We start from the raw sequence: 72,089 nt of genomic DNA on the forward strand, positions 1-72,089 counted from the left end.
CTAGTGTAAATAAATTAGAATTGCATGAAATAGATGAAGAAAAACAAGAAACATATATTTTGCACCTGGACAATATCCTACCTAGAGGGCTTGTTCCATTAGAATATTTATTTGATTTCAATGATGTAGCTAAGAAGCCCAAAATTGAACCCACTAGAGCTGGTGTTGAGGAACATAATATTGGGACTGAACTTCAACCTAAAATGATGAAACTGTCCAAATCCTTTCCCCCGACTGAAAAGTTGAAGTACATTAAATTGTTCAAAGAATTCATCGATGTTTTCACCTGGAGTTATGAGGGCCTAAAATCCTATGACACCAGTATCATACAACACAAAATTCCCTTGAAAGAATATCATAAACCATTTAAACAAAAATTAAGGAGGATTATTCCAATGTTTATGCCTCTAGCTGGAAAAGAGGTAAAAAGAATGTATCATGCAAAAATCATAGTACCTTTGAGATATTCCAAATGGGTGTCCAATTTGGTTCCCACTTAGAAAAAGACTGGTGAAATCATGCTCTACATTGATTTTGAGGAATTTAAATAAAGCCTCTCTAAAAGACAATTACCCTCTGCCCAAGATGGACCAAATCCTACAAAAGGTGGTTGGATCCAACAGGATTTCCTTGTTGGACGTCTTTTTGGGTTATAACCAAGTCTTAGTACACCCAAATGCTCAAGAGAAAACAACGTTTACTACACCTTGGGGCATTTTCATGTATGTGAAAATGCCTTTTGGTCTAATGAATGCTGGAGAAACTTTTCAAAGAGCCATGGATTTTACTTTTGCTGATGAAATCATTCATTTCATAGTTATATATCTGGATGGTATCACAGTTTTTTCAAAAACAAATGAGGAACACTTAAATCACTTGAGAAGAGTTTTTGAAAAGTGTCAGAAATTTGGCATTTCTCTCAACCCAAAAAAACATTATTCAGTTTCCAAGAAGGAAAATTGTTGGGACACATAATTTCGAAAGAAGGAATCAAGATAGATCCTAGTAGAATCGAAGCTATACTCAAAATTAATCCCCCTAGGAATATAAAGGAAGTTCAATATTTTATTAGACAGATAAATTTTCTAAGGAGATTCATTATGAATTTAGTTGAGATTTTAAAGAACATAACCAATATGCTAAAGAAATATATTGAGGTGAAATGGAACATAGAAGCTAGACAATCATTTAACAGTGTAAAGTCGGCTTTAACTCAGGCACCTTTGTTAATTAGTCCAGATTTTGCTAAATATTTCCTAATTTTTTCATTTGCTTTAGAGCACACCATTGTTGCATTCCTCCTACAAAAGAACAATGAGGCCACGAATAACCTATTGCTTTCTTCAACAAATCTTTAAGAGATGCAGCATTGAAATATGACATTATGGAAAAGTAAGATTTTGCCTCGCAAAGGCCATAAAATATTTTAGAGTGTATATTCTTCATTCACACATCATTTCTTTTGTTCCAAGTGTAGTAGCTAAAGATATACTGACTGAGAATGATCCAGATGGGAAAAGGGGTAAGTGGATTGTTGTTATATTAGAATATGATATTGAAATTCAACCCACTAAACTCATTAAAGGTCAAGGGTTAGAAAAATTAATGGAAGAATCTAACTTACATGCTTTAAATATAATTTTTCTAGCAATATTTAATGAACTAGATGAGTTGGCGACTCCACAGGTAGCAAAAGCTTTTGCTACCTCTCCCTGGTATGCAGACATTATTTATGTTCTTCATAATTTACAAGCTCCTCCTGGTTTAACTAAAACAAAGACTAGAATTATCAAACTTAAAGATGTTAAGTTTTGTATTTTGAATTACTGGAAAGATGTTGGTGGTGTTTCAATAAACTATTTGTTGAAAAATGAAGCAGATAAAGTCATGCAAGAGTTCCATGAAGGAAACTGTGGTGGACACCTATATTGGAAGACTACTGCAAATAAGATTTTGAGGGAAGGTTTTTACTGGCCCACCTTATTCTCTGATATCCAAAAGAAAGTTACTTCATGACACAAATGCCAAATATTTGAAGGTATAAAGAAAATTTTTCCTTTACCCTTAAGACCTATATCTATTGAAACTCTTTTCCAAAAATGGGGCCTTCACTTTGTAGGAGAAATCCACCCTGCCTCATTTTCCAACACAAGTGAATTCTGACAACCACTGCTTACTTTACAAAATTGATCCAAGGTCTTTTTCTTATAGATGTATTAAAGAATTACATGCATAAATTGTAGCTTAACATAGAAATTTAATGTGCACATGAGAGAAGAGGAGAAACACATAAAGCATGAAAGAAGACAACAATACTTGATAATGGAGTTCTTCTGACTTGGACTACGTCTCCGGGCTCTACTCGATCAATGGAAAGGCCTTCAATCATTAAGTGGCATGAGAAAGAAGAGTACAAGAATTAGTTACAAAAAAGGAGTTTTATACCTCCATACTGAAAAATGGCCGAAAAATGCAAAACTCTGATGGAGAAACGAACAACACCATTGCGTTCGTGGCATCGAGAAATTCTGAAACCATAGAAAATTTGTCAAAATCTGACAAAGTGAAAATCTAGCCCTTTTCTAAAAATCTGCCTCGAACTACGTGTGCTCCCTCCTCTGCCTAGGCGCACTAATGAACTGCGTTTTTAAATAAAAATTTGGATGGAGTTTATAAGAATCTTGTTGGTGGAGTTAGTTTGAGATTAGTTTGTTACGGAGGAGGTCGGGTAGTCAAACCCCGCCTCTTCCTTTCTTTACATACCAAATCTTTTATTTTTAAAATGGATCAGGTTGGGCCCGCCTTGGGTGACTTGCCCACTCCACTTACCGCCGGGGGTCTTCATTAATAGATGGTGGGTGGGAGGTTGGGTCCGCGCCCCAAGGTTTAGCCCACCTTTCCCGCTTGTGGTTCATTTGAAATGGGGTTGGGTTCGTGCCCCAAGGGCCAGCCCACCCAAACTCTGCGCTCCGTTACAACAGCCCGTGGGATGGGGGAGGGGCTAGAGGTCGTGGCCCACCCCTCCAAAAAATTATTGCGCTGACCATGTTTGGGGTGGCAGGGTTGGTGGCCCGCCACCCTTTTTTAATATTTTTTTATTAAATAAAACAACCTGGTTATTTTTGAAAATTGGGATTTTGATCGAAGGAGTCATTTTAACCAGGCGAAAATTTCGCCCCGAATTTGGTTGAAGTTGGCCGAATTTCGTCCATTGGAAAAGTTCAAATTGTGTCTTTGTTAATCCTGCCCAGTCAGCAAAAAGTCAACCCAACTTTGACTACCTCTATCTTCCTCATCTCGACTCAAATTGGAGTATCGTTCATACCGTTGGAATCAGGGCGATGAGCACTTTGATCTGATGTCAAGTTAATTGTCTTTCTGCCACTTTGAATTTTGAGACTTTTCCATGCCACTGGTGTCTGGAGATCCACCTGGATCAATCCCCCCCATTGAGGAGCTTTTGGACCGCCAAAAGCTTTATCAGTCAATTGGAAAGTGAGGGAATTGTTTCCTCACTCTTTCTTTTTCCAGCCATCTTACCTTGCTAGGGTGCATCCCCTTGAAACCAACTCGAAGGTATTCCACATCTCCTTGTCGTGAAGTCCTGGCCTTTTGTCAAGGATGATATCTTCAGGTAACTCATCGATGTACTCTGGGGCAAAATCATCAACTATATGAACTGTGCCCACCTCTTCGGTGTCCATTATCAATGGTGGTTCATACAGCTTTAAGTTTTCCACATTCACTACGGTGTACATTTGCATATATATCGGAAAATCGAGATAGAAGGCATTGTTTCCAATCTTCTCCAAGATGGTGAATGGACCATACTGGATTGGTCGCAAATTCTTCCCTTCTTCCTTCATCCTTTCCTTGCTGATATGGAACCACACTTTGTCGCCCACTTGAAATTGATGGTCGACTCGGTGTTTGTCATGTTGAGCCTTGTACCGGGCTTGACTTTTCTCCAACTGCTCCTGTATTGCTTGGTGAATCAACTGGATCCACTGAATGAACTATTGTGCTTTGTCCCTGTCATCATGTCCACTGGAGTCATCTTCCCTTCCAAAGACCATATCAAAAGGATCTTTTGGTAGGTAGCCAAAACATGTCTCAAATGGTGAATGATGCATAGATGAGTGCACTGCTCGATTGTAGGAATGCTACACATATGGAAGATGCTCATCCCACAACTTTGGATATTTCCCATAATAGCCTCGCAACAAGTGTACCACGGTGCAGTTGATAGCCTCTGTCTGTCCGTCAGTCTGTGGATAAAATGCCATGCTTATTTTCAACTTGGTGTCCATCATCTTCCACAAGCTGGTCCAAAACTCTCCGAGAAAGCAAGAGTCCCGATTTGACACAATCAATGTGGGCAACCCAAAATGGACCCAAACATGCTAACAGAAAAGATAAGCAGTTTGCTCTGCAGTGATCTGCTTTTTACAAGGCATTAAAATACACATCTTACTAAAATGGTCAACGCCGACATACAAATAGTCGTGACTTTTTCTAGACAAAGACAAACCTCCTACAAAATCCATCAACACACTTTCCCATGGACGAATCAGAATAGGGAGTGGTGTGTAGAGCTCGAGTTTTCTATTAGAGGGCTTTGAAACAGAACACATCACACATCCCTTTACATAGCGAGTCACAATGTTCCTCATATGAGGCCAAAAACAAAATCTTTGTACATGAAACAAAGTTTTCTCAAGACCAAAATGACCAGACACAAGGGAGGTGTGGGCCTCCCAGATTACATGTACCCTTTCTCTTGTGGGTATGCATAATTTGACAAGGTGATACAACAGTTTCCCCTGCAAGTGATAGTTGTCCACCTGTGAACCATGGGTTAGTTTTGCATAAATCTCCTTAAAGTCGTCATCATTAGCATATTGTTCAGTATAACTTTCAAAATATAATGAAGCATTATGCAAAATAATAGAAGCAGAAATAGGAGGGAGAGATAGAATATCGACCACTTTGTTTCTAGTGCCCTTCTTATACTTTGTTACCAGATGAAACTGTTGAAGAAAACCCATCCACCTGAAATGACGAGATTGCTACAACTTGGTTTGTGACTGAAGATACTACAAGGGCTGATGATCTGTATGGATGACGGTCTTCTTTCCGATCAGGTAGTGTTTCCACTTTTTCACACTCTGGACCAAGGCATATAACTTTTTTTCATAAGTGGGATAGTTTATCATAGCCCAAGAGAAATTCTCTGAATGGTAACATATCAACTTCTTTTGCTGCATCAGTACATCTCCCATGGCATATCCGTTGGCGTCTGTCTCAATCTCGAATGGCTGTTGGAGATCTGGTAAGGCCAAGACCGATTTGGTGTTGATATTTTCTTTCAATGTTTCGCAGGACTTTTTCTTCTTTCCTCCCCATTGAAAGACTTACTTTACACTTGTTAATGTGTATAAAGGTGCTGCAATAATAGAGAAATTGGCAATAAATCTCCTCCAATACTGTACTGCACCCAAAAAGTTGTGAACCTTGGTTACACTAATAGGCTTAGGCCAATTTACAATTGCTTCAACTTTAGAAGGATCAATTTTTAACTGACCATGACCAACAATATGACCTAGGTAAACCAAAGAGGTTTTCCCAAACTCACAATTTGACAATTTTACATAGAGTTTTTCTTTTTTCAATACATCAAGCACTTTCTTCACATGGCATACATGTTTATTCCAACTTTTACTAAAGATAAGAATATCATCTAGATATACAAGAACAAATTCATCAATGAAAGGCCTAAAGAGATCATTCATGACCCTCATGAAAGTGGCTGGAGCGTTGCAAAGTCCGAATGGCATCACCATCCATTCAAACAACCCCTGTTTGGTCTTGAAGACGGTTTTCCACACATCCTGCTCTACAATTCGGACCTGGTGATAACCACTACGCAAATCCAATTTGGTGAAATAGATAGCATTCTTTAACTAATCTAATAAGTCATCAATGCGGGGAAGAGGGTAATGATTTTTCACTGTGATTTTGTTTAGTGCTCAATAATCCACGCACATCCTCCATGTTCCATATTTCTTTGGCACTAAGACAATCAGTGAGCCGCATGGAGAAGTACTTGGTCTGATGACCCCTTGGTTCAATAGTTCTTGCACCTGCTTTTTGATATCCTCCATTTCAATGGTCAACATCCTGTACATGCCAATATTTGGTAAAGGAGCGTCATGTTGCAAATGGATCTCATGTTGGATTTCCCTCTTCGGAGGTAATCCCCTTGGTTCCTGAAACATCTCATCATAGTTAGAAATTAATTCACATAATTCCTTTTTATGCACATGATCACAACCCTGGAAAGCATCGGATAATTCTGCATCTTTTCCCCTTACAACCATAAGCATGCAACCCTTACTGGAATTCACCAACCTCTTCATTTGTCCTGCACTTACAAGGTTGGCATTGATTTTAGTTTGATGAGCCCTTACAATATATTCTACCCCATCTTTTGTGATTTGGTATTTATTTTCATGAGGAAAGAAGATTACCTTTCTAGCATATAGATATGGACTCCCTAACATGATGCCACATATATCCAATGGTATCACATCAAGTTTTACCTCATCCACTAACTTAGAAGCGATCACAAATTTAACCTTGCACTGCTTAGTTACATTCAGTTTTTCTTTATCATGTATCCATCCAAGTGGGTAAGGTTTTGGATGTGGTTTGGTTTCCAAGCCTAGCTTCTTTACCAAGGACTCTGAAATTAAGTTTTCTTGGGATCCGAAATCAAATAGAGTTTCCACTTTTGTATGATTTATGATAACTCTAATATGAAAAAGTTCACTTTTCTTTCGTTCATTAGGAAGAGACTCATCTACCAAACTAGTGCCTTCATGTCATTCAGAATTAACACGAGGTGTAAGAGTACCTTTTTTTCCTGCTATTGTGATTAATGCTTCATCTCCAAAATCAGATCCAAGGTCTTGCTGCACAGTTGCCACTGTCTTCTGCTTACCTTTTCCTCCATCCTTCTTTGGTCTCTTTTTCAGGTACAGTTTCCAACAATGATTGTTGTCATGACCTTCCTTTTTGCAGTGAATGCAATAAGGTCTTTCTCCTTCATCTTTCTTGGTTGATGTCGTCCTCTTCTCCTTTCCTTTTCCTTTCACTTTGGGTTTTCCATTTGGAGGTTTGAAAGGTGGTTTCTTGAAATGATCATCTCTTTCATTTTTTCCCCTATTCTCAAGATGGATGGCCTTTACATTGGCTAAGTCAATAGCAGTTGGTTCAAACAACAATAATTAATGTCTAAGGTAACTATGTAATGATCCAATATACTTAGTTACTACTTTAGGTGAGTCAAGTGCAATGCCCAAATTAAGTGCTTGTTTTCTAAATTCCTCTGTAAAGCTTTCAACATCCTGACCTCTGCCTTGCCTTAAGTATTACTATCCATTAAGGCTTTTTGCTTATAACCCAAGGGATAAAATTGTTCCTTTAATGCAGAAATGAAACTAGGCCATGAGGAAAGAAGATTACCCACACTCTTACTTCTTCGCAATTTGCTCTCCCACTAGACGAGAGCGGTGCTACTCAGATAAAGAGAGGCCAGCTGAATCTTTGCCTCATCCTCTTCAATTTGTTGAATCCTGCAGTAGATTTCAATCTGCCTAATCCAATTAATAAGCTTTTCTGCATTACTTTCACCATTGAACATGGTAAGATCAAATTTGACATCTAATTTAGAGAAAGGTTTCTTAGATGCATCCCTTGAATTTCTATGATGATGGTGATGAGAGGAAGAAGAACTTTCACTCGTGGAAGGAGAAGGAGGGGGTTCTTCTTCACCATTTCCATGCACTGAACCTTGTTCTTCTGCCTTTTTCCCTTCTGCTTTCTCTAGTCTTGAAAGCAACTGGCCGACATTTTCTGCCATTGCATAGAAGGTTTTGCGGAAATTGAGCTCCTCTTCATAATGAGCATCTTCATCTGCCATGTTTCTTCTTCGATGTGCACGCCCTGCTTCGGGATCGAAATACTTTAGCTTCCCTTCGCCTCTTCGGAGCCTATTTCTTATTAGCATACAAACATGAAATTCACATCTAAAAAGACCTGCTCTGATACCACTTGATCCAAGATCTTTTGCTCATAGATGTATTAAAGAATTACATGCATAAATTGTAGCTTAACATAGAAATTTAATGTGCACATGAGAGAAGAGGAGAAACACATAAAGCATGAAAGAATACAACAAGACTTGATAATGGAGTTCGTCTGACTTGGACTACGTCTCCGGTCCCTGCTCGATCAATGGGGAGGCCTTCATTAATTAAGTGGCATGAGAAAGAAGAGTACAAGCATCAGTTACAAAAAAGGAGTTTTATACCTCCATACTGAAAAATGGCTGAAAAATGCAGAACTTTGATGGAGAAACAGACAGTGCCATTGTGTTCGTGGCGTCGAGAATGCTGAAACCATATAAAATTTGTCAAAATCTGACAAAGTGAAAATTTGGCCCTCCTGCAAAAATATGTCTCGAACTACGTGTGCTCCCTCCTCTGCTTGGGTGCATTGATGAACTGCGTTTTTAAATAAAAAATTGGACGGAGTTTACAAGAATCCCATTGGTGGAGTTGGTTTGAGATCAGTTTGTTACGGAGGAGGTCGAGCGGTCAAACCCCGCCTCCTCCTTTTTTTACATACCAAATCTTTTTATTTTTAAAACGGATCGGGCTGGGCCCGCCTTGGGCGACCTGCCCACTCCACTTACCACTGGGGGTCTTCATTAATAGATGGTGGGTGGGAGGTTGGGTCTGCACCCCAAGGGCCGACCCACCTTTCCCGCTTGTGGTTCGTTTGAAACGGGGTTGGGTTCGTACCCCAAGGGTCGGCCCACCCAAACTCTGCGCTCTGTTACAACAGTCCGTGGGATGGGGGAGGGGCCAGGGATCATGGCCACCCCTCCAAAAATTTATTGTGGTGACGATGTTTGGGGTGGTGGGGTTGGTGGCCCGCCACCCTTTTTTTAATTTTTTTCTATTAAATAAAACAACCTGGTTATTTTTTAAAAATCGGATTTTGACCGAAGGAGTCATTTTAACCAGGCAACAATTTCACCCGGAATCTGGCCAGAGTTGGTCAGATTCTGTCTGCCAGAAAAGTTCAAATTGTGTCTTTGTTAATCCTGCCCAATCAGCAAAAATTCAACCCAACTTTGACTGCCTCTATCTTCCTCATCCGGACTCGAATTGGAATTTCGTTCACACTGTTGGAATTAGGGCGACGAGCACTTCGATCTAATTTCAAGTTAATCATCTTTCCGCCACTTTGAATTTTGAGCCTTTTCCATGCCACTAGTGTCTGGAGATCCACCTGGATCGAAAATGGATAGAAGTCGTCCCTACCAGACAAGCTTTTGATGCAGTCATCATAAAATTCCCGGAGAACAATATCCTTGCTAGATTTGGTTTCCCTAGGAAAATTATTACTGACAATGCTGTAGCTTTTAGGTAAAAAAAGATGGTAGATTTTTGCAACAAATATCATATAACATTAGAACATTCTACAGCCTATTACCCTCAGGGAAATGGACTAGCATAATATTCCAATAAAAGCTTAGTTAACATTATTAAAAATTTGTTGTAGGACAACAAAAAAACATGGAACGACAAGTTGGTTAATGCATTATGGTTAGACATGCTTACTACCAAAAAGGAAATTGCCATGTCTCCATATAAGCTAGTTTATGGGATAGATGTTGTTTTTCCAACTTCATTGGGAATCCCTGTTTTAAATATGATGCAAGAATTGGAGGTCGAACCAAAAGATTTGCAAAGGAGAATAAACCAGACAATCCTTTTGTAGCAGACAAGAGAAGCAGTTCATAACAGAACTTAGTTGATCCAAGATAGAATCAAGAAAACATTTGTCTGAAGGACAAAAGATGATGACTTTTAGATCGACCATCATGTTCTGAAATGGGATTCCAAAAGGTAAGAAAAAATAAAGCATGGTAAGTTTGACAACTTGTGGATGGGACCTTACATTATTGATTCTTACCGAGGTAGCAGTGCCTTTTTTCTAAAGAACACAGATAGAACAGAAATACCTGGAGGACCTATCAATGGAAGGATGCTCAAGCATTATGTTTTTTAGGAATAAAAAAGTGTTTTCATCACAACCATTGTAGATACCATTTACTTTTGTATTGTCATGAGTGGGTAGCTTATGCCTGAAAGTTGAATCCTGTGGAGAAGGCCCTAAGCTTTGAGGCATTTTGCCACCATAACTATAGAAAACATAAAAAATCAGATGCATCCAATACCGAAGATAAGGATTCAAGGCTACTAGTCTACGGAGTTCTTGACACTTCACCAGGAAGTGTCATCCCCAGTTGGAGCCACTGTTAGCATCTTATAATTTATAGGATCAATTGATCATTGAATAATTTCTTTCAGTATTTTGGATTGTAAATAATATAGCTTTCTGCAAATGATTTCCAAAAAAGATAGAAAAACTAAAAAAATAAATGAAAAGAGGGTATAAATACAAAAATATAATAAAAGGGAAAAAGAGAAGAAATGATAAATTAACCCCACAAAAAATGAATAAATATGAAAGTGATGCTAGACCAAGTGCCACTACTAGCCTTCTATCTTTGTAAAGAATAAATTCATGAAATTGTGTGCAACTTGTTTAAAATGCCACAATCCCTTTCTACTTGAAACATACAATTTAATCATGTTCAAGTTGATTTAAATTTATGTTAATTAGGTGAGAGTGAATAACTTAGCCAAACAATTTAATCTTGGCTAAGATCAGATAGGTAGAAAAGGTGAATAAAGTTAATCCAACTGTATAATCTGGATTGATGTAGTTGAGTAGATTAGTTTAGTGTTTGAAATAAATATTTTTAAATCTCTTTAGAATGAAAAATTTGACAGGGTTTGCACGTTTAAATGCACCCTCATTTACTTTAGAATAGTATTAGGATATGAAAATAAAGTTTTTTGATGTAATAAGTCTGAGGTGGTTCGTTATCTAAAGTTTGGACCTTGGGTTATAATTCATATGCCGGAAACATATTGTGGGACTAGCCCGTGTTAAACCCCACCTTTTCCATGACCTCGCGATCACCCATTGCATTGATCTGATGACCCATGATAGATTTCGGACCCCCCCCAAAGTGATAACATTTAATGGCAGGGGGGGTCCAAAAAGTGATTTACCGCCCCTTACGTGTCAGCGTCATGGGATTTCGGACCCCCCCTCCTCCATTTACCGAATACCGCCTACCCCCCCGAAAGCGTATTGCCATCCCACCTTAATCCACCTTCCCGCCATGTGTCGCCTCCATGTCCCATTGTAGCTCCCATTCCCGTCACACCACCTATCCCTACTCCCGTCACTCCCGCCAATGGTACTGCACCAGTCACCCACCAATCCTTGACTTCCACATCTGCGACTGTTGCACCCACCATAAATTTTATTTCCGTTCGCCTGATCCAATTACAGGAATTAATGCCAAATCAAGACTGTTAAGCCAATGGTTAAGCTCGATCCGTGCATTATAAAAATTTAATTTTCCTCTGCATCACTTCATGAACATCGTTCTTACCTCTGTTGCGCCATTATCTCTCAACAACATTTCCATTGCCCGTAATCAATAAATCTACAGAGGTCTGCCACTAAATTCCCCTCAATCATTGAAACTTACTACCCATACCTCCTATTACATTCTTCCACTCTCCATTTTACAACTACCATGGCACCTAAAGTTGCCCCTGTAGTCAATCCTATGCTCACTCCCCCTATCGACTTAGACCATATTCCACTTGCAGACAAAGATGACAAGATTTATGAAATAGTGTGAATTCGACCTCTTCGAATTACGTTGTTGGTTTCGTGATAATTTCCTTGATCAATCCAATGAGATACACCTCTGGCAATCCATACTTCCTTTGTTTTTTGTCCCCCAATCTTATCATTTTCCGGAATTCTTTCTAAGATGCCAAGCCTCTTACCTTCCAAGCAAGAGGGAAATTATTTCCCCAAATGGTGAAATTCTCTTCACCATCATATCTAACAGCATAAACCAAATGCTGCAAGTTCCCCACTGTGAGTCCCTCTCCCTTTTCTCCCTTGAAGCTCTCATAGAAATTTACCAGAAATTTACCTTCCCTCAGAGAGCTACCATTTTTGAAATTTTCTGCCTTAAAGACTCTCAAGTCCCTAAGAAAAACCTACCATATCCCTCTTCTATGTTCCCTCAAAGGACAAGACAGATTATCTCTGTCTTGTCATCCATTCTTGGTTACTATTCAGATGAATGGGTAGATGAGCCTATTCTAGGATTTCTATCCACCCTTTCTTCAAAAGAAGGACCATCAGTCACCTTTGACTATGGTCACTTCTTAGCAAATGTAATTCATGAACAATTCCTTTAGTTTTTAACTAAAGGAATGTTTAGATATTCTTCAATTCTCATGTATATGTTTATGTTCTTTCAAATAGATAAGTTTCCATTCGCAATGCAGAAGCTTGATCAACAAGGAGAGCCACAATCAGTTGTCTTCTCGACTTCCTTAATTAGAAGTCAAACACAGGAATTTAGCTTCTCAGAGTTCATAGACGAGTTTGTGTATCCAAAAACTTGTTTGCTGAGTGGCCAATAGGTTCCATGGATTAGTGAAGACATTCAGAAGGTTTTACATCTCAGTGAATAGGTCAAAACAGGGGACTGGTACCTTTACTAGTCATTCACAGAAATAAGAGTGTATGGTTTAGAGTTGCCACCATACAAACTGCCTAAGTATTTTCCAATGAGAATATTTGCCTTGGAATACATCAGGAAAATAATTCATTCTGATAACATCCATTTTGTGGCAGCTAAGAAGAAATCTCAGTTCCAGATCAAAATGCAGATAGGACACTTAATCTTCAACAGTAAAGCCGCAGGAGAGGAAGCATACCTCCTACTGAAACAAATGAACTTCCCTCTCAGTTTCACTTGGTCTTATGAACCCTTTGGGTAATTTCCAAGTTAAGAGTGGAACAAAAGGCCACACCCTATGTGCATACTCAGAGGCTAGAAATAGAGAAATATATGAACCAGCACACTTGGGTAGAAAATACATTGTATGAGGCTAAGGAGCAGGTAATTTCCAGGATAGCTTCAAAGACTCCCATACATAGAGAAAAGACAGATAAGAGACGAAAAGAAGATGATTCTCCATCGGTCACAAAAGTCTTAGCTAAAGAGTTCAAAATATATACTAAGAAGATTAAAACAGGCTCTAAAATAGACTTCCCATTACTCGAGGACACACAAGGCAATATTATGTTCTCCGGTTTAAATACTTTTAAGTTGGATAGTCCCCATTATCCTCCACTACTAAAGAGATTCCAACCACTATACCTCAAACACTAGAATCATCCACAGAGCAGAGGCAGTTGAATATTTTTCAGAGATATAAGGAGATTAAGCAGAGGAATGAAGCCATTCATGACAACATATCTGCACAATTCAGGAAGCAATCTTCCTCCATCCGGCATAGGCTCATCTCAGCATATGATACAGAGAAGGGAAGGATGCATATGGAATTCTTGCAGGCCCAAGTCCCTCAACCAAAGTCAACAAAAAATTTCAAACAAACCACTTTTGAATTTGAGGCAAAGGATATCCATCCTTCAGACCAAATAGATATGCACAGGTAGGCAGGAGAGATGATATATTCTACTTTTACACAGACTAATATTACTGCCTCTAAAGTACAACTTACTCTAAATAATGTGTAGTCTCAGATCAAATTGGAGAAAGTGTCCTCACTTGCCAAAGATACTAGAATCATATACTTGAAGGAAATGGTGATCAAAGCAGGGTTTGATCCAGACAATTCGAGATCCATGGAGGAGATAATCAAAAAGAAAAACGCTGACATTGTAGCCTTAAAGAAACAATTGAAGCTGCCAATGACAGAAGACCCCCAAGCCAAGGAAATTGGAGAGACAGAGCTACAAAAGGAAGAGATGTTGAAGCTTCTAGTGGAACAAGGTGCATAGATAAAAGAAATGGAAACAAAATTGGACAAGTTAATAAAGGAAAAGGAACAGAGTTAGCAACTTGGATTTGTTCCTCTTGATGTAGTTCCCATTGCATCTCTACTAAAAATAGGTGTCCCTACGACAACCAAGACAACGGGAACATCATATTCTATTGTGCTTCCCACATCAATTGTTGATGGCTCAGTTAAGTTAGATTAATCAATGGAAAACATGTCTTAATACAGGAAGAAGAGCTAAAGAAGTTGAAGCTATAGGTAAATATTTTACAGGCGCAAAGTACAAGGTTTGAAAATGTATACATGATAGAAACATAGAAGTCCTAGACATTGTCCCAAAGATTGCAGAAAATGGAAAAAGACTGTACCATGGGCAATACATTGGCACGTGTAAAGGAAAATATCTGGAAAAGGATCAATGAAGACATGGAGGAAATTTGGCCTTCAATCCAAATCATTTTTGAGAAACAGAAGTTGATTGAACGGTCAAATGAATCCATCGAGCAGGTCAAAAAGAAACTGGGAGATAAACCAAATGAAACCACTGAGCTTATCAAATTTCTAAACTCTAAGAACAGTCAGGAATTGGAAGAGTTGGAAATTGAAGACGGGACTGAAACAATTTTGGAAGTCTAAAAGTCTTGACTAAAGGAAATATTATGAGACAACTTTAAGAGAAGGGACGAATTATGAACACATGTATAAAAAAGTTCTTTGCCAAACTAGAACCTCTCTACAAGAAAGGACTTCCAAACTTGTTAGTGATTAACGACAAGCTCAACACGTGGTCAGATTACAATGAGTAGATTATGACCAAGGCAAGAGATAGTTCAAAGGTTACAACCGGAAGACTCAATATGACAGGAAAATATTTTCTGGAAGCATTGTCATACGATCACGACATTCAGTATGCAATTCCAAATATATTCATCACCCAGCCGACATTTTCCAAATATACTAAAGTCAACGAAGTGTAGAGGAAGTTGATGAAGATGAATATCCCGAGTGAACAACGCTGGGATAAACTTTGTGAGTTACTGGAGTAAAAGGTAGTTTTGGGGACACAGCTCAACGTTATAGCACATGCAAAGTATGAGCGCCAGACACCCAGCTATTCCACCATTTCAGTGCCACCACTTCAGACAGTTTGAATTTCCTTGATATCATTGTAATAAGTTAGCTTGATTCAGTTTTATTATTTTGTAGATACATCCTAGTCATTCTGACATGATATTTTTGTAAATTAATTATAAATACTTCATCTTTAGAAGTATCAAGGGTTGGTTTTTGTATGAAGAACACTATTGTATATTTTTATGAAGCATCAACAGATTACCAGTAATACAGAAGCTCTTTCATAGGATTCTTGTGTCAAGTTGTTGGTGAAGTGCATCTATCTGTCTCATGTGTTTACATTTCTCTGTTTATAGCACATATTTGTTTCCAAATCTAAATTATTCAATAGATAAATAAAGGGAATAATTTGTTTAAATCTACACTCTGCACTGGGATACGAATAATTTCTATGTTTTCTTCTGATATTTAAATATAGAATTCAGGTAACAATGCTCTATATTTTAAAGTGAACCTTAATCTGTTCTTCTTCTCCACTTCACATACTTTAAACAATCCATTCAATTTGGCTACCTTTCCCTGTGAGATCTATCTGTAGACACTGAATTCGATCTGTACTTTATGTAACAGACTCCATAGCCCAATGGTAATCTAGTTATCAACCAACCATTCAAATATAAATCAAACTCCAAAATTCATAACTAGCCTAATATTCAATCAAGCAAAGTTAAATCTTACAGAGAGATCCTTCTCTGAAGCTGGTAGGGCTAGATCCCAGATTCCAAAGTTGGTTTGTGGTTACCTTGGTGATTTTCTTCTGCAACCTCAGAAAATTACTGAGTGCTAATAGATTTAATGTTGAAAAGAGTCATTTTGTCTCAGGGGCTGGTCACCTGGATGGGTTCAGTGGCTCCTTGGGGTTCTATTGCATGTGTAGAAGGTCAGGTTGTCTGGGTTCCATTAGTTCCACTTCCTTAACTGCTACATAGGGAGTTGAATCATATCATAGTAACTCTTCATCACATGTTTACCCTGGTTGTCTAGTTATTTGGGTAGATGTGGGAGGAGGGCGTTACACTCTTGGTCCTCTTCCAAAAGCTTAACCATCTCCTCCTTCTCTTTTGTAGACGAAGTGGTAGATGTAGACTCAAGGAAACCATTTCTGTGATTTAACATATAAGAAATGTTCTTCATCCGACAAAGGGTACAATCACCAACCATTCCATAACCACAAACTTGTTGAGTCCTAGGGGAAGCTTTAGTAGCTGAAAATTCCCCAGTTTTCTCTTCAATGACATTCTACAACATCAAACATAACTTCTTATTTTCATCCTCTTATGCTTCAAGAAATCTCCTCAATTCCATATTCTCCACTTTGAGAGAAGAATTCATTTCTTCTAATAATAAAAGTATTGCATGCTGCAAAATTTCACCCATGTTTGAAGTCTAGCCAGAACCTCCTCTAATACCACATGATCTGAAAATGAAACTTTGATCATCCTCTGACACTTTGCAAGTCTGATAAAATTGGCACTTTAAATGAAAAATTAGTTTGCAACTTCTTCAAGGATGAGTGGTTAAGTTTTCAAATGAACTTAAAAGTGATCAAATTCATATGAAAATCAATATGACAAAAATGCAGAGAAGAAACAAGCAAGTGATAATGGGGTTCACCCTTCCTAGGCTACGTCTCCGGGCCCTGCTTCGATGTTCGGACGATTTATTGATCTTAGTAGAAAAAGAATACAATGCACATATTTGACTCTAGAGTGGCGCTATTTATCCTTAAAATAAATGTTCTTCTACAAAGAACTCTCACTCAAAAAAATGACTCCCTATAGCAAGTCATGATGATGTCAAAGAAAATGACTCTCTCTCAATATGTCCTTATACTCAAGCTAAGATCAAATAACATAAAAATAAAACTACTTCACAATGAAGCGTTGAAAAGATCATTTCCCATTAGCATACCGAGAAAAGGCTGAAAATAATTTCTCTACTTAAGTAACAGTTGTTGTATATGAGTTCAAAAAGTTGGAAAACCCTTGTCTAGGCTCTCTCCATGCTCAACAAAGTCTCTATATGGACTCAAAAAAATCTTTGTTTGCATCACTAAAGGACTTGGCTCTGCAAAAAGTCCAACATGCAATACTCAAATCATAAAATTGATACTGCCATTAGTTTCAGAACACCCAAAAACCCCTATCTAGGCTCTCCTAAGCTCAAAAAGACTGAAAATACACCAAGTTATTCCGCATAGAAGTTTTCTCTGTTAATTGTCCTACAAAATGGAAAAACTAGCAATTTGGGCAATGAATTCGTCCCTTTGATAGACTGCCGAGTGACAATTTCACCTTGGACCTAGGGAATTCTTGTTGTAAATGGTGCAAATTGTTGCCTCTTTAAAATGTGCCATAAGGCCTTAGTGTTGAATTTTTAGCCCCATTCACAGGCACGTGGGCTAACCTCCTGCCCTCATCAGCTTAGCCCCCTCTCTGCTCCGTCGTGGTCTTGTGGTTATCAATATGGCCAGGGTCCGGGCTAACCACTCGCACCTATCGGCTTAGATCTTGCTTCGGAGGTTGTGGTCATGTGGTTAACGATGGGACAGGGGATGGGGCCTAGTCCCCACCCTCTCCACCAATAACACTTCCATTGTCCACCACACAATCATGTGGTGTGTCATGAGCCTCGGGGGTCGGGATAACTACCCGCCCCCATAGCTCTTACACTATGGTTACGTTGGTCTCCAAATGACCTAGGGAAAGGGCCATGTGGCCCACCCCGCTTTGCCAACATGCCAACAACATGTCCATAAATCAAATCAATGCCAATGTTATAACAAACACCAAAGTCGTGGCATGTTGGTAAGTTTGTTGGTTAGTTAATGAAAGGTCATGGGTTTGATCCTGGTGGTGGTTGGTTGGCCCGTTCAAACCAATTTTGGATGAAAATTAAGGCCCACGTGGTGCCTCATTATTGGTCCACTGCAAAACCCTTTAGCCAATAAAAATGTGACACCTCAACCAGTATGGTACTACCACGTGGCTTCACAGGATTGGCCCATACTTCCCATTGTGCTTGCCCAGTCAGCTACTGATGTCAGCGTATGACCTGCCCAGTGAGCAACCCATTCAACCCTGCAAGTTGAATTTTTAGTTGTTGGGCAAAAACTTCAGAACATCATAACTTCCTCATATGGCGCTAGATTGAGGTGATTCAAGCAACGTTGAAATCAGGAAGACAAACACTATGATTTGGTGTTGTTTTTGGGAGATATTGAGAAATTTCATTTGTAAGCTTGTTTTTTTTTTATCTTCGGATCGATGTTGAAGGGAAGTTATCTATTTTTGGATGCTGGTTATGGGAGTGAGGTGTAGAGGGGGTGAGGAAGTTGTGTGTGCACAAGTAATTTTCCTGTGCATGCATGCTCGAGTCTCACAATTTGAGGTCTTATGTTGCAATGGAGATGGGAGCCTAGTTTTGACAACTAAGTTTTGGGTTCGAGTGAGGGTAGTCTAGGACTTGGGAGTCAACAACTTTTTTTGTGGTCCAGTGCCCGCTGTCCCTCATCTTCTCTTTCAAACCTTTCTTCCTACTCTAGAAAGGTATCAAGGCGTGTCTATGTTTTTTTGGGTAGTGTTTATTTCTAGATTGTTGGTTCATTTTATGGGTGGTGCTCAACATCATTTCTTTGCCTCCTGCTGCTAGGTTTTAATGGTAGTGTAGTGTAGATTCCCTACGACCCGAAATTGGTGTGGTGGCATTAGTGGTGCAGGTTCTCTACAATGGTGGGAAGTAGCCAGGTGTGGGTGGAGTGGGAGAGTTGTGTACTTAACCAATTGTGCCTTGGACATAGAGTGTGGGGAGGTAACCTTAGCTTGGAAGGCGAGGTTGGCCAACCCCCTATGCATTGGTTTGAGGGAGAAGTGGGGTCGAGGGTGGAGAAGGGTGGTGGAGCTAGTTTGGTCTTGAAGTAATGCCGTGCAAAGGCAGAGGGGAAGGGCCCAATGTGGAGCCAACCACTGTTGGAAACTCGAAGACTAGGTAGTGAGAAGCGAAGAACACAACAAGGAGAGTGGCATGATGGAGGAGGAGATCGCCCAAGAGCGAGCCCAATCACTGGGAAGAGTCGATCAGCGCCAACGCTATAGTCCATTGTCGAACAATTGCATGGAATCCAAGCCAACTTTGACATCCTTCGGGAGAAAAGATACGAAGACAAGAACGAGGTAATTGCTTACATAAAAAAATTGTAGTTTTCTGAAGGGGAAATCTTAGATCATCTAGCTTTTGTTTGTTGTAGCCAACACAGGTTCGATGAACACTTGGATGAAATAGAAGTGAGGATAACTCACATTGATTTCCATGTCCATGAGGGGCACAGTCCGCTGGTGGCCCGTGGAAAATACACAAATGAAAAACCCTCCATTGTAATTTGATGATTGTTGGCAAACTTTTTGTTCTGGACATTTTTTGGGCATTAGTGCTTCTTAGTCTTTTGGTTTTTTGTAAAAATTGTCTTTTTGTTTTTAAGTACTACACAACTCTCTCGGCCAAAAAGATTGGTCAGAGTGAGGCCAGAGAGCTAAGAAATCCTTGATCAAATGTAATCCATTTTTGGGAAATTAATATAAAAATTTCACTGCCAAAAAAAAATCTTGACCTTGATTTGTATATGCTACTATGAATATTCTAGAATATTTTGTGTAAATTAAATTTGAACCATCCATCTAATAATTATTGATAATTAAATTAAAATTTTAGAAGTCATATTCTAAAATAAACATGCATATCCCCTATCCACATTATTCTTTATAATATATTATTATTTAAAAATAATATAATGTAAAATTTTCAAATTCAATGATATTAAAAATGAGAAAGTAATAACAAAATAAATTACTTTATATGTGTTTGATAATGGAATTTACATCACCACTGCTACTATAACCCCTAGGTGAATTTGACCTCACCCAACAAGCCCCTAGGTGAATTTGACCTCACCCAACAAGAGTTCCGGGGTAAACAATTGAATATTTGTAATGGCATTTACTTGACATCTTCACATGCTTGGTAAGTAAACTATAACCCATAGGTGAATTTGGCCTCACCCAACAAGAGTTCCCGGGGTAAACAATTGAATATTTGTAATGGCATTTTTCACATGCTTAGTAAGTAAACTCTTGAAAAAAAACTCACAAATTTAATATGTTAATATAAAATTTAAATATTTAATTCATAAAAAATTGAAATTAATGATATACTTGTGTAAGTAACAAGACACTTTTAGTAACCACTATCTTATCTTTTGGATTTGAAACTGTGATCTCTTAAAAAAAAACATATACTTTTAATCATCATTCCCAAAAAATCATGAATATAATAATGAAGTAAAATTGTAAATTTAAGAAATTAATTTGGTCTTGATGATGAATTTCATTAATAGCTTTGAAATGTTCATGAGTCATTACTTTGTGATTTGTCGGTAAACTTCTATAAAAATTATTATGAATCACAAAAGTCTTAAATCAAATAAAAAATTAAATTGAAATTAAAATTTTTTAAAAATAAAATTAATGAAATTTAAAATTTGAAATTAAAAATTTTTAAAAATAAAATCTAAGAATTTTAATTTTTATATATGTAAAATATAATATAAATAATTTAGCGTATAATAAAAGTCACTCGAAAAATTTCAATTCAGAAATAATAAAATTACAATTTTATATAAATAATTTATAAATTTGAATAAGAAAAAGATTAATTAATAATAAACCAATAATCAAATGTTGAAAGCAAAACTTCCACGTCGCAATTTTATTATTAACGACTTCTTGTCAATGGCCCCCTCCTCCTCCCGTCTTGCACGCCATGACTCAACCCAACGACTACTTATTAACGACTTCTTGTCAATGGCCTCCTCCTCCTCCCGTCTTGCACGCCATGACTCAACTAATTAATAATTAAATGTCTGAAAGCAAAATTTCTGAGATGCTTCCGTTCCGTGTTCACCACGCCCAAAGTTTCATAATGACACCACCACCTCCGTCTTCACTACGCCCAAATTTCGGTGGAAATCTATGGAATTGTGGGTCCCGCTCCAGCTGAAATAAATAATCAAATAATCAAATAAATTATATAAATAATTTATAAATTTGAATAAGAAAAAGATTAATTAATAATAAACCAATAATCAAATGTTGAAAGCAAAACTTCCACGTCGCAATTTTATTATTAACGACTTCTTGTCAATGGCCCCCTCCTCTTCCCGTCTTGCACGCCATGACTCAACGCAACCACTTCTTATTAACGACTTGTCAATGGCCTCCTCCTCCTCCCGTCTTGCACGCCATGACCAACGCAACGACTTCTTGTCAATGGCCGCCTCCTCCTCCCGTCTTGCACGCCATGACTCAACGCAACAACTTCTTCTCCACTAATTAATAATTAAATGTTTGAAAGCAAAATTTCTGACTGGATCTTCCTATGCTTCCCTTCCTATGCTTCCCTTCCGTGTTCACCACGCCCAAAGTTTCATAATGACACCAACCACATCCTCCTCCTCCTTATTGGAAATAGCCCTTGCCTCTTCGGTACGCCCAAATTTCGGTGGAAATCTATGGAATTGTGGGTCCCGCTTCAGCGGAAATAAATAATAAAATAATCAGGTGTAGATCACTGAACGACCTGAATGTTGATCACTAGAAATTACGCCTCATCTTCACAGTCTTTCATCCGCTCTTTCGCTCGTTGACGAGAGGACGAAAAATTACATGATTCACCCCCTTCTCTCTTTATAAATACTCGTGACCATCCTTCACATTCATACCATCCTTTGCCATTCACTTCTCCAACATGCCGCTCCTCTGTTTTTCTTTTCCTCTTCATTTCCTCTTTTTCATCTTCACTTTTTCCTTCATCTCCGTCTCCTCCTCCTCTCTGCATTCATTTCATGACGATCGACAGAGTCTCTTAGCTTTCAAAAACAAAATAAGCAGTGATCCTCATGCTTCCATGGCCAACTGGAGTCTCGCACTCCCCTTCTGCAATTGGTCCGGCGTCACCTGCAGCCGCCGTCACATCAATAGAGTCGTCTCTCTCGAGCTCTCTTACATGGAACTGCAGGGCACCATCTCTCCTTACCTCGGCAATTTGTCCTTTCTCCATACGCTTGATCTTTCTGACAATGCCCTCCACGGTTATATCCCACGTCAACTGGGACGCCTTTTCCGTTTGAAGACGCTCTGGTTAGACCGCAATCAATTGGAGGGAAACATTCCGAGTGATCTGGGCAATTGCACAAATTTGGCTCACTTGGCGCTCACCTCCAACAATCTGATTGGAAGTATTCCCCATGAGCTGGGTTCCCTAACACATCTGCAGGAGCTTTACTTAGGAGCCAACATTCTCACAGGTATGAATCTTCTTCCTTTGGATTATTTTAGGGATTGCAAAAAATTATCTCCCTTTTTATCAAATATCTTAAAAGCTTTGAGTGACTTATATCTTAAAAGCTTTGAGTGACTTAAATTTTCACAAACAAGCTTTCGCAGGAAGCATTCCTGAAGAATTGGGCCTTCTCATTAATCTCCAATCACTTGATCTTTCTACCAATGCCCTCCATGGTCATATCCCAACTCAGTTGGGACGCCTTTTCCGTTTGAGGAGTCTCCAGTTGAACGACAATCAATTGGAGGGAAACATTCCGACTGATCTGGGCAATTGCACAAATTTGGATCACTTGGCGCTCACCTTCAACAATCTCACTGGAAGTATTTCGGAAAAGCTTGGGTCCCTCATACATATGGAAGAACTTTTCTTAGGTGCAAACAGCTTCACAGGTACTATTCGTCTTCCTTTGGAAATCTCTGGGCATTGATTATTTTAGAAATTTAAAAATGGTCTTACTTGTGTTATTGTGAATTGTCAGGTCCCATTCCCAAATTTCTGTCAAATTTCTCCTCTTTGGATTACTTGGAAATGGTTACAAATAAATTCACCGGTAGCGTTCCACAAGAATTTGGCCAACTCACTAGTCTCCAAGTCCTTTACCTCTTTGACAATGAATTATCAGGCGCCATTCCCTCTTCTTTGTCAAATATCTCCACTTTGGTTGTCTTGGATATTTCCACTAACAAACTCATTGGAAGTATTCCCACTTCTTTGTCAAATCTAGTTAACTTGAGAATTCTTTTTTTATGGGGAAATCAACTTAGTGGAAAGATACCAAGTTCCATTGGAAATTGTTCAAAACTCTATAAACTCTCCCTAGAGTATAACATGTTGAGTGGGAGTGTCCCAACAACATTAGGTAAGCTATCCCTCCTTCAAGGATTATATTTGCATTGTAATCAGCTTAATAGTGGCACTACTAAAACCATGCCTTTTCTTATAGCCCTCACAAATTGTTCCCACCTAAAAGATCTAGACTTGCGAGACAATAAACTCGCTGGTGTCTTACCCCTTGCCATAGGAAAACTTTCTACCAATTTGTCTTACTTAACATTAGCAAACAACTTGATAGAAGGGAACATCCCTCCACATATAGGCAATCTTACCAGCCTAACCTATCTAAATTTATCTGGAAATTCTTTAAACGGTAGCATTCCATCTTTAAGAAACCTTAAAATTTTAGAAAGATTAGTTTTAGGAAACAACAAATTACAAGGAGTTATCCCTGATGACTTCGAAAGTTTACAACGACTTGGTCTCTTGGACATCAGTGGAAACATACTCTCTGGAAAGATTCCCAATTCCCTTGCACCCCTTAAACAATTAAGATTTCTCCTCCTCCATCACAACCAATTATCAGGGACCATACCTTCCAACTTAGGAAACTGTGCAAATTTGGAATTGCTCGACTTGTCACACAATAAACTCATTGGAAACATACCACATGAGATTGCTAAGCTTTACAATCTAAATTTCTATTTGAATTTGTCTTGGAATTTATTAGAAGGCTCCTTGCCCACTGAGATTGGTAAAATGTCAATGGCTCAAGCTATAGACATTTCTGCTAATCACTTGAGTGGAGTCATTCCATCTACACTTGGAAGTTGTGTTGAAGTAATTTCGTTGAATTTATCTCGGAATTCCTTCCAAGGTTCTATTCCAGATTCACTTGAAAATTTGCAAAGCCTTATGAGCCTAGATCTCTCTTCCAACCTTTTATCTGGGACAATACCTATTACTCTCAACAAGTTGAAAATGCTTCAATATTTAAATCTATCTTTTAACAAGCTTGCTGGGGAAATTCCAACAGGGGGAATTTTTGCAAATGAATCAATTTCCATATCCTTAAATGGAAATCCCAACCTTTGTGGACCAAAAATATTCCAGTTATATCCTTGTCCGACACCAAGAGGTCATTCTACAATTGTCAAAAGAGTACTATTGACAGTGAGTGGAGCTATTGCTTTTATACTCTGTTGTTTGTTTTTAAGATTCCTATGGAGAGGGAATATGAATATACAAAACATTCATGTTTCAAGATCTATTTTCCAAAAGTTAGAGCATCCAAGGATCTCATATCAAGAGCTTCACATAGCGACTAATGGATTTGACAAAGCCAACTTGTTGGGAACAGGTAGCTTTGGGTCAGTTTATAAAGGAATTTTGAATGATGGCACACCTGTTGCTGTGAAGGTTTTCCAATTGCAAAATGACCAGAGTGAGAAGAGTTTTAAAGCAGAATGCAGTGTCTTCCAGAAGGTTCAACATCGAAATCTAGTCAAAATCATAACCTCATGTTCCAACCTCCATTTCAAAGCTTTAGTGTTCAAGTTTGTGTCTAATGGAAGCTTAGAGAAGCATTTGTATCCTAAAAGAGATGACAACAGTGGTGAGGATGTGTGTGAACTGGAGCTGAAAACACTATTAGACATTGCCATAGATGTGGCCCATGCAATGGAATATCTTCATCATGATTGTTTTGTGCAAGTAGTACATTGTGATATAAAGCCTAGCAATGTACTTTTGGATGAAAATATGTTAGGCCATGTCACAGATTTTGGTATTGCAAGATTGATTGGTGAAAGCTCTACAAATTCACATGCTTCATCACTTGCTTTAAGAGGATCCATTGGCTACATTGCCCCAGGTATGTCTTTCTTAAACAACATTTTCATTTTTATTCTCTCATTAACAATATTTGTATGGATTGATTGAGTAAAATTTAATGAAGGTTTCCTTTGTTGTAGAGTATGGATTGAGTGGGACAGTTTCCACCCAAGGGGATGTTTATAGCTATGGAATTCTTTTGTTGGAAATGCTTACCAGAAAACAACCAACTAGTGACATGTTTGTTGGAGACCTAAACTTGCACAATTGGGTGAACTTTGCATACCCAAACAATGTGAATGAGGTAATTGAAAGTAGCCTTTTTAGTGAGGTGTGTGGAGATGAAATTAATGAGAACAAAGTATATAAATGTCTACTAGATTTGCTGCATGTTGGTTTGCTTTGTTCAAAACATTCACCAGAAGAAAGACCAACTATGAGAGTTGTGGTAAGGATGTTGGAGAGTATCAAAGAGGATTTGGAGGAAAATGTAGTTGCTTCTAGAAGATTGAGACGAAGCATATCCAAGTTGCTTATCGATACAAATGCAATAAGGAATGATGCCTCTACATCAAATGACCAAAGTTCTTGTACATTTTAGTTTATGAAGTGAAGAATGGCAAATATTTTAGGTCTTGCCATCATTCATGTAATGTTAATATTTTTTTAACTTTTAATTATTCAAACAACTTCATGCTAGTATGCATTATCATATTGTCAACAAGGAAATTACATGGTTTTGCAACACTATATTGAATAGATTGTAGGTTTATATTCAATTGGATTTTTTCATCTATCAATGACGTCAATATTATTATCTATAGATTAAATTGCTTCGAAATTATTTGCATTATGTTTATATATATAGAAGAAACTATTTTTATTTAAAATGCAACAACAAACTTACAAACGTGGATTTGAACTTTATGACTTGATTATATGAACCATGTTGAAGTCTAGTTAGTTTGCTTGTATTGGTAGCAATAACTGAGTTGTTTGTAACATCCACTTACCATATATGTGTGTATGTGTGTTTTACAAACCATTTTCACCCCAAAAAAATTTGCAGGATCAATTTTTGGGTCTTAAAATTGTTTCAACTACATATGTTTCATCTCTTTCAATAACTCATAGAAAAACCAACCGTATATTTGAGACAGACAATGAGCTTTCCTATTTTAGGAAAAAAAAGGTTTTATTTGATAAACTAACTTATATTTGAAGGCGTAGAAACAAACAACCCCCCTTTAAGTGCTTCTTTAGAATCCATATTCACTATATAAGTTGAGGATTTAGTACTTTGGGTATGTAATTTTTGTAATAATAAGATTGTTGTCAACATTTCCCCCCTAATTACAAGGGTTGATGGTTTAGAGATAAGGACAAATATAATGCATCTTTCATATAAGGATGATATCAAATACGAACCTTGAATGGATTTGTCTTGGTCTTGGTCAATATGAGATGTGCGATGAAGACTCATTCACAGAATTATGGCTCCTTTTTTTCTGAAGTATACTATGAATTCTTTTTAGCATATATAGAACATAATTTCATAATTTTATTTTAATGAAATTACAAGTTCTTTTTGCATAGAAAAAAGAAGTGAAGGCATACAAATATAGCTAATTGAAAGTAAGAAGACCAAGGAAAAGTGTGGTATTGTAGTGAAAGCCTTATTTCCAAAACATCTACATCTACCTAGTGGTAAACTATGTCTACTTTTTCATCAAATAGTTGTATTGCAAAGAAACAAATAAGTTTTTCTAAGACCAAGAGAATGTGATATTTGAGTTTAATGCTTAATTCCAAAACATCTATATCCACATAATGGTCAAATTTATCTAGTTTTCATCCAATATTTACAAACAAATTATTGTGACCTTTTTCTAAGAAGCCTTATTATGTTTGCTTAGTAAGTCCATAAGTTAATGCATTTGTTAACATCTTATAAATGCATAAGTTGATGCATTTGTTATGCATTTGAAATCATCTTTAATATACTTAAGAGTGAGTTTGTGAGTTTTTTCTAAAAATGCTTGTTTTACTTGCCTAGTATGTTGAATTATTGATTATGTGTTTGAAATTATTTTTAAGGTTTTCAAGTGTGATCCCATTGTTTCAACATAATGTATAGCATTAGTTGCAATAACTAGGACAAATGGATCCACTAAATGTTTATATCTTTTCCAATACTAGTGGACATATAATATTAGTTGTCTACAAATAACTTGTTGCACCATTTCTTTCCAAAAATCAAGATTTATTAGAAAATGAATAAGCAAGACTATATAAGCACCATCGTACACTCCCAACATACTAATGATGGAAAAAAAATAGACTTTATAGATACTTCATCATTGGATTCTAGGGATTACACTTATGGGTATATTGAAGAAATCCTTTTAAGACCTATGCATGATGAAACTTGATGGAAGCATATTTTTAAAAGATTCTTAGGAAGCTTCCTAATATATAGGCAAAAATTTAACTCTTTAATGTGAAGGGAAAGTAAAAGTTTAATTAATAAGTGATCCAATCACTGAGGTGGAAGATCAATATGGAGTAACTTCCAAATAGTATCAATGCTAAATCTTATGGTTAGGTTTTCTATCATTCTTAATGTCCTTCCTTCTTTCAAATATATTTCCCTTTTCTTAATATTTACAAAAGTAATAAAAGTCGAAGTTGCATGGAAATATATATAGCTTCATGTAGAACCTTGAAAATAAAGCCTCCCACATTTCAAAGCAAAGGTGGAGGAACAATATTCAACACTAGTCTAAAACTAAAAGGAAAATAATCAAACTTCTTGCTAGTTTTGCATTTGCAATGGACACTTGCTAATTCTCTCTATTAATAAGTGATTATTTTGCTCTTAATTATATGCAATTTTATATTTCCTTTAGGATTAGTTTTCAACATCACCCTTTGCCGTAAGGGGTATCATAGATTTAATTTCAAGAACATAAATACTATGCTTGCCACATAAAAGCAACAAAAGTCAAATATTTTCCTTGTTCCTTCACAACTTTCAATTTCCTTTTTGAGAAGAAACAAAAAAAATAATAAAATTCTATGTTGCATAGAAGTATATATGGTTTGATGGAGAACCTTGACCACTAACCCATTGTATTCTTGATTAGACTAACCCAATTTTAAATCAATATAATCATATTGTAAACTTAATGTTGAAAATCTTTTAATAATGGATGAATTAATGAAATATGTGATGGATTCTTTTCTCACATGGAAAGATTTGGGCCATGTAAGATATCATTTCCTCTAAGTACTTGTCACACATATAACAACTATCTCCCCCCTCTTATTATTTGTTATATCCTGAATTAATTTTAAATTTAATATTGCTAATATCGCAATTGAATAGGATAACACAAAATTAAGAAATTTAAACTTGTAAATCGTGAAGAAAGTTTACTGGGTAAATAAGCATAAATGTAAAGAGGCATTGTTCATAGGCAAGTTAAAATAATTGCTACTTGTGATATTTAATAATGTAAACCATGCATAAATGTGAATGTACAAAAATAAGAATGAAGACTCCATGGATAAGTGAGAGAGGAGGATCTTATGGAATCTCTTGAGAAATTTTTGAATATTATTAGATGGTTAAATGAAATATCTTATTATGATGTGTCTATTATGGTCACCATGTACTCTTTTAAAAGAAATATATGTATGATATGTGAGAAATCAATGCAATGTGATGTTTAAAGTATATATGTGTTCTTATGGTGAAATTTTGTGTGTCAATGTTTTTTTATATTTGTGTACATATTCATAACATTTGGTATTAGAGTTGTGGTTTCTCTCATGATGATATTACAATGAGAATGATGTGTATATGACTTTGATGGTTCTAATGACCAAGAGCTACAATGGAGAAGAGAGAACTAGCACTTGAAATGCTTGCAATCCAAAAAGAAGGCATCAATGAAGGGGAAATGTGTTGCTTCTAGATTTGTTACCTGTAAAATTAAGGCTTTCTTTCATTATTGATCTATTTTCAATGATTAAGATGTGTTGAAAAGTATATTCAGAAGCATCAAAGGGTATTTTTATGTTTTTAGGATTCATCTTTGGTCGGACATTGATCATATAAAAAATGGATTTTATGTAATCATGGAATGTGCATTCAATAAAATGTAGATTATGGTCATTATACACAATAAAATTAAGCAAGTAGTGTATCATTGGAAATATCTTTAAACTTGACCAAATCCCTCTTAAGATGGACTTAAAATGTCAAATGTGAAGGAAAAAATATTGAAGGAAAAAATATTGCTGAAAATTTTCACCCAAAGTGGAAAAACAAACATCGTAAGTGAAAAACATGTTTTTCTCACTATATAAAGCATATTTTTACAAGATAACAATTGGAAATAGGAAACCCTAGTGATTATTCAAATTTTTATCTTTCATTTTTTCAATTAATTTAATTAGTGAGATTTTTATTGATTAAATTTTGATGGTTTGTGAAAGCTACAATAAAAGAATTTCATGCAATATTTGTAGGCTGCAACACAAATTTGAGGCAATGTGAAGGTGTCTTCAGGTTATCCTCATAGAGATTTCTAGTGTGTTCTCTAAATTTTTTAGTTATTGTTGAATTCATAAAATTTGATGAATTCACTAATTAAGTCATCAAAATTAATTGAAAAGTTTGGAATGTTGAATCAATGTAAAATTGAAGTCAGTAATAATCTTTCTAGAAAAATCATTAAAAATAGTTGACAAAAAGAGTCAAAGCCAAGTTTATTTAAGCCAAGCCTATTAAGTCAATTCAAATCACTTGAGTAAATTTTTTCAAAAGTGTCAGAAATTTGGCATTTCTCTCAACCCCAAAAAAACATTATTTGGTTTGCAAGAAGGAAAACTGTTGGGACACATAATTTCGAAAGAAGGAATCAAGATAGATCCCAGTAGAATCGAAGCTATACTCAAAATTAATCCCCCTAGGAATATAAAGGAAGTTCAATATTTTATTGGACAAATAAATTTTCTAAGGAGATTCATTATGAATTTAGTTGAGATTTTAAAGAACATAACCAATATGCTAAAGAAAGATACTGAGGTGAAATGGAACATGGAAGCTAGACAATCATTTAATAGTGTAAAGTCGGCTTTAACTCAGGTACCTGTGTTAATTAGTCCAGATTTTGCTAAATATTTCCTAATTTTTTCATTTGCTTCAGAGCACACCATTGCTACAGTCCTCCTACAAAAGAACAATGAGGGCCACGAACATCCTATTCCTTTTTTCAGCAAATCTTTAAGAGATACAACATTGAAATATGACATTATGGAAAAGTAAGCTTTTGCCCTGGTAAAGGCCATAAAATATTTTAGAGTGTATATTCTTCATTCACACATCATTGCTTTTGTTCCAAGTGCAGTAGTTAAAGATATACTGACTCAGAATGATCCGGATGGGAAAAGGGGTAAGTGGATTTTTGTTATATTAGAATATGATATTGAAATTTGACCCACTAAACTCATCAAAGGTCAAGGGTTAGCAAAATTAATGGAAGAATCTAACTTACATGCTTTAAATATAAAATTTCTAGCAATATTTAATGAACTAGATGAGTTGGGGACTCCATAGGTAGTAGAAGCTTTTGCTACCTCTCCCTGGTATGCAAACATTATTTATGTTCTTCATAATTTACAAGCTCCTCCTAGTTTAACTAAAACAAAGACTAGAATTATCAAACTTAAAGATGTTAAGTTTTGTATTTTGAATGAAAATTTGTATTGGAAAGATGTTGGTGGTGTTTTAATAAACTATTTTTTGAAAAATGAAGCAGATAAAGTCATGCAAGAGTTCCATGAAGGAGACTGTGGTGGACACCTGTATTGGAAGACTACTACAAATAAGATTCTGAGGGCAAGTTTTTACTAGCCCACCTTATTCTCTGATATCCAAAAGAAAGTTACTTCATGCCACAAATGCCAAATATTTGAAGGTAAAAAGAAACTTTTTCCTTTGCTCTTAAGACCTATATCTGTTGAAACTCCTTTCCAACAATGGGGCCTTCACTTTATAGGAGAAATCCACCCTACCTCATTTTCCCAACACAAGTGGATTCTGACAACCACTGCTAACTTTACAAAATGGATAGAAGTCGTCCCTACCAGAGAAGCTTCTGATGTAGTCATCATAAAATTCCTAGAGAACAATATCCTTGCTAGATTTGGTTTCCCTAGGAAAATTATTATTGACAATGCTACAACTTTTAGGTCAAAAAAGATGGTAGATTTTTGCAACAAATATCAGATAACATTGGGACATTCTACAGCCTATTACCCTCAGGGAAATGGACTAGCAGAATATTCCAATAAAAGCTTAGTTAACATTATTAAAAAGTTGTTGCAGGACAACAAAAAAGCATGGCACAACAAGCTGGCTAATGCATTATGGGCAGGCATGCTTACTACCAAAAAGTCAATAGGCATGTCTCCATATAAGCTAGTTTATGGGATAGATGTTGTTTTTCCAACTTCATTGGGAATACCTGTTTTAAATATGATGCAAGAATTGGATGTCAAAATTTGCAAAGGAGAATAAACCAGACAATCCATTTGCAGTAGACAAGAGAAGCAGTGCATAACAGAACTCGGTTGATCCAAGATAGAATCAAGAAAACGTTTGACTGAAGGACAAAAGATGATGACTTTCATATCGACCATCATGTTCTGAAATGGGATTCCAGAAGGTAAGAAGAAAGAAAGCATGGTAAGTTTGACAACTTGTGGATGGGACCTTACATTATTGATTCTTACCAAGGTAACAATGCATTTTTTTCTAAAGAACACAGATGGAACAGAAATACCTGGAGGACCTATCAATGGAAGGATTCTCAAGCATTATGTTTTTCAGGAATAAAAAAGTGTTTTTATCACACCCATTGTAGATACTGTTTACTTTTGCATTGTCATGAGTGGGTAGCTTATGTTTGAAAGTTGAATCCTGTGGAGAAGGCCCTAAGCTTTGAGGCATTTTTCCACCATAACTATAGAAAATAGAAAAAATCATATGCATCCAATACTGAAGATAAGGATTCAAGGATATTAGTCTACGGTGTTGTTGACACTTCACCAGGAAGTGTCATCTCCAGCTGGAGCCACTGTTAGGGTCCTATAATTTATAGGATCAATTGATCATTGAATAATTTCTTTCAGTATTTTGGATTCTGAATAATATAGCTTTCTGCAAATGATTTCCAAAAAAGATGGAAAAAATGAAAGAAATAAATGAAAAGAGGGTATAAATACAAAAATAGAATAAAATGGAAAAAGAGAAGAAGTGATAAATGAACCCCACAAAAATGAATAAATATGAAAGTGATGCTAGACCAATTGCCACTAGTAGCCTTCTGTCTTTGTAAAGAATAAATTCATGAAATTGTGTGCATCTTGCTTAAAATGCCACAATCCCTTTCTGCTTGAAACATACAGTTTAATCATGTTCAAGTTGATTTAAATTTATGTTAATTAGGTGAGAGCGAATAACTTAGCCAAACAATTTAACCTTGGCTAAGATTAGATGGGTAGAAAAGGAGAATAAAGTTAATCCAACCGTATAATCTGGATTATTGTAGTTGAGTAGGTTACTTTGGTGTTTGAAATAAATATTTTTAAATCTCTTTAGAATGAAAAATTTGACAAGGTTTGCACGTTTAAATGCACCCTAATTTGCTTTAGAATAGTATTAGGATATGAAAATAAAGGTTTTTTATGTAATAATTCTGAGGTGATTCGTTACCTAAAGTTTGGACCTTGGGTTATAATTCATGTGCCAGAAACATATTGTGGGACCAGCCCGTGTTAAACCCCGCCTTTTTCACGACCTCGCGATCACCCATTGCATTGATCTGACAACCCACAATAGATTTCGGACTCCCCCGAAGTGATAACGTTTAACGACAGGGGGGGTCCGAAAATCGATTTACCACCCCCTTACATGTCAGCATCATGGGATTTCAAACCCCCCCCCTCCATTTACCGGATACCGCCTACCCCCCCTCTGAAAGCAGTATTGCCATCCCACATTAATCCACCTTCCTACCATGTGTCGCCTCCACATCCCATTGCAGCTCCCATTCCCATCACACCACCTATCCCTACTCCTGTCACTCCCGCCAATGGTCCCACACCACTCGCCCACAAATCCTCGACTGCCACGTCTGAGACCGTTGCACCCACCATAAAAATTTTTTCCGTTCGCTTGATCCAATTACAGGAATTAATTCCAAATCAAGACCTTTAAGCCAACGGTTAAGCCCGGTCCGCGCATTATAAAAATTTAATTTGCCTCTGTGATTACACGTTTCTTTCATCACTTCATGAACATCATTCCTACCTCTGTTGCACCATTATCTCTCAACAACATTTCCATTGCCCGTAACCAATAAATCTACAGAGGTCTGCCACTAAATTCCCCTCAATCATTGAAACTTATTGCCCATACCTCCTATTACATTCTTCCACTCTTCGTTCTGCAACTACCATGGCACCTAAAGCCGCCCCTGTAGTCAATCCTATGCTCACTCCCCCTATTGAATTAGACCATATTCCACTTGCTCACTCCCCCTCTTCGAATTATGTTGTTGGTTTCGTGATAATTTCCTTGATCAATCCGATGAGATACACCTCTGGCAATCCATACTTCCTCTATTTTTTGTCCCCTAGTCTTATCATTTTCCCGAATTCTTTCTAAGATGCCAAGCCTATTACCTTCCAAGCAAGAGGTCAATTATTTCCCCAAATGGTGAAATTCTCTTCACCATCATAGCTAACAGTATAAACCAAATGCTGCAAGTTCCCCACTATGATTCCCTCTCCCTTTTCTCCCTTGAAGCTCTCATAGAAATTTACTAGAAATTAACCTTCCCCCAGAGAGCTGCCATTTTTGAAATTTTCCTCCCTGAAGACTCTCAACTCCCTAAGAAAAACCCCCCATATCCCTCTTCTATGTTCCCTCAAAGGACAAGACAGATTATCTTTGTCTTGTCATTCGTTCTTGGTTACTATTCAGATGAATGGGAATATGAGCCTATTCTAGGATTTCTATCCATCCTTTCTTCAGAAGAAGGACCATCAGTCACCTTTGACTATGGTCACTTCTTAGCAAATGTAATTCATGAACAATTCCTTTAGTTTTTAACTGAAGGAATGTTTAGATATTCTTCAATTCTCATGTATATGTTTATGTTATTTCAAACAAATAAGTTTCCATTCATAGTGCAAAAGCTTGATCAACAATGAGAGCCACAATCAGTTGTCTTCTGGACTTCCTTAGAAGACAAACACAGGAATTTAGCTTCTCAGAGTTCATAGACAAGTTTGTGTATCCAAAAAATTGTTTTCTAAGTGGCCAGCAGGTTCCAAGGATTAGTGAATACATTCAGAAGGTTTTATAGCTCAGTGAATAGGTCAAAATAGGGGACTGGTACCTTTACCAGCCATTCACAGAAATAAGAGTGTAAGGTTCAGAGCTGCCACCATACAAACTGCCTAAGTATTTTCCAATGAGAATATTTGCCTTGGAATACATCAGGTAAATAATTCATTCTGATAACATCCATTTCGTGGCAACTAACAAGAAATCTCAGTTCCGGATCAAAACATAGATAGGACACTTCATCTGCAATAGTAGAGCAGTAGGAGAGGAAGCAGACCTCCTGCTGAAACAAATGAACTTCCCTCTCAGTTTCACTTGGTCTTATGACCCCTTTGGGGTAATTTCCAAGTTAAGAGTGGAACAAAAAGCCACACCCTATGTGCATACTCAGAGGCTAGAAATAGAGAAATATATGAACCAGCACGCTTGGGTAGAAAATACATTGCAGGAGGTTGAGGAGAAGGTACTTTCCAGGACAGCTTCAAAGACTCCCATATGCAGAGAAAAGACAGATAAGAGACCAAGGGAATATGATTCTCCATCAGTCACAAAAGTCTCAGCTAAATAGTTCAAAATATATACTAAGAAGATTAAAACAGGCTCTAAAATAGACTTCCCATCACTCGAGGACACACAAGGCAATATTGTGCTCTCCGGTTTGAAGACTTTTAAGTTGGATAGTCCCCATCATCCTCCACTACTAAAGAGATTCCAACCACTATACCTCAAATACCAGAATCATCCACAGAGCAGAGGCAATTGGATATTTTTTAAAGATATAAGGAGATTAAGCAGAGGAATGAAGCCATTCATGATAACATATCTGCTCAATTCAGGAAGCAATCTTCCTCCATCTAGCACAGGCTCATCTCAACATATGATACAGAGAAGGGAAGGATGCATATGGAATTCTTGCAGACCCAAGTCCCTCAACCAAAGTCAACAACAAATTTCAAACAAACCACTTTTGAATTTGAGGCAAAGGATGTCCATCATTTAGACTAAATAGATATGCACAGGAAGGCAGGAGTGATGATATATTTTACTTTTACATAGACTGATATTACTGCCTCTAAAGTACAACTTACTTTAAATAATGTGCAGTCTCAGATTAAATTGGAGAAAGTGTCCTCACTTGCCAAAGATACCAGAATCAAATACTTGGAGGAAATGGTGATTAAAGCAGGCTTTGATCCAGACAATTTGAAATCCATGGAGGAGATAATCAGAAATAAAAATGGTGACATTGCAACCTTAAAGAAACAATTGAAGTTTCCAGCGACAGAAGACCCCCAAGCCAAGGAACTTGGAGAGACATAACTACAAAAGGAAGAGATGTTGAAGCTTCTAGTGGAACAAGGTGCATAGATAAAATAAATGGAAGTAGAATTGGACAAGTTAATAAAGGAAAAGGAATAAAGTTCACAACTTGCAGTTGTTCCTCCTGATGCAGTTCCCATTGCATCTGTACTACAAACAAGTTTCCCTACGACAACCACGACAACAGGAACATCATCTTCTATTGTGCTTACAACAACAGTTGATGATGAATCGATTAAGTTAGCTCAATCAATGGAAAACATGTCTATATAGGGAGAAGAGCTAAAGAAGCTGAAGCTGTTGGTAAATATTTTACAGGACCAGAGTACAAGGTTTGAAAATGTCTACATGACAGAAACACATAAGTCCCAGACATTGTCCCAAAGATTGCAGAAAATGGAAAAAGACTGTACCATGGGCAATACATTGGCACATGTAAAGGAAAATATCTGGAAAAGGATCAATGGAGACATGGAGGACATTTGGCCTTCAATCCAAATCATTTTAGAGAAACAAAATCTGATTGAACATTCAAATGAGGCCATTGAGCAAGTCAGAAAGAAACTGGGAGATAAACCAAATGAAGCCACTGAGCTTATCAAATTTCTAAACTCCAAGAACAGTTAGGAATTGGAAGAGTTAAAAATTGAAGACATGACTGAAAAAATTTTGGAAGTCAGGAAAGTGTTGACTAAAGGAAATATTATGAGACAAATTGAAGAGAAGGGCTGAATTATGAACATAGGTATACAAAAGTTCTTTGCCAAACTGGAACTTCTCTACAATAAAGGACTTCCAAACTTGTTAGTGATTAACGAAAAGCTCAACACGTGGTCAGATTACAATGAGCAGATTATGACCAAGGCAAGAGATAGTTCAAAGGTTATAGCTAGAAGACTCAGTATGACAGGAAAAGCTTTTCTGGAAGCATTGTCATACGATCACGACATTCAGGATGCAATTCCAAATCTATTCATCACCCAGCCGACATTATCCAGATATACTGAAGTCAACGAAGTGTACATGAAATTGATGAAGATTAATATCCCAAGTGAACAACGTTGGGATAAACTTTGTGAGTTACTGGAGTAAAATGTAGTTTTGGGGACACAACTCAATGTTACAGCACATGCAAAATATGAGTGCTAGACACCCAGCTATTCCACCATTTCATTGCCACCACTTCAGACAGTTCGAATTTCCCTGATATCATTGTAATAAGTTAGCTTGATTCAGTTTTATCATTTTGTATATACATCCTAGTCATTCTGACATGATATTTTTGTAAATTAATTATAAATACTTCATCTTCAGAAGTATCAAGGGTTGGTTTTTGTATGAAGAACACTATTGTATATTTTTCTGAAGCATCAACAGATTACCAGTAATACAGAAGCTCTTTCACAGGATTCTTGTGTCAAGTTGTTGGTGAAGTGCATCTATATGTCCCATGTGTTTATATTTCTCTGTTTATAGCACATATTTGTTTTCCAAATCTGAATTATTCAATAAATAAATAAAGGGTAGAATTTGTTTAAATCTACACTTTGCACTGGGTTACAAATAATTTCTATGTTTTCTTCTGATCTTTAAATATAGAATTCAGGTAACAATGCTCTATATTTTAAAGTGAACCTTAATATGTTCTTCTTCTCTAGTTCACATACTTTAAACAATCGATTCGATTTGGCTACCTTTCCCTGTGAGATCTATCTGTAGACACTAAAGTCGATTTGTACTTTATGTAATAGACTCCATAGCCGAATGGTAATCTAGTTATCAACCAACCATTCAAATGTAAATCAAACTCCAAACTTCATAACTAGCCTAATATTCGATCAAACAAAGTTAAATATTACAGAGAGAGCCCTCTCTAAAGCTAGCAAGGCTAGATCCCAACTTCCAAAGTTGGTTTGTGGTTATCTTGGTGATTTTCTTCTGCAACCTCAGATAATTACTGAGTGATAACAGATTTAATGTTGAAAAGAGTCATTTTGTGTCAGGGGTTGGTCACCTGGATGGGTTTAGTGGCTCTTGGGGGTTATATTGCATGTGTAGAAGGTCAGGTTGTTTGGGTTCCATTAGTTCCACTTCCTTAACTGCTACATAGGGAGTTGAATCATATGATAGTAACTCTTCATCACATTTATACCCTGGTTGTCTAATTATTTGGGTAGCTCTGGGAGGAGGATATTACACTCTTGGTCCTCTTCCAGAAGCTTAACCATCTCATCCTTCTCTTTTGTAGATGAAGTGGTGGATGCAGACTCAAGGAAACCACTTTTTTGATTTAACATATAAGAAATGTTCTTCATCCGGCAAAGGGTACAATCACCAGTCATTCCATGACCACAAACTTGTTGAGTCTTGGGGGAAGCTTTAGTAGCTGAACATTCCCCAGTTTGCTCTTCAATGACATTCTACAACATCAAACCTAAATTCTTATTTTCATCCTCTTATGCTTCAAGCAATCTCCTCAATTCCATATTCTCCACTATGAGAGAAGAATTCATTCTTCCAATTATAAGAGTCTTGCATGCTGCAAAATTTCACCCGTGTTTGAAATCTAGTCAGAACCTCCTCTGATACCACATGATCTAAAAATGAAACTTTGAGCGTCCTCTGACACTTTGCAAGTATGATAAAATTGGCACTTTAAATAAAAAATTAGCTTGCAACTTCTTCAAAGGTTAGTGGTTAAGTTTTCAAATGAACTAAAAAGTGACCAAATTCATATGAAAATCAATATGACAAAAATGCAGAGAAGAAACAAGCAAGTGATAACGGGTTTCACCCTTCCTGGGCTACATCTCCAAGCCCTGCTCCAATGTTAGGTCGATTTATTGATCTTAGTAGAAAATGAACACAATTCACATATTTGACTCTAAAGTGGCACTATTTATCCTTCAAAGAAATGTTCTCCTACAAAGAACTCTCACTCAAAAAAATGACTCCCTACAGCAAGTCATGACGATGTCAAAGAAAAGGACTCTCTCTCAATATGTCCTTATACTCAAGCTAAGATAAAATAGCATAAAAATAAAACTACTTCACAATGAAGTGTTGAAAAGATAATTTCCCATTAGCACACTGATAAAAGGCTGAAAATAATTTCTCTACTTAAGTAACAGTTGTTGTAGATGAGTTCAAAAAGTTGGAAAACCCTTGTCTAGGCTCTCTCCATGCTAAAAAATGTCTCTATATGGACTCAAAAAAATATTTGTCTGCATCACTAAAGGACTTGGCTCTACAAAAAGTCCAACATGCAATACTCAAATCATAAAATTGATATTGCCATTAATTTCAGAACACCCAAAAACTCCTATCTAGGCTCTCCTAGGCTCAAAAAGACTGAAAATACACCAAGTTATTCCTCCTAGAAGTTTTCTCTGTTAATTCAGTCCTACAAAATGGAAAAACTAGCAATTTGGGCAATGAATTCGTCCCTTTGACAGACCGCCAAGCATCACCTTGGACCGGGGGAATTCCCGTCGTAAATGTTCAAATTGTTTCCTCTTTAAAATGTGCCATAAGGCCTTAGTGCCGAATTTTTAGCCCCGTTCACGGGCACGTGGGCTAACCTCTCGCCCTCATCAACTTAGCCCCCTCTCTGCTCCTTCGTGGTCTCATGGTTACCAATATGGCAAGGGGCCGGGCTAACCATCTGCCCCTATCGGCTTAGATCCTGCTTCGGAGGTCGTGGTCATGAGGTTAACGATGGGACCGGGGAAGGGGCCTAGTCCCCACCCTTTCCACCAATAACATGTCCATTGTCCTCCACACAATCATGTGGTTTGTAATGAGCCCCGGGGGTCGAGATAACTACCCGCCCCCATAGATTTTACACTATGGTTACATTGGTCTCCAAATGACCTGGGGCAAGGGCCATGTGGCCCACCCCCCTTTGCCAACATGCCAACAAAATTTCCATAAATCAAATCAATGCCAATGTTATAACAAACACCAAAGTCGTGGCATGCTGGTAAGTTTATGTTGTGGCCAGCAACAACCCACCTCGTTCAATCAAGTATCAGTCACGATGCTAGATTGAATGGGGACCCTTAGTTAATTTTTGAAAAAACAAAGATTTCTTTTGAAATTACAAGCATAAAGCTTAGGAAAGGTTTCTTGGACGACTTAAACCTAAACCTGTGTTCATAAAAGCAAATCTTTAGGGTTGCATCACAAAAAATAAGAAACGCCTTCGTTTCCCCTCTAAAGGCCAAAATGCGCATCGACTCGGTGTTAGTGGACAACATCACATCGCAATACACTAGCATCCATAACGAAAAGCTTACAAGTCCGCCGATCTGCGATGTTGCGATCACACGATCGCATATCGCAGAAATGGGGCAGGGTACGTTGGCAAACATTGAATTGTTGCGATCTGCGATATGGCGATCTGCGATGTTGCGATCACTACAGTTTGCGATCGCGCGACATGCAAGGGTACGTTGGCAAGTCATAAAAGCACCTTAGTACGATTCCTTCGGGCGCGCCACCCAAAGAAAATCCACTTACTATAACCTGACTTGGAAATTATGCGCTTTTAAAGATAGTAATAAATTTGGTTGTCAGTTATTAAGTGGAATAAAGACGCGTGCCTTAATGCGGATTTGCTTCATGTAAGGTGGCATATCTGATTTATCTCTTGCATTTAAAACTCTCCCATCACCTTTCTGATCAATCTTTCCATTTCACTCATAACCTGCAGGAGCAAAGTGCGAAGGCAAAATCAAACAGAAACGCTAAGCGAGATGGGGAAGAAGAACAAAGCTCAGAGCTCAGAGACAAGAGAAAAGACCAAGGAGATGGCACCCCTCTACACAGATACTGCATGCAATAAAGATGCAGGCATCTCAACATGGGAAGGCATGTATAGGCTGTTAGAAGAAGAGAACCCTAGAATAATCAAGGTAAATGCTGCTGTCGCTGGTGCATCACGCCCTTCAGAGGCATCCCTGGAAGACCTAGCGTGCTCTTTCCTCCACAGAATAGCGGCAAGGCCGAAGATCCTACCGTATACAGACATGATCAAGTGGATTTTAGATTATGCGGAGTTACATCATAGGCAGTTCAAAGTCCAGGGGTATGGGCTCGTAGGATTGTTTGCAGCTCAAGACCTGAAGCTCATGTATCATCTTCCTGAACCACAAGCGACCTACAATGCAGAGTTTGTTAGGAAGTTCGTAGCAGAGAATCCGGACCTATCGGACACCACTAAGGAATGGTCAAGAAGAGATGAACCACTGAAAAAAGATAAGAACGGTATGTATAGCACTGGTTCTCTTACCTCTCCGTATTGTTTTGCCGCAGCCATGCTCTGTAGGCTATTTGGTAAGTCCGATGTCAATAAATTTTCATCTGAATGGCTACCGTTAATTGATGCCGCGACTAACTCAGAGATAGTGGATTGGGCCAAAATCCTTTCTGACACTCTATACACGGCGGTTCTCCACTACCGTTCTAAGAGATCCTTCTCCCAAAGGGTCTATCCTCCTTTTTATTTGTCTGCCTATATAATGGACTCTGTCTGTCTTGTATCAAAATTCCCTACTATGGGCTGGCAATGGACTACCCAGGACCCATTGCCCATTCATGTCTATCATAAAGTCTTGTGGGATTCCCACTTTGCCCCCCATTTTTACCAGATTTGCCATGGGCTCATACTGCCCATACATAGAATGATATATGATAAGGACCCCCCAAGGTGCTCTCCCGAGGCACAAAACGATATCATCCCCATCGCAAGATGGTTTGGGGAAGAATGGTTTACCTACATTCAAGTTTTTGGAAGCACTGCACCTCCGCATGTCCTACCCTTGTATATCCCGGATAAACTGTTGGCCCGAGAGATCGCTTATCAGACTTGTTCTGAAGGCGGTTTAACTAAGGACCTAAAGAACAAAAAGAAGGCCATTTGGCCTCAATTCCCCGTCACATGTGGGGCCTTCTCTTTGTTCGATGTGGGACACGCTTTTGGCGAGGTGGAGAATGTGACGTGTCTCCAACTATTTAAGTTCTCACCAAGACCATTCGACCCAAATAAAGTGGCCCAGGAATTTACAACCAACGTCAAGATAAGTGTGTTCTCTGGGAAGAAAGATCTGTTTAATGATCTCTTTCAGAGCAAGAACTCGCTCAAAGAAGTTTTGCAAGAAGCTCAGTCGAGGTTATCCCCAAAAGACCTCCAGAAATTCACGTTATATAGAGAAAGAAGGCTGGCTAACATTCCACTGGAAGGACTGCGAGTAGCCACCAGAGAACCGACTCCGAGCATCAGCCTCAGTGAACACTCCAGCGCTTCCAGATCTAATTCCAACGCCGTAAAAGAAATATCCGAAAATCCTGAAGAGTCTGTGCACAAAGAAAAGAAGAACGAAGAAGCAATCAAAGACACGGCTCAGTCAAGTACGATGGCTCAGCAGCAAGTTATCGCCTCGCCACCTAGAGAAGTTCCCCCTCCCGTCGCCGAAACACCTCTTGTCACAGTAGAATTGGATAAAGAATGGGAGACCTTCAATGAACTAATAAATCTTGAAGGTCAAGTCCCGAAGACACCTGTGAGCAATACACAGGTGGTGCAAGAAGTCGTCTCGACCATAGTCAGTAGTGCCGCCGAAACGGAGCATCTTCCTATCGCTCCATCCTCGGAGCTTCTACTCAGCATAGAAGAAATTCCTCCACTGGACGTATTCTACAGTCCACAGCACAGGGCAGTTGTAAGGAGACAAAGAAAGAAGAGGAAGCTTGAAGATGCACTGTCTCAAGATGCTGAACACCTAGATGTCTTGTGGAAAGACCCGAATAACAATCCAACCGAGAATCTCACGAAATTGTCTCAGATTGCAGGAGCATATGCTTCTGCAACTATCGACAAGGCCTCTGAAGTTCAGCAACTTCTGAAAGAACGTGAAGGTCAAATACAACTGCTACAACAACAGTTGCGACAAGCCAATGAGAACGCTGAAGCTTCCAAGCAGCTCGAAAAGCTACAGGAAGACTTTCACCAGATGCAGGTGAACCATCAAAGAAGTATCGAAGAAAAGGAAAAGCAGCTGCAAACGGTGCAAGAAATGCATAAAGATGAACCTAAGCTGACAGAGTTTATTTCAGAGTCCATCGGCTTGAACGACCAACTATCACAGCAACAGGAAGATATGGTGCGCAGAATATCACAGTGGAGGCATTTTTGTGAACTAAGCGACAATATCACCAACCAGGTGGTGGAATTGTGGAACGACTATGACCAGACCAACAAAAGAGTAACAGAATATCTGGCTTGGAAAAACGACGAGGAAGGGAAAAGAGCAGGGGCACCCAAGATTAATGAAAATCATAAGGAACTGCTCTTTAATAAATGGGACGAACAAATCACACAGGTGGAGCAAGCAGCAGAATCAGCGGCGACACAGGCGAGCATACTTATCGACTGTGTAAATGAAAATTTACACAGGGCCAATTTGATTTCAGAGTCCACTCCGGGGTACCTACCAATCGCGTCGCAACTGGAGGCAGAATGGAAGCAGAAGGCACAGGTAAACGGGAAGACAATCTAGGCATTGGCTAGACTAAACTGGGAAAGTTACTGGACTTACTTAGTTAAGCCTCACAGCCAATGCATGACAGTAAGATGCATCATGAACGCAGCCGAGAAAGTAGCGCCAGCTCTTATGGATGCTGTTTTCGCAGCCCAGCTAAGCACAGAAATCAGCCAACCTACTCTTCTCAAGCCTATGCTTGACAGCTGCAACTACAGAGACCAAATTAAGAAGTAATTTCATTTAGAATGTTGTTTTTTCCTTTTTACTGAATTAGAAAAAGGGCGGTCATTTGAGAACCGTATCCTCAATTTTGTAATAATACTATTATTAGGATTAGGTAGTAGTATTTCAACCCTTCTCATTGCATTGGAGAAGGGTCCAGAAATTTGTCAAAAACTTGTCCTCAGAACATGCACTTCTGCACCCTCAGAGGGGGTTTTGATGAATGGAAGGATCGAGATTTATTTATGTTTGTATCTTAATGTCTGCTACTGATGTTGCACTTCTGTACTCTTGGTAGATATTAGAGCAAGTGGAGATAGATCGTTATTGCTTGAAGTCTGTGAGTAAAAATCAGTCATAAATGGTACTTTTATCTCTTGACGAATTTCTGCTTATATTCTTAGAGTGATATACAGCTGATATTGTTTGTATGTTAATGGATGAGCATGTGGGATGTCATTTGGCACTTCTGTATGGTGGACTCATAGGTTTATGCTTAACATATGAATGATTTAATTATGCGATATACTGTTCACAACTGTTTTGTTTAACTTCTTATGCAGAACAGTTCATCTTAAATGGTTTATATTCTTATGATAGCTGAATAATCTTTATTACCAGTTATTGTATGAAATCTCTCTAGATTGCATAATGGAAAAGATATATCCCGGGTTAGTGTAGATTTTATATGTTGTTTCCATTAGGTTACAGTAGCTTAAAGTTAGTTTACAAGTTAGATTTACAGTAGTTTTAGAATGCTTCCAGAATCAACATAATCAAACTCCACACACACACACACACATCCCATGCATCGGGAAGCTGGTCCCGTTATCCCCAGTCGGACCCGCTACTCCAAACGGGCAAGGAGCCGCCAACCAGGTTCCCGACCGGGTGGGTATCCCCTTTGTTGTTGACCCGATCTCGGGGCCCTCAACATTTCTGGCGCTAGAAGGAGGGCCTGAGCATATTGTCTGTTGGAATGTTTTTAAACTATAAATCCTGGGAAAGGATGTCTGCTCACAGAATTCCCATCTGGAGTTGCATCCACGTTCCTGCCTCTTCCAACACTCCACCAGATGTGGTAAGGCTATTATCTCAGGTAAAATTCAATGGTGAGAATAATTCTTCTGCATTTCATCACGCCCTGTAGTTCATTCAAAGAGTTTCGAGTGCTGATATTCAAAGAATTGACGAAGGCATTTTGTGCAGGATTTTTACTCTTACATTCACAGCGGAAGCTAGAAGATGGTGCAGAAACCTCCCAGTTGCATCAGTCCATAGCTGGGACCAATTCGTTAGAGCTTTCATCTTGGAATTTGATTGCTATGAATACGACCAGGTATACGATGAGATCGACTATCTGCGGAAACAAGACGAACCTGTAAGGGATTTCAATATGCGATTTCATCTTAAATGTCTACAATATGATCTCGAGAATGAGCTCACAGATGGAGAATCTTCAAATTACGATGAGTATTTCCTACCTCCTGTACCTGACCGAACAGAATTTAGCCTAGGAGTTTTGCATGCTCTAACACCAGAAGACGAAGGTGAAAGTACTGAAAGGGAAGATACCCTGGCACCAGAAGATGACTTTGACATAAAGTCAGACAATATCATTTCAAATCAACAAATGCTGATGCCAAGGTTAGATCCACCTACTGTTTCTCTTTCAAAAACTATCAGCACAAAAAGGTATGATCTAAAGCCCGATAGTTATAGTAAATTTGATGAACGAGATTTGTTTGATGTTCTTAAATGCATTGTTCCAGATTCACATTTCTCTCTTTACCCTGATGCTTTTTCTTCCCCTCACGATCTCAACCATATTTGAACAGAGGGTTATTCAAACGAAACATCACAGGGTTTCCAAAATAAAGAGACCACTTTAACACAGCCTACGATTCATATCAAACGAGAGCTGCCTCATCTCCCTTGTCTGAAAACACATAATGAAAAAGAGGAACCTAGAGAAAACTGTAAAGTCTTTCGTGATAGTTGCTTTGACAATTATAATAATGTTGAGTTGTCACAAGTAACTCAACTAGGGTCAGATAATAAGAAACGTCTTAGATCAGAAACTATTCCATCTAACCCTCATCTCAAAGCGAAATCTCATTTGAATCATTTTACTATCCAAGACGATGCTCCTATCTATGATTCATATCAAGAAGAAAGCTCCATCCCTGTTCGCAATCATGATTTAGTTCCTGATTCACAAAACCCGACCAGTTCTTGTGAAAAGAAAAAAGTTACAAGTAACTCCCAGACGTGCGACACCACTATGTGTATACATACCCAATCATTTCTTTCTCACTCGCGTTCATCTTGTACAAAATCAAATTTCTGTTTAAATTTTCAAATTTTTGATAGATTAGATTTTAGCGATTTATATATAAACACTTTCATTTCAAACGAAATCGCTAAAAACTTAACGTCAACAAACTACGGGTTACAAGCCATCGAGATTAAGAAACCCATTTCACAATTTGGCTTGTTATCCCTCCTATTGAAAGATCACCGATCTACGAAAGAAATCCATCTCAATTTCTATGATCCAACAGGTACCCAGTTGGAAAGAACCTATCATAAGAAAATAAAATCAAACAGAATTCCAATTGAGTTTATAGGTTCTTATTCCCTAGCCAATAATTTCGATCCAAGGGAAATTCAATTCTTTTTAACGTTTAGAAGATTCATACGGCTAGGAATAATAATGAATCGTTGGTTCCATTGGAAATTTCATTTTACTTAGTTATATCCTGTATATAATTAGAATAGGAGTAGGAGTAACTTAGCTAGGTTATTAGTTTTGCTTCCAATAATTGATAGGCAAAGTTAGTTATATTCTCTACATGACCCTAGAGAATAGTTGCCTCTCTCAAATAAAGTTCGTTCTGGCTAAACAATATTTGACGTTTGCTAAAGAAACCGTGTCTCTGTTAAAGATTTTGAACTTCGACTCTCATGAACGGCAAATATTTTGGGAATTTAATCTTTATTATCAATAGATCTTTAACCCGGAAATGATGATAAGTTCAACCCCAGGAAAATTTTAAACGAAGCTATCTCAGTGAGGAATTCGTTTTAGATCAGCATAATAAAAGGTATCAATATTAGAATAAAGATTCTCTGTGAAAACAGCCATTATCAAAAGTAGCTCTATCATTGTCGTCCAGAACTTTCTTAAGGAAAGAGAATTTTACTTCCTCCCTGCTAAAGGAAAATGCAACGTTCAGGAGAATAACCTAAAAAGATGCTATATCTCAAAGAATAAGAGGTCTCATCACGAGCCGACTTATCATGATCACAGATATTATAACTTGCTGACTTTGCCAAAACTGTCTACCAAAGCAGGGCAACGACTTAAGATTGTTGCGATGAAAAGACAAGGGGTCTCATCACGAGCCAGCTTGTTCAGCAAAAGTGTAAATCGAGTGAATGACTGTGTCATAATTTGGCCATCAAACCAAGACATTGTTCTTTAGAGAATAAAAAAGAAAAAAAAGCATCAAGAAAGGAATAATTCTTCTGAAGAAGTTGTAAAAAACCTGAAGCAGGATAAAGGATCATTCCTGGATAATAGGTAACCCTGTCGAGGCTATGGACGCCTGCTGGCAGCAGTGGCTCTACCTGCGACAAAGGGGCATTCTTAAAAAAGGGTTGATACATAGAGAACACTTTATTTTTATGTTTTACAAGACCAAGTAATAACTGATCTAAACTCGAAAACAACCTGGGAATGCAAGTAATTGGAATAGAATGGGGCTAAAACCAAACATCATTGACGCTTTGAAGTATTGTTTGTTTTTATCTTTTTATAATAAAGGTTCGAATTCCCTGAGAAATTTTTTTAAAAAATCTGAAAACGTCAATAGAAAAAGAGCAGAGATAACTGGTTCTCCCAAGTGAATCGCCAATTGTTGTGGCCAACAACAACCCCCCTCGTTCAATCAAGTATCAGTCACGATGCTAGATTGAATGGGGACCCTTAGTTAATTTTTGAAAAAACAAAGATTTCTTTTGAAATTACAAGCATAAAGCTTAGGAAAGGTTTCTTGGACGACTTAAACCTAAACCTGTGTTCATAAAAGCAAATCTTTAGGGTTTCATCACAAAAAATAAGAAACGCCTTCGTTTCCCCTGTAAAGGCCAAAATGCGCATCGACTCGGTGTTAGTGGACAACATCGCATCGCAATACACTAGCATCCATAACGAAAAGCTTACAAGTTCGTCGATTTGCGATGTTGCGATCGCACGATCGCATATCGCAGAAATGGGGCAGGGTACGTTGGCAAACATTGAATTGTTGCGATCTGCGATATGGCGATCTGCGATGTTGCGATCACTACAGTTTGCGATCGCGCGACATGCAAGGGTACGTTGGCAAGTCATAAAATCACCTTAGTACGATTCCTTCGGGCGCGCCACCCAAAGAAAATTCACTTACTATAACCTGACTTGGAAATTATGCGCTTTTAAAGATAGTAATAAATTTGGTTGTCAGTTATTAAGTGGAATAAAGACGCGTGCCTTAATGCGGATTTGCTTCACGTAAGGTGCCGTATCTGATTTATCTCTTGCATTTAAAACTCTCCCATCACCTTTCTGATCAATCTTTCCATTTCACTCATAACCTGCAGGAGCAAAGTGCGAAGGAAAAATCAAACAGAAACGCTAAGCGAGATGGGGAAGAATAACAAAGCTCAGAGCTCAGAGACAAGAGAAAAGACCAAGGAGATGGCACCCCTCTACACAGATACTGCATGCAATAAAGATGCAGGCATCTCAACATGGGAAGGCATGTATAGGCTGTTAGAAGAAGAGAACCCTAGAATAATCAAGGTAAATGCTGCTGTCGCTGGTGCATCACGCCCTTCAGAGGCATCCCTGGAAGACCTAGCGTGCTCTTTCCTCCACAGAATAGCGGCAAGGCCGAAGATCCTACCGTATACAGACATGATCAAGTGGATTTTAGATGATGCGGAGTTACATCATAGGCAGTTCAAAGTCCAGGGGTATGGGCTCGTAGGATCGTTTGCGGCTCAAGACCTGAAGCTCATGTATCATCTTCCTGAACCACAAGCGACCTACAATGCAGAGTTTGTTAGGAAGTTCGTAGCAGAGAATCCGGACCTATCGGACACCACTAAGGAATGGTCAAGAAGAGATGAACCACTGAAAAAAGATAAGAACGGTATGTATAGCACTGGTTCTCTTACCTCTCCGTATTGTTTTGCTGCAGCCATGCTCTGTAGGCTATTTGGTATGCCCGATATCAATAAATTTTCATCTGAATGGCTACCGTTAATTGATGCCGCGTCTAACTCAGAGATAGTGGATTGGACCAAAATCCTTTCTGACACTCTATACACGGCGGTTCTCCACTACCGTTCTAAGAGATCCTTCTCCCAAAGGGTCTATCCTCCTTTTTATTTGTCTGCCTATATAATGGACTCTGTCTGTCTTGTATCAAAATTCCCTACTATGGGCTGGCAATGGACTACCCAGGACCCATTGCCCATTCATGTCTATCATAAAGTCTTGTGGGATTCCCACTTTTCCCCCCATTTTTACCAGATTTGCCATGTGCTCATACTGCCCATACATAGAATGATATATGATAAGGACCCCCCAAGGTGCTCTCCCGAGGCACAAAACGATATCATCCCCATCGCAAGATGGTTTGGGGAAGAATGGTTTACCTACATTCGAGTTTTTGGAAGCACTGCACCTCTGCATGTCCTACCCTTGTATATCCCGGATAAACTGTTGGCCCGAGAGATCGCTTATCAGACTTGTTCTGAAGGCGGTTTAACTAAGGACCTAAAGAACAAAAAGAAGGCCATTTGGCCTCAATTCCCCGTCACATGTGGGGCCTTCTCTTTGTTCGATGTGGGACACACTTTTGGCGAGGTGGAGAATGTGACGTGTCTCCAACTATTTAAGTTCTCACCAAGACCATTCGACCCAAATAAAGTGGCCCAGGAATTTACAACCAACGTCAATATAAGTGTGTTCTCTGGGAAGAAAGATCCGTTTGATGATCTCTTTCAGAGCAAGAACTCGCTCAAAGAAGTTTTGCAAGAAGCTCAGTCGAGGTTGTCCCCAGACGACCTCCAGAAATTCACGTTATATAGAGAAAGAAGGCTGGCTAACATTCCACTGGAAGGACTGCGAGTAGCTACCAGAGAACCGACTCCGAGCATCAGCCTTAGTGAACACTCCAGCGCTTCCAGATCTAATTCCAACGCCGTAAAAGAAATATCCGAAAATCCTGAAGAGTCTGTGCACAAAGAAAAGAAGAACGAAGAAGCAATCAAAGACACAGCTCAGTCAAGTACGATGGCTCAGCAGAAAGTTATCGCCTCGCCATCTAGAGAAGTTCCCCCTCCCGTCGCCGAAACACCTCTTGTCACAGTAGAATTGGATAAAGAATGGGAGACCTTCAATGAACTAATAAATCTTGAAGGTCAAGTCCCGAAGACACCTGTGAGCAATGCACAGGTGGTGCAAGAAGTCGTCTCGACCATAGTCAGTAGTGCCGCCGAAACGGAGCATCTTCCTATCGCTCCATCCTCAGAGCTTCTACTCAGCATAGAAGAAATTCCTCCACTGGACGTATTCTACAGTCCACAGCACAGGGCAGTTGTAAGGAGACAAAGAAAGAAGAGGAAGCTTGAAGATGCACTGTCTCAAGATGCTGAACACCTAGATGTCTTGTGGAAAGACCCGAATAACAATCCAACCGAGAATCTCACAAAATTGTCTCAGATTGCAGGAGCATATGCTTCTGCAACTATCGACAAGGCCTCTGAAGTTCAGCAACTTCTGAAAGAACGTGAAGGTCAAATACAACTGCTACAACAACAGTTGCGACAAGCCAATGAGAACGCTGAAGCTTCCAAGCAGCTCGAAAAGCTACAGGAAGACTTTCGCCAGATGCAGGTGAACCATCAAAGAAGTATCGAAGAAAAGGAAAAGCAGCTGCAAACGGTGCAAGAAATACATAAAGATGAACCTAAGCTGACAGAGTTTATTTCAGATTCCATCGGCTTGAATGACCAACTATCACAGCAACAGGAAGATATGGTGCGTAGAATATCACAGTGGAGGCATTTTTGTGAACTAAGCGACAAGATCACCAACTAGGTGGTGGAATTGCGGAACGACTATGACCAGACCAACAAAAGAGTAACAAAATATCTGGCTTGGCAAAACGACGAGGAAGGGAAAAGAGCAGGGGCACCCAAGATTAATGAAAATCATAAGGAACTGCTCTTTAATAAATGGGACGAACAAATCACACAGGCGGAGCAAGCAGCAGAATCAGCGGCGACACAGGTGAGCATACTTATCGACTGTGTAAATGAAAATTTACACAGGGCCAATTTGATTTCAGAGTCCACTCTGGGGCACCTACCAATCGCGTCGCAACTGGAGGCAGAATGGAAGCAGAAGGCACAGGTAAACGGGAAGACAATCTAGGCATTGGCTAGACTAAACTGGGAAAGTTACTGGACTTACTTAGTTAAGCCTCACAGCCAATGCATGACAGTAAGATGCATCATGAACGCAGCCGAGAAAGTAGCGCCAGCTCTTATGGATGCTGTTTTCGCAGCCCAGCTAAGCACAGAAATCAGCCAACCTACTCTTCTCAAGCCTATGCTTGACAGCTGCAACTACAGAGACCAAATTAAGAAGTAATTTCATTTAGAATGTTGTTTTTTCCTTTTTACTGAATTAGAAAAAGGGCGGTCATTTGAGAACCGTATCCTCAATTTTGTAATAATACTATTATTAGGATTAGGTAGTAGTATTTCAACCCTTCTCATTGCATTGGAGAAGGGTCCAGAAATTTGTCAAAAACTTGTCCTCAGAACATGCACTTCTGCACCCTCAGAGGGGGTTTTGATGAATGGAAGGATCGAGATTTATTTATGTTTGTATCTTAATGTCTGCTATTGATGTTGCACTTCTGTACTCTTGGTAGATATTAGAGCAAGTAGAGATAGATCGTTATTGCTTGAAGTCTGTGAGTAAAAATCAGTCATAAATGGTACTTTTATCTCTTGACGAATTTCTGCTTATATTCTTAGAGTGATATACAGCTGATATTGTTTGCATGTTAATGTATGAGCATGTGGGATGTCATTTGGCACTTCTGTACGGTGGACTCATAGGTTTATGCTTAACATATGAATGATTTAATTATGCGATATACTTTTCACAACTGTTTTGTTTAACTTCTTATGCAGAACAGTTCATCTTAAATGGTTTATATTCTTATGATAGCTGAATAATCTTTATTACCAGTTATTGTATGAAATCTCTCTAGATTGCATAATGGAAAAGATATATCTCGGGTTAGTGTAGATTTTATATGTTGTTTCCATTAGGTTACAGTAGCTTAAAGTTAGTTTACAAGTTAGATTGACAGTAGTTTTAGAATGCTTCCAGAATCAACATAATCAAACTCCACACACACACACACATCCCATGCATCGGGAAGCTGGTCCCGTTATCCCCAGTCGGACCCGCTACTCCAAACGGGCAAGGAGCCGCCAACCAGGTTCCCGACCGGGTGGGTATCCCCTTTGTTGTTGACCCGATCTCGGGGCCCTCAACAGTTTGTTAGTTAGTTAACGAAAGGTCATGGGTTTGATTCCGGTGGTGGTTGGTTGGCTTGTTCAAACCAATTTTGGATGAAAATCAAGGGCCACGTGGTGCCCTTTCATTGGGCCATATGGTGCCTCATTATTGGTCCACTGCAAAACCCTTCAACCAATAAAAATGTGACACCTCAACCAGTATGGTACTACCACATGGCTTCACAGGATTGGCCCATACTTCCCATTGTGATTGCCCAGTCAGCTATTGATGTCAGCGTATGACCTGCCCAATGAGCAACCCATTCAACCCTACAAGTTAAATTTTTAGTTGTTGGGCAAAAACTTCAGAACATCATAACCTGCTCATATGGTGCCATATTGAGGTGATTCAAGCAACGTTGAAATCAGGAAGACAAACACTATGATTTGGTGTTGTTTTTAGGGAGATATTGAGAAATTTCATTTTCAAGCCTGTTTTTTTATCTTCAGATCGATGTTGAAGGGAAGTTATCTATTTTTAGATGTTGGTTATGGGAGTGAGGTACAGAGGGGGTGAGGATGTTGTGTGTGCACAAGAAATTTCCCTGTGCATGTGTGCTTGAGTCTGACAATTTGAGGTCTTATGTTGCAATGGAGATGGGAGCCTAGTTTTGACAACTAAGTTCTGGGTTCGAGTGAGGGCAGTGTGGGACCTGGGAGTCAACAATGACTTTTGTGGTCCAGTGCCTGCTGTCCCTCATCTTCTCTTTCAAACCTTTCTTCCTACTCTGGAAAGGTATCAAGGTGTGTCTATGTTTTTTCTGGGTAGTGTTTGTTTCTAGATTTTTGGTTCATTTTCTGTGTGGTTCTCAACATCGTTTCTTTGCCTCCTGCTGCTAGGTTTTAATGGTAGTGTAGTGTAGATTCCCTACGACCTGAAATTGGTGTGGTGGCATTAGTGGTGCAGGTTCTCTGCAACGGTGGGAAGTAGCCAGGTGTGGGTGGAGTGGGAGAGTTGTGTACTTAACCAATTGTGCCTTGGACATAGAGTGTGGGGAGGTAACCTTAGCTTGGAAGGCGAGGTCGGCCAACCTCCTGTGCATTGGTTTGAGGGCGAAGTGGGGTCGACGGTGGAGAAGGGTGGTGGGGCTAGTTTGGTCTTGAAATAATGCCATGCAAAGGCAGAGGGGAAGGGCCTAATGTGGAGCCAACCACCGTGGGAAACTCGAAGACTAGGTAGTGAGAAGCGAAGAACACAACAAGGAGAGTGGCATGATGCAGGAGGAGATCGCCCAAGAGCGAGCCCAATCATCGGGAAGAGTTGATCAAGCCCCAACGCTATTGTCCATTGTCGAACAACTACGTGGAATCCAAGCCAACTTGGACATCCTCCGGGAGAAACAATATGAAGACAAGAACAAGGTAATTGCTTACATAAAAAATTTGTAGTTTTCTGAAGTGGAAATCTTAGACCATCTAGCTTTTGTTTGTTGTAGCCAACGTAGGTTTGATGAACACTTGGATGAAATAGAAGTGAGGATAACTCACATTGATTTCCATGTCCATGAGGGGCACGGTCTACTGGTGGCCCATGGAAAATACACAAATGCAAAACCCTCCATTGTAATTTGATGATTGTTGGCAAACTTTTTGTTCTGGACGTTTTTTGGGCATTAATGCTTGTTAGTCTTTTGGTTTTTTGTAAAAATTGTCTTTTTGTTTTTAAGTACTGCACAACTCTCTCGGCCCAAAAAATTGGTCGGAGTGAGGCCAGAGAGCTAAGAAATCCTTGATCAAATGTAATCCATTTTTGGGAAATTAATATAAAAATCTGACTAACAAAAAAAAAATCTTAACCTTGATTTGTATACGCTACTATGAATATTCTAGAATATTTCATGTAAATTAAATATGTACCATCCATCTAATAATTATTTATAATTAAATTAAAATTATCTTATCCATTACCTTGATCTTTCTAACAATTCCCTCCACGGTTATATCCCACGTCAACTGGGACGCCTTTTCCATTTGAAGAAGCTTTGGTTGCACCATAATCAATTGAAGGGAAACATTCCGAGTGATCTGGGCAATTGCACAAATTTGGCTCACTTGGCACTCTCCTACAACAATCTGACTGGAAGTATTTTGGAAGATTTTGGCTCCCTCATATATCTGAAAGAACTTTACTTATATGGAAACCGCTTCACAGGTACTTTTCGTCTTTCTTTCAAAATATTTGGGCGTTGATTATTTTAGAAATTTAAAAATGGTCTTACTTGTGTTATTGTGAATTGTCAGGTTACATTCCCAAATTTCTTTCAAATATCTCCACTTTGGTTTACTTGGAAATGGCTATAAATAAATTCAATGGTAACATTCCAGAAGAATTTGGCCTATTCACTAATCTTCAAGAACTCTACCTCTTTGACAATGAATTATTAGGTTCCATTCTCCCTTCTTTGTCAAATATCTCCACTTTGGTTGAGTTGGGATTTCCCATAACAAACTCACTGGAAGTATTCCCACTTCTTTGTCAAATCTAGTTAACTTGAGTGAGCTCTCTTTATGGGGAAATCAACTTAGTGGAAAGATACCAAATTCCATTGGAAATTGTTCAAAACTCAGTATTCTTGCCCTAGCCTACAACATGTTGAGTGGGAGTGTCCCAACAACATTAGGTAAGCTATCCCCCCTTGAAACACTACAATTGCAATCTAATCACGTTGATAGTGGTAGTGCTACAACCATGCCTTTTCTTATAGCCCTTACCAATTGTTCCCACATAAAACAAATAAACTTGAGAGACAATAAACTAGTTGGTGTCTTACCCCTTGCCATAGGAAAATTTCTACCAATTTGTCTATCTTGAAATTAGCAAACAACTTGATAGAAGGGAACATCCCTCCACATACAGGCAATCTTACCAGCCTAACCTATCTAAATTTATCTGGAAATTCTTTAAATGGTAGCATTCCATCTTTAAGAAACCTCAAAATTTTAGAAAGAGTAGTTTTAGGAAATAACAAATTACAAGGAGATATCCCTGATGACTTTGCAAAGTTACAACGACTTGGTCTCTTGGACATCAATGGAAACATACTCTCTGGTAATATTCCCAATTCCCTTGCACCCCTTAAACAATTAAGATTTCTCCTCCTCCATCACAACCAATTATCAGGGACCATACCTTCCAACTTAGGAAACTGTACAAATTTGGAATTGCTCGACTTGTCACACAATAAACTCAATGGAAACATACCACATGAGATTGTTAAGCTTTACAATCTAAATTTCTATTTGAATTTGTCTTGGAATTTATTAGAAGGTTCCTTGCCCATGGAGATTGGTAAAATTTCAATGGCTCAAGCTGTAGATATTTCTGCTAATCACTTGAGTGGAGTCATTGCATCTACACTTGGAAGTTGTGTTGAAGTAATTTCGTTGAATTTATCTCGGAATTCCTTCCAAGGTTCTATTCCAGATTCACTCGAAAATTTGCAAAGCCTTATGAGCCTAGATCTCTCTTCCAACCTTTTATCTGGGACAATACCTATTACTCTCAACAAGCTGAAAATGCTTCAATATTTAAATTTATCTTTTAACAAGCTTGCTGGGGAAATTCCAACAGGGGGAATTTTTGCAAATGAATCAATTTCCATGTCCTTAAATGGAAATCCCAACCTCTGTGGACCAAAAATATTCCAGTTATATCCTTGTTCGACACCAAGAGGTCATTCTACAATTGTCAAAAGAGTACTATTGACAGTGAGTGGAGCTACTGCTTTTATACTATATTTTTCTTTTTAAGATTCCTATGGAGAGGGAATATGCATATACAAAACATTCATGTTTCAAGATATTTTTTCCAAAAGTTAGAGCATCCAAGGATCTCATATCAAGAGCTTCACATAGAGACTAATGGATTTGACAAAGCCAACTTGTTGGGAACAGGTAGCTTTGGGTCAGTTTGTAAAGGAATTTTGAATGATGGCAGTCCTACTGCTGTGAAGGTTTTCCAATTGCAAAATGACCAGAGTGAGAAGAGTTTTAAAGCAAAATGCAGTGTCTTCCAGAAGGTTCAACATCAAAATCTAGTCAAAATCATAACCTCATGTTCCAACCTCCATTTCAAAGCTTTAGTGTTCAAGTTTGTGTCTAATGGAAGCCTAGAGAAGCATTTGTATCCTAAAAGAGATGACAACAATGGTGAGGATGTGCGTGAATTGGAGTTGAAAACACTATTAGACATTGCCATAGATGTGGCCCATGGAATGGAATATCTTCATCATGATTGTTTTGTGCAAGTAGTACATTGTGATATAAAGCCTAGCAATGTACTTTTGGGTGAAAATATGTTAGGCCATGTCACAGATTTTGGTATTGCAAGATTGATTGGTGAAAGCTCTAAAAATTCACATGTTTCATCACTTGCTTTAAGAGGAACCATTGGCTACATTGCCCCAGGTATGTCTTTCTTAAACAACATTTTCATTTTTCTTCTCTCATTAATAATATTTATATGGATTGATTGAGTAAAATTTAATGAATGTTTCTTTTACTGTAGAGTATGGATTGAGTGGAACCGTTTCCACCCAGGGAGATGTTTATAGCTATGGAATTATGTTAGTGGAAATGCTTGCTATAGGGTAAAATGCACGGGATGTAAACTACCCTCGAAAGTCTTCCTGGGACTTCCGACAGACCATAAGGTTATCTGTAAAAGGTACCTGTTACACACATGTTCATCTATCTGACATATATTGACAGGATATGGAGAAAGGATCACCTTTGTTTCTTTCTAGATTCGCTTGGGGATCTCTATGCGGTAAGAAGAACTCCTCCTGACCGGATCCAAGACGATTCCTGCACAAAAGAATGAAGCAAACCAATCATAGCATATACTTCTAACAATTAATGTAAGAATCCGTAACAAACATGCATAAATGTGTAACTTATCTACTCAACACAACATGCATCAAAATGAACAAACAAATGCACAATATCACCGACACTTCGAGTAGTGGAACACAACCGCAGTCCTATATTCAGAAGAGTGATTACAACAACCCTATTGTATCAGCCTTCCTTATCCCTTCTTCTTCTCTCCCTCTCCTTCTTTCAGCTAGCTCCTTCAAGAATATGCGGATATCACAACAACACCATGTACTATCCTTCTAAATGCTCTGACCCTTGTGCAATGGCCCTCTCATTGCTTATATAGCAATCGATTTAGGGCTACCCAACTCCACCTGTAGTTCATTTGGGTAAAAACCATGAACCTGCCTCATTTACCAGCTTTTTCCCATTTTCCTCTATTTCCGGAATAGAATTTCTCCAAATATCTTGATTTTTGGAGTTTCCCTGCTTTTCTTGCACAAATTTAGGGAAATAATATCTAGATATTTAATGGCAGATTCGTTGGCATAACCACTTGAGCATCACTAAAGTTCACTAACTCTCCCCCTGGTCTAACAACAAGAGTTAGCAGGTTGACTAATGCTCCTTTATGCTTGTAAAAAAGCTTTATAAAGCAGGTTGTCAGTGTACAGAGAGCGTTAGTGTGGATTCTGGGCCTGCAACTGTGGTCATTCTTTCAGTCATCTTGTCTTTCTCCTCTGAGTTGATTAGGAGGTCAATTTGTCCTATAACAGATGCCCCCTAAAGTATGAGATCAGAGGCAGAGATGATGGCCGAAATACTTTATGAAAATACTGTAGTTTCCCGTCAAAATCTTTGTAGAGAGAGAGAGAGAAGTTTCAGGCGATAAGGAAAACCTGATACAACAAAAGTACATATATATGAACTGCTAAAATCTTGTCCTGAGTCGGTCATTCCTATGCTCAGTAGCTATGTCAGAGTAACTTTCTCCTCAGAGATATAACAATGCTGGTCGCCAATATGGCACAGGGCAGATCCAGTGTCATAATAGATTATCCTGAAATGGTTGTCTTCAAAGAACAATATCGCAGCTTGGGAGAGGAAACAAGGCTGAATGATGCAAGCCTCTACCCAAGGTCTTGATTCCTGCTTCACCGAACAACATAGATTGATACATGTGATAAAATGAGTTGACATCGAACATGCACGAAATCATCTGATTACCAGCCAATAATGGAGACTGTTAACAGATGCGAGGAAGGCCACCGATAATGGTGATGGTCTCCAAGATGCACAGTGCAAACTAGCGAGTGTGAAAGATTTTTTGTTGTCGAACACTCGTAGAATTGCTTAACCAGGAGCCAATGATGAAAACTCGTGATCAAGCACAAGGTAACCTGCCACTAATGTCTGCAAGCACCAAGGCACTGAATGTGTTTCTAGGTTATCTTCCTAGATAGAGTGTTGAAGTCGATAGGAAGGAACCTGTCGAAAGGTAGGCAATGACGTGTCCTACATCAGTCGACACGAAACCGGACAAGGATGATTTTATTTTCTGAAGAATCTTTTGAGCTTTTGGGTCTAAACAACGGAGGGCGTGATGAAAGGATATGTAGGGTCAGTTGATCGAGGAAACAAGTAGGGACCCTTGAACAATAGAAGGCACGACAACGATTTTAACCAGACAACACTAGACTCATGAACACTACGGAGTGTTTACGATATGGAGATGCAATGGCATCGGGGTATATAGGCTAAAAACTCATAGGTTGGTAGGGTTCATATTGAGAGGTTATCAAAATGACAGTTTATCTGAGGGAGTGCCATGTTCAAGGGAACTTTTGCTGCCAAACCACGCTTCAGGATACAGTTGTATTTCCACTTTCCCCATCTGATTTTTAATGAGTCCAGACGGGTAAACTCATCGATCTTTTAATGTTTAGAGAGCTTGAAAAGGATCACAAAAAGAACAACTCTTTTCCCTATCTGATTAGTTTAATGAGTCCAGACAAGCAAACTCGTCGATTTTTTCATCTTTTAAGAGTCTGAAAAGTATCGTAAAAATAACGACTCTATACCTCACCTATGTATTTAAAGAGTCCAGACTAGACAACTCGGTGATCTTTTCATCTTTAGAGAGTCTGAAAAGATTGTAAAGAGAGACTCCATGGTGGTCCCTTTGTCATAGTTGTTAAATGGGTGCGACAAAAGGTTAATAGTATACCCGTATCGGTTACTTTTCCGTATTTAATCTACTGGACCCGGATAAAGAGAAACCTTTTTCCAATAGATGTCGACCTCATTTTGTTACGAGTACAAGGCGGCGGACTAAACTCGTGTTTTGTCATGACACTTTAACGAGCTTAGTAACAAAAACTCGGGATTTTTAATTTTTTAATGAGCTTGAAAAAAGTACCTGAAAGAATGCTCGGGTCATCTTTAGCATGTTTAACGAGCAGCAAGACACAGCTCAGGATTTTTTTAGTTTAAAGAGCGAGAAAAAAGTGCCTAAAAAGGATGCTCTGTTGGTCTTTTTCAGTTTATGAGCTAGAACTAGATCAAAAAGAGGTGCTCAGAGCATTGTTTGCATATATTTAATGAGTGAAAATGATGAAAAACTCGGGGATGTTTATATGGTTTAAAGAGCGATAAAATATACCAAAAAGTGCTTTACGGATTGTGGTATATATGTTTAATGAGCTCTACCACAAAAACTCGGAGGTGTTTATATTTTTTAAAGAGAAATAAAATGTCTCCAAAAGTGCTCTATTTATCGTTGCATAGATTTAACGAGCGCAAGGACAAAAGCTCGGGGATGTTTATATTTTTTAAAGAGCAATAAAATATCCCTAACAGTGCTCTATTCATCTTTGTAGTAGTTTAACGAGCCCAAAGAAGAAGACTCGAGGTTTTTCGGATTAACGAGCAAGAAAAATACCTTAAAAAGAACACTTGAGTTTTCTCGATCTCATGCTTGACATTAGAAGGTTCTATGCCATGCATTTCCTCATAAGACCAAGGAAAAACATTGCGTAAGTCCCTAAATGGGTAGGTGAAGCTCACAATTTCCTCAGGATTGTGATTGGCTCCACTCTGTATGTTTTCCACGATGCCTGTCATGACAGAAATATTGGGGAGCAATGTTTGTGAAATATTGCCCCTGTTTCCTTCCGAGTCCAAAAGTTGGATAGTCGTATACGGTGAGGAAACGATTTCATATGCATCAGGTGACAGGATTTGAAGAGGCATCATGTCCGAATCAGATTTCAAAACATGATGGTGAGAATCCTCCTAAGGTCACTCTTCTAACCTCGTGATCTCTCTAATAGCTTCGTCCATCGGTAGGACTTGATTGAGTGGATCGAAAGAAAGAGCGGTTATGGGAGGGGCAGTGGTACCATTGGCCGAAACCAAAGTGACCGGAGATTCAGATGCAAATTGAATGGCTTAGTAGGCCGATTCAGCTGGTGACAGCGGCATTTTCTCTCCATATGTGTCAATGTCTGAAGGAGCTGGTAGGATCCATGGATCGGTCTGTTCATGAGGAATAGATGAAAGCATATTGACCATCTGTGGAACCTTGGGCAACTGAAGAGGGAAACAACCCATGAGGGAAGAAGCCTTCAATAGACCAGTACTGATACTGACGTAAGAGTCAGTTCCACCTCCTACTAGGGGTACGGAGCCACTTGGTAATGGTGAATAATCAGGGGTGCAGAAAGACAACTGATCTACTGTAATAACCTTTCCATCCAATGGAAATTGGATGATGCGAAAGATAGTAGATACGATGGCCATCATGGCATATGTCCAACTGCGACCCAGCAACAGATTATAGTCGAGTTTCTTGTCCACGACTTCTACGTCCACCGTTACTGTTTTCCCAGCCAAAGTGATGGGAAAACTAGCTAAGTATCCTTTTGGGACAAAGGTGTGGCCGTCGAAAGCTTTAAGGGAGTTCGATGGCGGGGATAGGGTTGGGGAACCCAAGGTGAGCCAACATGAAGCCGACATGACGCAGGTTGAAGCACTTTCGTCGATGACATTTCGGTGTATACCTTTACCTTTCAAAGTGATATGCACCTGAAGTGCAAGCTAGTGGGAAAGGGGAGGTTTACACTTGTCCATGTCGAAAATAGCAAGCATGGAATCCGTAGGGTCAATACCCCCGATAGCCGAAAGCAAAGCTTTCCTTTGGCTTGGGCATGTTTGTAATACTTCGAGTGTCGACATGGCCGACGGCGCTTGCGCCAAATTCTGTACGATATTGTAGTGTTGGGCGGTACATGCATTGTGCGTTGTGCGTTGAAGTGCCCCTTTGGGGGGTCGAATCACAAAGTCCTCAACTGGCCTTTCGATATGCGGATCGTTGGGTGGCGATGGGTTTTGACCTGAGGATGGTTCTGCTGCCAGAGCGACAGGAGCTCCATAAGATTTGGCTCTTGTGGTGAGATCTACCATTCCAAATGTGTGAATGGCAGAAGATCCTTCTCCAGCTGAGGATATTGCGAACCATCATTGCCCCCTGGCGTGGGTTGTTGTTGGTTTGCAATAAGATTTTGCTGCTGTTGAGTGGGAAAAGGATTCCTAAGGACAACGGGGGTTTTACCAGTATCCCTTTTGGCAAGGTACTTTGTGCATTCCTGAAGTCGCGAACAACGCCAGGTTTCGTGGTCTTCAGTACAGAGTTTGCAAGGAAATCTGGCAGGTGTATCCTTTTCATCAGCAGTAGGCGCAACGTCCTTTTGTTTTGGGTTGGGCTACTTGGGTGACTGCTCTTCAGAAGGAGCGGTCTTTTTCTTATTCTTCTTTTTCTTGCTACCGGATTTCTGTGTAGACTGCACAGAGTTAATCACAGTGGCAGGAAGAGCAGTTGTTTTGGTAGGGGGGTCCACTGCCAACTTGGCAACGAACCCACTAAGTTGTTTTACAGTGCCCGTGGAGGTTGTGCCGACGATCTCGTCGGCATGCGCTCCGAGGCGTTGAGTGGTGGGAGGATTGGGGTTACCGGGAGCATAGGGGATAATGTCATAGAGAGTGCCAGACTGTGAATAAATTAAATCCAAGTGCTGGGCACGACGTATGGATTGGTCCTCTGTGACTGCACCACCTAGAGCGACATCTCTAGTGATTTGCGGGAGCAATGACTTATAGAACTAGTCTGTTAAGAGAAAATCAGGGATGGGAGCTTTGACTAACCTCCACCTACGTCTCCATTCATGGATATGATCAGAGATGTGGGTGGCGGTATCCTGACAAAACGAAGTAAGCATATCCATCCCTGTCTCATAATGGATAGGTAACTGAAAGTGCTTTAGGAACTCCATCGCTAAAGCGTCAAAGGTATTCATTGACGCACATGTTAACTCAATATACCACTTTGCAGCATTTCCAGTGAGGGTGCGGGGAAAAAGACGCAACCGGACACTGTCATCCACCATGGAGTTAGAAACACACCATAGATGGTAGGTGGTGACGTGAGTGCCTGGATCCTCCCCTTGTTTTCTGTTGAACTTAGGAATATCTGCCGTATTTTATGCGGGATTGGTGGCCATTGTAGGTTATGGTAGATGGGGTCGTTAGTCAACTTGTATAAGTTGGGGATATCCAATGTTGCCAAAAAAGGCAAATTGTTGGGTGCCCCCGACTCGGACCATTGTGATGACGGATGACCGGAGGAGCTCTGCGCTCCGCCCATCATTTGGTTCCCCATGTTGTACATGGGCTGCGTGGTGTAACAATTGCTTTGCGGTACGGTGTTGTAAAGTGGATTACCATGAGGATTTTGATACTGGGGTATGAAGTTGCCCCAGTATAAGCGGTGCCCCCTTGACTCATCTAAGTTTGTGAGTAGGGTGCCCCCATGGATTGGGTGGGGATTCCTTGTGGATTCCCAATCGACACTGAACTAACCATATGGCTTTGATTGACAGAGGGAAAACTCATGTCAATCAGCGACTGTCCATGTATGCCTGAGAACGGCAGGGGAACTGTGACATTTCCTGCCGCCATGTGCATATTGGGAACTTCCCCAGATGTCTGAATCTGGGGGTTAGAACCATACATTGGCAGCCGACCTTGGTGTTGGTAAATTGGAACCGCGCCCATAGTGCCACATTGAGTGTTATATGGAGCACTATATGTGGCACTAGTCGAAGGTATGCTTTGGCGCACCATAGGAGTGGAACCTGGCATCTGTTGGGTTCCACTGATAGAGGGTGTTATGTGAGTTGCAGTACCTGGGACAAACAGGATTGCGGGGTTCCACATTGCCAGTGTTGTGATGACCATCGACTGGGGAAGTGGTAGAGGACTCATAGTGTCTCTATAATTCCACAACCCTTGAGGTGTCGACTGAATAGATGGGAGAGTTCCTCCCAGTGAAGAGTGAAGTACTGGTACGATGGGAGCAATAACAGGATCCGACAGATTTGTAAGCGGAGTGTTAAAATGAGGAAGAAATCCTTCCGTGAAGAAATCCTTCGGCAAACTAGAATCGTCGGTCGTCCAGAATGATCCCGTGTGCGATTTAGGAGACTGATTCCTCGAAGATGAGGAATTCGAGTTAGTGGATCTCGGCAGATCCTCCACAGTGAGTGGAGGAAGTCCTAACAACCGTCTGGATTGACGGTGAGGGCCAGATGTAGCCACAATGACTGGTAAATTTTATCAGATAAATTTTAAGGTGATATTCTTTAAGTCTCAAAAACGATAGCACTCAGGTACCTAAAAAGAAAAAATACACTAAAAATGACAATCAACAAACAAAGTGAAATTACCTTGTCTGATAAACACTGATTACTGGAGATGAAACCCAGTCTCTCAATGAGTAACAGAGAAGGATGGCCAAATGTACGGTTACGGTTACTTTTGAGCTTCGCCTGAACCTCAGATTGAGGGGCCAAGTACTCTCGTGAAGACGAGCACCCTCCCAAAAAATGAAGACAAAGTAGGTCCGTCCATTTGAGGTACCAGGACAGCCCGTCCCAGTCACCTTAGGTAAGTACCTAGAAGTATTTGCCACTAGAGATACCTCAAATCACAAACATTACCAGGGGGGACATAGTCATAGACAGCACACTGTGTGAGCAGGATACCTGAGTCCCCGATTCAGTTCCGAAATCCCCGAAGGGACCCCCATTACACAGAATGCCCAAAGGAGTTGTAAAAGAAGGTGGGCTACCTTCGATTACAATCCGATGTTGTCTCGTATTTCGCTCCGTTGTGAGTGGAGTGGTCCTGGTAATATGAGTGCAGAAGGGTTTTTCACTCTTTAACGACACTAGTTTGATTTTCAACCTTGGGTAGTTGACTCACTTTCTTATCCCAAGGTCCTAATCTATTTAATGTTGGTTTGCTCTAAAAGAGAGTATCTGATTGATTTTAGTGTAAATTTTAGTCTACTTTCTTATTTGTCTTTGGAGGGGGTGTTGACATATGAATATGATGAGACTCTCGACTCAATAAACCGTGCAGAACAATGCTTTGAAAAAAAAAATCAATTTCTTATGCAAACAAGTCTTATTCTACACATGTATTATTTCCTATATTCATGTATTTGTCAGTGCATCTAAAGTCATTCAACACTTTGCATAACTGAAAGTTCCTTTTCTCAATATTCCCTAACAACTATTGAACCAAAACAAAGCAGCCTACAACTATTTCGACAGAAGGAGATATACAATTTATCAGCTTTTCTTTCAACAAAAATTTCTTTTATGAGAGAAAAAATAAAGCATTTTCTTAAAAAATAAATTTTAAGACACCAAATTTGTTAGCATGATACTGTTGCAGATCTTAATTCAGCCCTTCGGACAAGTTTCCCCCCCTTTTGGTCCACAAAATCTCTTGAAAAACCTGGAAATGGGAGACTAACGCTCTGTCTGTGTGTAAACAGAGCTTTAGTTTGGCCACTAACGCACCCTGTGCACAGTCAAAGAGCTTTATAAAGCTCTATGTAGACCAACAACCTGTGTTAGTGAGGGAAAGAGCTCAAAAAGTGGGCTTTTGGGATCAGTTTCTGAAGAGAAAGCAACTTTGCAAGATGCAACAAGTTATATGGTGGATCAGAGAAGGATATGAAGAAGTGGGAAGCTCATAGAAGAGAGAAGAGATCTAAGAGGAGTCTGGATAATCGGGAACTAAATGTATAGTCCCCAGTGGAGTCGCCAGTTCTGCTATGGGGTAAAATGCACGGGATGAAAACTACCCTCGAAAGTCTTCCCGGGACTTCTGACAGACCGTAAGGTTATCTGCAAAAGGTACCTGTTACACACATGTTCATCTATCTGACATATATTGATAGGATATGGAGAAAGGATCACCTTTGGTTCTTTCTAGATTTGCTTGGGGATCTCCGTGCGGTAAGAAGAACTCCTCCTGACCGGCTCCAAGACGATTCCTGCACAAAAGAACGAAGAAAACCAATCACATCATATACTTCTGACAATTAATGTAAGAATTTGTAACAAACATGTATAAATGTGTAACTTATCTACTCAACACAACAAGCATCAGAATGAACAAATAAATGCACAATATCACCGACACTTCGAGTAGTGGAACACAACCGCAGTCCTATATTCAGAAGAGTGATTACAACAACCCTATTGTATCAGCCTTCCTTATCCCTTCTTCCTCTCTCTCTCTCTCCTTCTTTCAGCTAGCTCCTTCAAGAATATGACGATATCACAACAACACCATGTACTATCCTTCTAAATTCTCTGACCCTTATGCAATGGCCCTCTCGTTGCTTATATAGCAATCAATTTAGGGCTACCCAACTCCACCTATAGTTCCTTTGGGTAAAAACCATGAACCTGCCTCGTTTACTAACGCTCCCCCTGGTCTAACAAGAAGAGTTAGCAGGTTGACTAATGCTCCTTGATGCTTGTAAACAAGATTTATAAAGCAAGTTGTCAGTGTACAGAGAGCGTTAGTGTGGATTCTGGGCCTGCAACTGTGGTCATTCTTTTAGTCATCTTGTCCTTCTCCTTTGAGTTGATTAGGAGGTCAATTTGTCCTATAACAATGCTCACCAGAAAACAACCAACCAGTCACATGTTTGTGAGAGACCTAAACTTGCACAATTGGGTGAACTTTGCATACCCAAACAATGTGAATGAGGTAATTGAAAGTAGCCTTTTTAATGAGGTGTGTGGAGATGAAATTAATGAGAACAAAGTATATAAATGTCTATTAGATTTGCTACATGTTGGTTTGCTTTGTTCAAAACATTCACCAGAAGAAAGACCAACTATGAGAGTTGTGGTAAGGATGTTGGAGAGTATCAAAGAGGATTTGGAGGCAAATGTAGTTGCTTCTAGAAGATTGAGACGAAGCATATCCAAGTTGCTTATCGATACAAATGCAATAAGGAATGATGCCTCTACATCAAATGACCAAAGTTCTTGTACATTTTAGTTTATGAAGTGAAGAATGACAAATATTTTAGGTCTTGCCATCATTCATGTAATTCTAATATTTTTTTAAACTTTTAATTATTCAAAAAAATTCATGCTAGTATGCATTATCATATTGTCAACAAGGAAATTACATGGTTTTGCAACACTATATTGAATAGATTGTAGGTTTATATTCAATTTGATTTTTTCATCTATCCATGATGTCAATATTATTATCTATAGATTAAATTGCTTCAAAATTATTTGTATTATGTTTACATATATAGAAGAAATTAATTATATTTAAAATGCAACAACAAACTTACACACACGGATTTGAACTTTATGACTTGATTATATGAACCATGTTGAAGTCTAGTTAGTTTGATTGTATTGGTAGCAATAACTTAGTTGTTTGTAACATCCACTTACCATATATGTGTGTATGTGTGTTTTACAAACCATTTTCACCCCAAAAAATTTGCAGGACCAATTTTTGGGTCTTAAAATTGTTTCAAGTACATATGTTTCATCTCTTTCAATAACTCATAGCACAACCCACCGTATATTTGAGATGGACAGTGATCTTTCCTATTTTAGGAAAAAACGGTTTTATTCGATAAACTAACTTATATTTGAAGGCGTAGAAACAAACAACCCCCTTTTAAGTGCTTCTTTAGAATCTATATTCACTATATGAGTTGAGGATTTAGTACTTTGGGTATGTAATTTTTGTAATAATAAGATTGTTGTCAACATTTCCCCCCTAATTACAAGGGTTGATGGTTTAGAGATAAGGACAAATACAATGCATCTTTCATATAAGGATGATATCAAATACAAACCTTGAATGGATTTGTCTTGGTCTTGGTCAATATGAGATGTGCGATGAAGACTCATTCACAGAATTATGGCTCCTTTTTTCTGAAGGATACTATGAATTCTTTTTAGCATATATAGAACATAATTTCATAATTTTATTTTAATGAACTTACAAATTCTTTTTGCATAGAAAAAACAAGTGAAGGCATACAAGCTAATCGAAAGTAAGAAGACCAAGAAAAAGTGTGGTATTATAGTGCAAGCCTTATTTCCAAAACATCTACATCTACCTAGTGGTAAACTATGTCTACTTCTTCATCAAATAGTTGTATTGCAAAGAAATAAATAAGTTTTTCTAAGACCAAGAGAAGGTGATATTTGAGTTTAATGCTTAATTCCAAAACATCTATATCCACATAATGGTCAACTTTATCTAGTCTTCATCCAATATTTGTTTTACAAACAAATTATTGCAATATTTTTCTAGGAAGTCTTATTATGTTTGCTTAGTAAGTCCATAAGTTAATGCATTTGTTAACATCTTAGAAATGCATAAGTTGATGCATTTGTTATGCATTTGAAATCATCTTTAATATACTTAAGAGTGAGTTTGTGAGTTTTTTGTAAAAAGGCTTGTTTTACTTGCCTAGTATGTAGAATTATTGATTATGTGTCTGAAATTATTTTTAAGGTTTTCAAGTGTGATCCCATTGTTTCAACATAGTGTATAGCATTAGTTGAAATAAAAAAGATAAATGGATCCACTAAATGTTCATATCTATTTTCTGATACGAGTGGACATATAATATTAGTTGTCTACAAATAACTTGTTGCACCATTTCTTTCCAAAAAATCAAGATTTATTAGAAAATCAATAAGCTTCTTAATATATAGACAAAAATTTAACTCTTTAATGTGACGGGAAAGTAAAAGATTAACTAGTAAGTGATCCAATCACTGAGGTGGAAGATCAATATGGAGTAGCTTCCAAATAGTAGCAATGCTAAATCTTATGGTTAGGTTTGTATCATTCTGAATGTCTTTCCTTCTTTCAAATATATTTCCTTTTTCTTAAGATTTACAAAAGTAATAAAAGTCGAAGTTGCAGGGAAATATTTATAGCTTTATGAAGAACCTTGAAAATAAATCCTCCCACATCTCAAAGCAAAGGTGGAGGCACAACATTCAACACTAGTCTAAAACTAAAAGGGAAATAATCAAAGTTCTTGCTAGTTTTGCATTTGCACTGGACACTTGCTAATTCTCTCTATTAATAAGTGAATACTTTGCTCTTAATTATATGCAATTTAATGTTTCCTTTAGGATTAGTTTTCAACATCACCCTTTTCCATAAGGGATATCATAGATTTAATTTCAAGAAGATAAATACTATGATTGCCACATAAAAGCAACATAAGTCAAATATTTTCTTGGTTCCTTCACAACTTTCTATTTCCTTTTTGAGAAGAAACAAAAAAGTAATAAAACTCTATGTTGCATAGAAGTATATATGGTTTGATGGATAACCTTGACCACTAACCCATTGTATTCTTGATTATACTAACCCAATTTTAAATCAATAAAATCACATTGTAAACTTAATGTTGAAAATCTTTTAGTAATTGATGATTAATGAAATATGTGATGGATTCTTTTCTCACATGGAAAGATTTGGGCCATGTAAGATATCATTTCCTCTAAGTACTTGTGACACATATAACAAATATCTCCCCCCTCCTTTTATTATTTGTTAGATCCTTAATTAATTGTAAATTTAATATTGCTAATATCACAATTGAATAGGATAACACAAAATTAAGAAATCTAAACTTATAAATTGTGAAGAAAGTTTACTCGTTAAATAAGCCTAAATGTAAAGAGGCATTGTTCATAGGCAAGTTAAAATAATTTATACTTGTGATATTTAATAATGTAAACCATGCATAAATGTGAATGTACAAAACTAAGAATGAAGTCTCCATAGAGAAGTGAGAGAGGAGGATCTTATGGAATCTCTTGAGAAATTTTGGAATATTATTAGATGGTTAAATGAAATATCTTATTATGACGTGTCTATTATGGTCACCATGTAATTTTTAAAAAGAAATATATGTATGATATGTGAGAAATCAATGCAATGTGATGTTTAAAGTATATATGTGTTCTTATGGTTAAATTTTGTGTGTCAATTTTTTTTATATATTTGTGTACATATTCGTAACATTTGGTATTAGAGTTGTGGTGGCTATGGTGATGACATTACAATGAGAATGAGGTATATATAACTATGATGGTTCTATTGACCAAGAGCTACAATGGAGAAGAGAGAACTAGCACTTGAAATGCTTGCAATCCAATAAGAAGGCATCAATGAAGGGGAAACTTGTTGCTTCTAGATTGGTTACCCGTAAAAGTATATTCATAAGCATCAAAGGGTATTTTTATGTTTTTAGGATTCATCTTTGGTCGGAGATTGAGCATATAAAAAATGGATTATATGTAATCATGGAATGTGCATTCATTAAAATGTAGATTATGGCCATTATACACAATAAAATTAAGCAAGTAGTGTATCATTGGAAATATCTTTAAACTTGACCAAATCCCTCTTAAGATGGACTTAAAATGTCAAATGTGAAGGAAAAAATATTGAAGGAAAAAATATTGCTGAAAATTTTCACCCAAAGTGGAAAAACGAACATCGTAAGTGAAAAACATGTTTTTCTCACTATATAAACCATATTTTTATAAAATAACAATTGCAAATAGGACACCCTTGTGATTATTCAAATTATTGTCCTTCATTTTTTCAATTAACTTAATTAATGAGATTTTTATTGATTAAATTTTGATGGTCTGTGAAAGCTACAATAAAACAAATTCATGCAATATTTGTAGATTGCAACACAAATTTGGGGCAATGTGAAGATGTCTTCATGTTATCCTCATAGAGATTTCTAATGTGTTCTATCAATTTTTTAGTTATTGTTGAATTCATAAAATTTGATGAATTCACTAATTAACTCATGCAGATTAATTGAAGAGTTTGTAATGTTGAATCAAAGTACAATTGAAGTCAGTAATAAGCTTTCTAGAAAAATCATGAAAAATAATTGACAAAAAGAGTCAAAGACAAGTTTATTCAAGCCAAGTCTATTAAGTATGTTCAAATCCAATATAGTGAAAGCCAAGGTCAAGTGAGTCAATTTTCACTTTTGATGGAACACTAAGGGTGCATGGTCAATGGTACCCAACACCTGCACCATCATTGGTTGTGCCCAATACCATATATTTGTTGTGTTGACTATTTGACAAACAAGGAAGGATCATTTAGAATTTTAAATGGATAAAGGTGGAAAGGGGCTATAAAATGCTAATTATGAAATTGAACTACTTCAAGAAGATATTGTTGATTCTCTAGAAGAGATAGATATATTACACAAATTTGATGATATGGATTATAAAGAGAGCTGATATATAAAATTCCATGGATATTCCACTAGACAGTTTGTCACAAGAGTTCTAATAAAACTATATTTAAAAATCCAAAATCTACGGTATTAGGGTTTATTTCTCTTTATATTTATGGATTTGTAGATTTTTGTTTATTGTGTATGCATGCAAATTAAAATTTATGTAGAAAATTGAGAATAATGAAATAAAAACTCACAAATTCATTTGACACAAGATATATCCTAGGAAACGCTTTCGAGAGAAAACCCATCTAGAAGGTGAGGTCGCTTTGCTCTCTTCCTCTATATAGAAATTGGCTACAAGTACAAAGAAGTATGTTTTGTGGAACATGGGCTACTATAATGCACAAATCCTATCCATGTTCTATTTCCTTATCCCTCTCGACTACTCTACTCATCTATGGAATGTGAGACACTTGAAAAGAATGGAACCTCTTTTCCTCCTAGTGGCCCGATTATAACATACCTGATAGCCTACTAGTGGTTAGTTTTGACTCCCTCAACTTCTAACCAAAGTTACAATTTGAACTCTTCTAGATTCTTCTTCATTATAATCACATGGATGACCCCTTTTCCATGAATAATGGGGGTTGATGTGATATCCTCTCAAAATTATGGTGGTGAAAATAGGAAGGTAAACTTCTGAGTGGCATAAATTTTGCATACAAACCCTGAATGAGGTAATTCTTGTGTTGTTGAAAAGGTCTTTGTGTGTAAAATATGAAAGAAAGGTGTTATGCTAAAGAAAAAAAAATTATCCCCCAAAAAATGTTGTTTGATGCCTTAAAATGCTCTTGAAAGGTTTCAAACCCCATTCTCCCAAACTCGTTCCTACTCATAAAAATGGTCCTATGAGCCGATTCCTCCACATTTTCCACTATGAAAGCGTCGATTTGGATGAAAAAAATATAATGATCTAATATAGATCAAGGGTGAAATGAAAGACAAGGATATGAATGGAAATACACACACAAAAATAATGTATAAAGTACAATAACATGGCGAGAACCAAATTCTATTAATAAATGAAATGGAAAAAGACTATAGAATGCAAAGCAATACAAACTATCTAGAATCGTGGTATTTTATCTATGAAGAGAGTTGTTGGCTATCCTCATTTATAAAATATTTTCCATTATAAGATATTGCAATGTACTTTTTAAGGGTATTGTTTAGTATGCCATCAACACACGTGATATGTCAGAGGTTAATTGAGTGAAGCC

General features: G+C 38.3%; 1 protein-coding gene and 1 pseudogene across 1 annotated transcript; both read left to right on the top strand.

Annotated features, from left to right (window-relative positions):
- Positions 1–21,923: 21,923 nt before the first annotated feature.
- Positions 21,924–25,913, top strand: LOC149244424 (uncharacterized). Its single transcript, XM_089374851.1, has 4 exons — positions 21,924–22,539; positions 22,679–22,966; positions 23,056–25,224; positions 25,325–25,913. The coding sequence occupies exons 1-4, from the start codon at positions 21,981–21,983 to the stop codon at positions 25,783–25,785; spliced, it is 3,477 nt and encodes a 1,158-aa protein (XP_089230977.1). The 5' UTR covers positions 21,924–21,980; the 3' UTR covers positions 25,786–25,913.
- A 30,203-nt stretch (positions 25,914–56,116) lies between these two features.
- On the top strand, positions 56,117–56,939 carry LOC149244425 (putative LRR receptor-like serine/threonine-protein kinase At3g47570 pseudogene; annotated as a pseudogene).
- Positions 56,940–72,089: the final 15,150 nt, after the last annotated feature.

Source organism: Pinus tabuliformis, chromosome 8 (assembly GCF_031772625.1).
Source record: "Pinus tabuliformis cultivar Carrire ecotype Pingquan chromosome 8, CPIR1, whole genome shotgun sequence".
Taxonomy (NCBI): domain Eukaryota; kingdom Viridiplantae; phylum Streptophyta; class Pinopsida; order Pinales; family Pinaceae; genus Pinus; species Pinus tabuliformis.

Coding starts and splice junctions, on each gene's coding strand:
- LOC149244424 (XM_089374851.1), top strand. CDS start 21,981: ATGCCGCTCCTCTGTTTTTCTTTTCCTCTTCATTTCCTCTTTTTCATC. Junction 22,540..22,678: donor AGGAGCCAACATTCTCACAG/GTATGAATCTTC, acceptor AAGCTTTCGCAG/GAAGCATTCCTGAAGAATTG. Junction 25,225..25,324: donor CATTGGCTACATTGCCCCAG/GTATGTCTTTCT, acceptor CCTTTGTTGTAG/AGTATGGATTGAGTGGGACA.